Here is a 60,948-nt window from a genome sequence, read left to right as displayed (position 1 = left end):
CAGAAAATAACAAAAGAAAAGGATGCAGAGCAGGATGCAAACCACAATAGACACTTTAGGATTTTCACCTAAATTTCAGTGGGAAGGATTTTATCTCATAAAATAATACCTAGAGAAGAAGGAATAAGAAAGGAGCAGAAAAGATGGGGGCATTTTTGTTCCTAAACATAAAGAACATAGCACTATCTGCCATGCTTTTCACATCAAAAATATTAGGTTCAATATAATGTAATAAGATTAATAGCACTTTTGCAAAATAAATCAATAATTTCAAGACACATAGAAATCTACTTTAAGGAATTGTAAGGATTGTTTTCAGGAATCATATGGATTTCCTTGGAATAAGTTTTCCAAATCACTGATTTAGATGAAATGTTTATTATGTTTGTAAATAAACTATTTTTCATAGCATAAACATCATCCTTGACATATTCAATGCTTCTTGATATTAACCAAGAGAATAATTAATTTAAGGATAGATAGCCCTTAGATAACTGTGACAGTTATATATGGTTAGCTGCACTCCACTTTTACACAAATCATGTGTAGGAGGAAACATGTTTGCTTTACCTGTTTTTTTTTAAATTGTTGACATTACCAGATTACCAAAATTTAAGACATTTTCAAAAATTGATTGATGCTGGGGTGCCTGGGTTGCTTAGTTGGTCAGTTAAGCTTCTGGCTTCACCTCAGGTCATGATCTCAGGGTCGGAGGATGAAGCCCGCATCAGGCTCCCTGTTCAGCAGGGAGTCTGCTTCTCCCTCTGCCTCTCCTCCATGCTTGTGCCCTTTCTCTCTCCAGATAAATAAATAAAATCTTTTTAAAAATTGATTAAGGAGTACCCAAGTGGCTCAGTTGGTTAAGTGTCTGTCTTTGGCTCCAGTCATGCTCCTGGAATCCTGGGGTGGAAACCCACATTATCTGGCTCCATGCTCAGTGGGGAGCATGCTTCTCCCTCTGCCTGCTGCCCCCACCCCCACCTCCCTGCTTGTTTTCTCTCTCTCTGTCAAATAAATAAATATTTTTATGAAATAATTAAGTAATTAATTAATTAAAAACTGATGCTCCATGAATATAAACTCTTTAAAGAAATGTACATGCATTTTAAGTGCAGGTAATACTGTATTCTAATATAAAGACAATAATACCATGAGTTTTAAAGAAATAAAAGGAACAAAATAAAAAATGAAAACTATGTTCTCATATTCATGCTCTTTAGGAAAGACAAAATCTGCAATGTTACTGCATGAGTATGAATCTGCTGAAACTATTAATAGAAAACTGGGGGGATGATTTCACAGTAAAATCTCCCCAGGAAAAGAGAGGGATCCATATCTCAATCTGGACCATTTTTGCAACAACATTAGAAAATATTACTCTTTAATAAAGATAGAAGTAAATGCAATTTTGTAACTGGTGAGAAGGAGATTGAAGAGAATCTTTTTTTTGATGAAAGTCTCAAAATGCAGTCCATTTCTACCCAGATCAAAAAGGAAAGAGAACAAAGAAAAGCAAAATCACCTTTATAATAGGTTATAAATGGTGAAAGGGAGTGATCTTTTTCCATCTCTCATCTTTGAAGGTGATGTGATGTTTTGAAGAGTAATTACCAAGTCTTTGTAAAATATGATATTATCTTTATGAAGTATGGAGACAGAATACAAGTTGGGTTGTATCATTGATTTTATACAGAATTGCATTTATGACATTCATAAATAACTGGACACTGTATAGTTAGAGGATCTTTTAAAACTCTAACATAAATTGCCAGTGAAGAGTATGGCAACTTGTTCCCTTGGAAAATATAAACATTATGGCTGTTGGCTATTATATTTACACATGGTTTAAACACAATCCTTCCTGAGGACAAAAAAAAAAAAAAAAATTATAGTCCCTGATATCATTTCTAACTCTTTAGTACAATAAGCATGAGATCAGTGACTTGTACCAATGTGTACCCTTATAGTTCCAAAGAGACATTATAAAATTTAATTTAGTATAAACATAATTTGAAATTAACTAAAATATATTCTTAGGAAGCAGCCTTATGTAGTGGAAAGAACACTGTATTTGAAGAGAAAAATGTGAATTTGAGTTACAAATGTTCATGCATTAGCTAAATTGTGTCTTCATTTATAAAACATGATGTCTATTCTGGAAACATCACAGGATTATTATGGTTATTAAATGGAATGATATGTTTACATTTTAGTAAACTAGAAAGCACTGTAGGAATATAATACATGATTACTATTAGCTGCTAAATTAATAGAAGTAGAGTAAAAGGAATTAACATTTGTTGATTATAATATGGTGTTAAGCAGTTAACATATATTATCTCATGAATTTCTGTTAATCTTTATTTTAGAAATGAGGTGAGGTTAAGAGAGGTCATGTAACTCACTCACCATAACTCATCTAGTAACTGCAAGAAATAAGTCTTACTGAAAAATCATTGTCATTCTACCTACCTCACACTGTTATCATGAGAAATTGGCATTATTATGACAGCTCTCTATTTTAACCTATCATGTTTTTAAGTGTGATTGGTTGTATAATATAATGTATTAGGTTTCTTTTTTATAGCACTTTAGATTCATTTGAACTTCATCAGTCCATACATTGTCAATCAGCTTCATGCAGACTTCAAATATCTTAACACATCACAACCTAAAGTATCTCACTTTGCAAACCTACTGGAATTCATGCATGTGAAGTCTAGTTGTAAGAAGAACCAAGGCCCAGTGGGCTACCCATGACTCTAATGGGACACAATTAAAGGAATAAATATTTATCTTTCATCTCCCAGAGAAATAGTCTGAAATACATGTAGAGTATTTTCTAAATGTATAGTAGAAACACGTACATGTAATTTGGTTTCTCCAACACTAAATCTAGGATATAAGGCAATGGTAACAAAACAAAAAACAGATGATGAAAAAAAAAAAAACACACAAAAACAGGAAACTCACCATGTGTTGTTCTCCAGGTCCTTATATCTCTACCTGGCCTGCCTCTTCTCTCTACATATGAAAGTCTCCTTATGTATATTTTATATAATATGTTCAAAGTTTTTAGATTTAATTATCAAGAGTAATAGGGAAAAGTGTCTTTTTACTCCATCTTTCTGGAAGTGGAAGTCCCTGGAGAGCTTTAAATAGTTCTTATGCCCATGACTCACTTTAGACCACTTAATCAGACTCTCTAAAGATGATCATATGTATTTTGTTTAAATTTGATATACATGCTCAATTAACTAAAGGGTTACTTTGCATAATTCTTACTTTCACCTTCAAGTCTTGAATGTCTTATTCTGAAGATCCAATTCACACCTTGTAAATTCCAACAGCAGGATCTGAATCTTATGAACTCTAAAGGTTCCATGGGATCAAAGATCATCATTCATGGAAATCTTCTGTCATGAGTCCCTCAATTTGCTACCTATGATCAGAAAGATCTTATATTTTCGATATCCTTCCTCTTACCTATACTTTGCAAAATTAGTTGTTTTGTAATTTTGTTGCATGTGAGCTATTTTAAATTCTGTGTGTGTGTGTGTGTGTGTGTGTAAGAGAAAAAGAGAGACAGATATTATACATAATATATATACAGATATTATGCATTAGAGAAACCTACCAAAAGACAGGAACCCATATGCACACAGAAAAAAAAATGACTTGTTCATATAAAAAAAAATTACAACCTTTATGAGATTCACTTTCCACTTATAAGATATTATTACATGTACAATGCTACTATCTACATCATTGATATATCTCAGATTATTTTTTCTTAAATTTTATTTAACTGCAACAATAAATTTCAATTATATATTCTCTAATACTCATACACTATAGTCATCTGCTTTGTTTTAAAAATAAATCAGGAGAATTTTTTGCATTATTGCATTATCATAATATATCTTGCCTTTTTAAAACATATTATTCTGGAATGAAAGATATACACGAAATAAATTTAAAACATTAATGGCTATATGCAAACATGTGTTTGTATGTGTGTGTGTATTTACCTAAATCCCTGTGATAAAAATAAATCTTAGCAATTGCTAGTAGAAAGATATTTTCCTTGATACAACAGAATATCAAATTTTGAAAGAGAAACACCTATTTCTCTTTGTAGATATTCAAAAAGGAAAAATAAAGAATAATAAATCATAAAAATAAAAACCTATCAGGTTGAGAAAAAATAATGATGGCTCAAGATTTGCTAGGCAAATGATAACCAAAAAATACAATAGAAATGAAATTATAAATGCTCAAATTTATCAGCTAGAGGAAATACATTAAACAAAATGTATTTGAAAATTAAGAATTATGAATAAATTAACATTGTGTGGTAAGCTAAAATAAGGTACCCTCAAAAGATAATTTTGTACATGAAAGAAATGGAATATTATTAAATCACTGAAGAAAAAAAACATAAGAAACGTAAGGTCTAACTCATGCTATTATGAAGGGATAGCTGGCCAACATTTGGAAGAAAAAGGGGTTTTTAATGGCATAATATACAAAATAATATCCAAACAAAATATCAAGGCAAAAATAAAGCCTTACAAGCTTTAAATGTAAATAGAGTAAAAAAAATTTAGAGTCCTGGAAAGACTTTTGTAAGAATGAATTAAACATAAAAATCTCTAAGTCCTTACATCTGGGATTGTATTTCTTATGTTGGGTTTATAAAAATAAATGAGCCCTAAACACTTAGGTATTATAATAAATCAAAAGAATTCAAGTAGGAAAAAATCACTAAGTTTTTGAGTAAAAAACAAAAATGAAAGAAAAGATAACCCCAAATCCCCCCAAAACCCAAAAGTACTGAATATTATATTATTCAGTCAAATATTATATATTTGACTCAGCTTTGCCTCCAAATATATTTGTTGACTTACAAAAGTGGAAGGAGATCAGTTATAAAAACCAAAAAATGTGTGAACCAAAAGTATGTAAGACTTCAGACCAATATACACTGATATTTTAAAGGAAGAAAATATAGCAAGTTTTAAGATGGTAACAATTCTGAAGTACTTTCATGTATCTCAATTTATTTTCCTATTTGTTTCTACAGAAGATAGTTTGTTTTGGATTCAGTTGCTTATTACAGAATCTTCACTGTGCAGTGTTGAACATCACAATCCCCCTAAGTCTAAATAAGTTCCCTAGCTACTAGTACAGTGATACGGATTTATTTTATTGCCATACCTAAAGCACACATATTTTGCTAAATAAGTTGACCTTGATTTTTTTACTTAGAGAATTATTATGTTTTCCATTTGTCTTCACCTAATTGATGACTTTGAAAGTTTTATTAACCTACCCAATGGTTCCTTTGTGAGAGAACAAAATACAGTCTAGCAGTAATCACTCAGAACCTCAAGTCTTTTTTGTTTGTTTGTTTTTAAATTTTATTTATCTATTCATGACAGACAGAGAGAGAGAGAGGCAGAGGGAGAAGCAGGTTCCATGCAGGGACCCAATGCGGAACTCGATCCCAGGACCTGCCTTTGGCCCAGGCAGCCACCGAGGGATCCTCAAACCCCAACTTTTAAAAGGGCCCTTTGAAAGTTCAACTTCCACCAAACATTTCCCTCAGCAGAAGTGATGATTAGACAAACAGCTATTAAAATGTCAGTTGTTAATACTGTGATAATATGCTACATTCAAATTACAACTGCTACATATTTCATGCTTAACTATTCTTCAGCATTTGACATATCAAAGGTATGGACCACACACACACACACACACACAACCTTGCTTAACTTTCTCAATTTATTTTATTATTCTCCATATGTCTTCAGTTATCTGGCCTTGGTAGGCTGGCCACGCTTGGCTGCTTGATGCAGAATATGCATACCACATATAATGCACATAATCATATCAAACATCAAAAGTAGAGTTTTTAAATTAACTCTCAGTTACTTGCATGTTATTTTCATTTCAGTATTCTCTCTTCTTTGTCATCTCCCCAGTTATTTGCCTTTCAAAAATCATTTTACTGCTCTCATCAAAATTAAAGGAGTATTCACCAGTAGTAATTTGTGATGAAAGCTGATGCATAGCACCTAGGGAACTTTACACTTCGGAGTTGAAATTTAACTAGATTACTTAAAGTACTTTAAAGAGTATTTCATTCTAGTTTTTTATATGTCTCTGACTCAGATCACTTATTTAATATTTTGGGATTTTCCTTTAAACTATATCCATCACACTCTAATTGTAAGTGATAAAATGATAAAATCAACAAAAAATTTATTTCTTCTTTGTAAAAGGAGTTATTAGAAATGAGAGACAGGGAGAGAGGGAGGAGGAAATGAGATCTTTCTGGCTTGAAGAAAAAGCTTCTAAGGGCAAAATTAAAAGAGAAACTAAATACAGTCTTTTAGACGTACAGTTACTGCCCAAAATTCAGGCTGAAAATTGGTAATGGAATCTATTGAGCTATTGCATGTAATACAGGCATTGACAAACTCTGGCTCAGGAGTCATGCAGGCCTGGCTTGAATCGGACTTCTTCTATTTCCTTTGGTAAGTTTTGGCCTCTTCTATACAGTGTGGAAGGTTATGGCCACTACTAGCATGAAATAACAGTGCAACAGATTTTAGATAACGTGAATATTTCTTACACACAATCTCAGGAATAAAAAATGAAAGATATATCAGATAGTAATTATATCAAGTCTGGAATTTCATTGCATTTTTAGATATCATAAATGTTAGAAAAATACTTGGTATTCAGTAAACATATTATTAGAGTAAAAGTGTAGGAAAATATGAACACCTAAATAATTAAATTTATAAAAGTTTATAGTCATTATGAACATTCACCTATAGTGAATATCTTTCTTTTTTTTAAAAGATTTTTATTTATTTATTCATGAGAGACACAGACAGAGAGAGAGAGAGAGGAATGAGAGAGAGAGGCAGAGACACAGGCAGAGGGAGATGCAGGCTCCATGCAGGGAGCCTGAGTGAGACTCGATCCTGGGTCCCCAGGACCATACCCTGGGCTGAAGGCGGCGCTAAACCACTGAGCCACGGGGGCTGCCCTATAGTAAATATTTTTAATTTAAAATTTGGTTGTTATTTTGCAGAAGTAGAAGCATGTAATGAAGGAACTTAAATCAGATTTAACAATAAAATTATATTGGAAGTTCAGGATTCAATCTCTGAGCGGCATTAGTTCTTAGGGGCATGTTGGCCTGGAAATGGGAAAATTGTGTAATAAAAGCAAAGAAATTCTGAGACAAGAAGATAAAAGGAAGTGATAGTATGTTAGGCGATCTGCCCTATGTCCAACAAAATCAGACTACAGTCAGGTCATGGCTCTGTCTATTCACATCAAATTCCACTGCATTTAACAAGTGAGAAATGTCATCTTATGTTGATAAAAGAATGGTTAGTAACAAATCTGCTACTTCACATGATTCTTAGAACCAACTCAGTATTCATATGATATACTTCTAAGAGAATGTTACTTAATATGGATTTTAAAATAATTGGCAAAACTCTGTTCAAATCTTTTGGTGATAGACTATACTAACAAAACATTATATTCAGATAGGTATAGAAAGAGAATAGGATTTAGATTCATCTAGACTGAGTTTCATCCTCATATCTGCCATTTATTGTTTTTGATATTGAGTATACATGATCTTTTCTCAAAGACTGCTTTCTTAATTGAATCTAGATTTCAGAGAAATCATTCATAATGCTTCTGTACTTCCTGTCTGATATATTCATGAAAATTAGTGGTGAATCTTTTCGGATTGTAGTTGTTATTTCATTATTTTATTCTTCATTGTTGGTAGTAATTGCTTTATTAAAATGGATGCTTTCATAGGATTCTGTGCATACTCTAAGAAAAAATGCCCCATCGATTTCTTTTCTTTATTTTAGAAGAATGCTGGAAAATATAGTTATGAGTTTGCCATTTCTATTGATCAACTTGTCCAATTATGATGTAGAATGATAGAACATATTACAATTACTTCCTAATCATTCTAGGTGGAAATTGCCTAAATTCTTGCCATTAAAATTAGATTGATGTGCACAATGCTCACTTCAAAAATGTATTTTAAGTGAATATTATTACTACACACTAAAAAAGTAACTTACGTGAAAATAGTTAAAATTATACTATTGATAATGCTACTTAATTGCCTGAAATTATTTTAAATCAGAATCTCATTATCTACCCAATAATAACATTTGTCTTCTTACTCTTTTGCCCCCATTTTGTAGTCATTTAACATATTGGTATACTCTAATAATAATAGAGTATAAAACTCCAGCCTAATTTTTAAAAATAATATCCAAGGAACAGTTAAGTTTTAGTTAACAGTTATAAGTCATCTTTGTTTAGAAAAGTGTTGATTGTCTTCTGAATACTATCATGACAACATTGCAGAATAGCCACGGCTATATACATTGAAAACTTTTGCTAATATCCCAAAACAGCATAGAATTCATCCAATACTTAATAATACTTTTTATTTTAATCTTGTAATCACTTAGATGATTTTTAAAGATTTTATTTATTTATTCATGAGAGACAAGAAAGAGAGAGAGACAGAGACATAGGTAGAGGGAGAAGCAGACTCCTTGTAGGAAGCCTGCTGTGGAACTCAATCCCAGGACCCTAGGATCACAACCTGAGCCAAAGGCAGTTGCTAAACCACCAAGCCACCCAGGTGCCTTGTAACATGATGTTCAAGAGACTGTATTTATAAGTCTAAATGCTTTGGATGCAAATCTTGGCTTTGCCACTTAACAAAATATAAGAACTTAGACAAGTTATTTTCAGTAATTTTTCAGTGTTCATTTTCCTCATGCATGAGAGCACATTTTCATCTTGCTCAAAGGAGACCCATGAGTTGACACATATGAAGTAAATAAAACTGTGCATTATTAGGTATTATTAGGTATTTACCCCAAAGATATAAATGTGACCTGAAGGGTCACCTGCACCCCAGTGTTCAGAGCAGCTATGTCCATAATAGCCAAACTGTGGAAAGAGCTGAGATGTCCATCAACAGATAAATGGATAAATAAGATGGGATATTACTGGGATGGGATATTACTCAGCTATCAGAAAGTCGGAATACTTACATTTACATTGATGTGGGTGAACTAGAGGGTATTATGTCGAGTGAAATAAGTCAATCAGAGAAAGATAATTGTCATATGGTTTCATCCATATGTAAAATATAGGAAACAACACAGAGGATCATAGGGGAAGGGAGGGAAAACTAAATGGGAAGTCATCAGAAAGGGAGAAAAATCATGAGAGACTATAGGAAACAAACTGAGGGTTTCTGGAGGGGAGGTAGGTGAGGGGATGGTGTAATTGGGTGATAGGTGTAAGGAGGGCACATGATATGATGAGCACAGGGTGTTATACTCAACTGATAAATCATTGAACTCTACATCTGAAATTAAGTATGTAGTTTATGTTGGCTAATTGAATTTAAATTTTAAAAAATAGTGCCTGGTAATAAGTAATAATAAGTACTCAAGAATTAGCTGTAAATACTCTTTAAGAATTGTGAATTCTTCATACCTGGGTACTACTTCTAGTTGTGTGTGTGCTTGTGTGTGTGATCTTCAAAGAATAAATAAAGGGCACAAAAGTTCTTTACCTTTGTTAGTGTAAGAAATCCATTAAATCAATTATCCATTTAATTAACTACATGGCCTCTTAAAGAATGAGATGTGTAATGACCAATACATTTTGCAAATATCCAATAATATTAAAACTATAGAGATAATTACTGTCTAATTAAGAAGAGTTTAATCTACAAAAACAATAAATAAAAATTATATAATTTATTAGTATAATTATTTGATAAAAACATTTCATTTATTTGAAGAGTATAATTAATATTTGAAATAAAATATTTTACACACACACAAAGATTGCATTGATTCACAGAACTCAGCTAATTTTTGGCTATATCACATAAATTTATAAATCCACGATTACCCAGGTAAAAAAAATTATCTTGCTAAGTGAAACCATTAGTGAACGTTTCAAATTTTCCTTTACTAAAGAGAGGGAACATTTTTTAATGAATATGGGTCACCTTTAAAATGAAGACTTTTTTCTGTCATTTTTATTATTTATGAATAGTTTAACATTCAAAGTTCTAAACTATTGGAAACTATTCAAATAGAGAAACAGTTATAAAATGTTCCATTTAAATTTGCCATTGATCTGACCTGAGCTAGCAATGTAATTCAGATGGGAAAACGATACTATTTTATTCTACTTTGAGTAAAAGGATGAAAATTATAATCTTTCAGTGACTTTAGATAATATTTCAGAGGTTAGAGCTACATTCTCACTGTTTTACTTACTCTTTTACACACACTATATATATATATATATATATATATATGTACATATATATATAATTTTTTTGAGATTTTAAAGACTTTGACCCATATGAGCGAGGTGTGAAAAATCATATTAGGAAAGTGTACTTATATGCTTTCCAAATTAGTAAGTAACAACGGAGATAACAGAAAACTTTCTGGGGGTGCCTGTGTGGATCAGTTGGTTGAGCCTCCAACTCTTGGCTTCCACTAGGGTCATGATCTCAGGGTCATGAGGTGGAGCCCTGTGTGGGGCTCCACTCTCAGCATGAAGTCTGCTTGAGATTCTCTCCCTTTCCCTCTGCCCCTTCTCTCTCTAAAAATAGAGAAATAAATCTTTAAAAAAATCTTTCTAGAATGAGAATAATATTTTAAAGCAATCAGGGAGACAGAACATAAAGACTCCTAACTCTGAGAAATGAACTAGGGGTGGTGGAAGGGGAGGAGGGCTGGAGGCGGGGGTGAATGGGTGACGGGCACTGAGGGGGCACTTGACGGGATGAGCACTGGGTGTTATTCTGTATGTTGGTAGATTGAACACCAATAAAAAATAAATTTATTAAAAAAAAAGCAATCAGTACATACTTAATAGCCTGATAATATAAGTAATTACCATTGAAATAATCCATAACTTAACATCTACTGAACTGAAAGCAATTTCACCATTCAACTGTTATGAACATTGATTACTGTGCTCTAATAACCCTCAGACCTTCAAGAAGTACTGGGTTTTAGAGGTAGACAAGAAATAAATTACATATATTAGGGTTCACCTAAAATTGGCTTATCTAAATGTCTTTTTCAGTTGAGGGAATACCTTGGAAAAAAAGTGTCTTGAAAATCTAGAAGCAGTTTAAGATGATTAGGTTCCAAGATTTATTTAATTGAGCTATATAATTTTATTACTAAAGCTGCACACATTTTAAATGACATATACAGTATAATGCTTTTTTTTGCACAAGTCAACCAAGAGTTATAGAAGATACTTGAGTTAGAAAATCATGTGCACTTGGCAATATTTATAAAATGTTTTTTAAAAGATTAAAAGTTTGGACCTTAAAATTGATCCCTCCCCAAAAATCCAGATATACTTTAAAATGACTGCATATAGTTTGTCATTGCAACATTATTGTAATTTTTAAAAATCGGAAACAGCCAAACTGTCTAAAAATTAGAAATTGATTTAGTATATTGTGATTTATCCATAAGCGCAACATTATACAAATATCTTACAATGGTATTTTCTTTCTTTTTAAAAAGATTTTATTTATTTGTTAGAGAGAGAGCACAAGCAAAAGGAAGGGCAGAGGGAGAAGCAGAATTTCTGCTGAGTGGGGAGCCTGGGCAAGGGTCTCAGACCCAGGAGTCTGGGATCATGAACCGAGTGGAAGGCAGACATTTAACCCGCTGAGCTACCCAGGCACCCCATTACAAAGATATTTTTAAATAATATTTTACAATATAAGAACCTAAAACATTCTATCATGTTAAAAAGAATTTTATAAAATAGTATCTATAAATATTATTATCCCAATTTTGTAAAATAAATGAAGTGAGCTCCATGAGAGCAGCTGTGTTATTCATGATTGTACATTTCCTTATAATCACATTGTCTCAAACAGAGTAGGTGTCAGTCAGCATTTCCAAATGAATGAATAAATAAGACCAAAAATAATCCATTAAGCACTATTAAGAATCTATTAAGCACTTTATAAAAAGGTAAATATAATGAGGATTCTAAAACTAAGCAAAAAAAAATGTATTATTTTACTTTTCAAGACTTTATGAAGAAAAGATGATGTTTTTAGTAATTATAATTATTAGTGGTAAAAACTATCTCGTATGAAGACATTAAAATAAGGAAAGACCCTACATTTTGCTACTATACAATTCTGTTCTCCTGTGAGATAATCTATACCAACAAATTGGTTGTTCATACAGAGATCTTCAGCATATGCTTCTTTGCAATGAAGAAATTACTGGCTGTCGGTGAGCTGATTCAACCTAAGCTGAGTGTATCACCACAGAAACATAGAGGGTGTGTGCTAAGCCATTTATTCCAGGAAGGTAGTTTCCATATTTTAACATTAATTCCATAATATCTGGGATAGATGCATCTGGTAAAGAGTTAGAATACCCATTTATTTGATAAGGATAAAAGATCAACATTTCTTAGCCATTAATGACTTAGGATAATTTTGGCACCCAATTTTCTTTTTTTAGTCTGAACCATATTTCTTGACATAAACGTTTTACATTTTCCATGACATGAGAGTTCCAGAGAACTCTATAAACAGCATCTCTATCTCTGCTCCTGACTTCTGAACCAGTTAGGAAAGAGAAGTCAGAAAGGGAGAGTCAAATATGTCAGCTTTCTACAGCATAACATATAGACTTTGTGGACTCACTATGTTGTACACCTGAAATTAATGTAACAGTGTGTGTCAACTATACTCCAGTTTTCAAAAAGTCACTTCTATTACCAACTCTAAAATAAGAACAACCTAATAATACCACAGGGACATAATATGGGGGATCGAACCTGCTAACCAGAAGTAGACTGCCCTACCATAACAGATGCTGCTAGAAAAACTACAGACCTGGGCTCACAGGAACAGACCTTGCTCGTTGAACTTGAGGCAAGGGCAAGGACAGAGCCCAGAGGCTCCAGCAGCACAGAGTAAGAGGAAAGGCAAAACTACAAAATCCCCATTAGATATTTTACTACTCTTCCTTTCAGTAAGAATAATAAGGGTGTAGGAAGAAGTCAAGTAAGTTACAGTCTCCTTCATGGAAATGAGTAAATACAATTATCTCCAGGGAGAATAAAGTGAGTTTCTTAACATGTATCTCAGTAACAGTTTCCCATGTGAAGCCAATGGTAGTTATTAGTGACTGATCAAATTTTACCCCTTCCATGCTTATACTAAATAAATTTTAGTTCGCCTTTTTTTGGATAAAGTTTTAGAAAGAAAAAAAAAAGCTAAAATAACTGTGAGAGGTTGGTTTTAGACATGTCCTTAGACTTAAAAGTAGTGGTTTCTATTTTTAAGAAGGCACTTGCAGTAAATATTCTTATTATAAAATAGATGGAAAGATAATATGGATTTGTACTTACACTGAAAGACATTAAATTGCCAAAAGGTGATATTAATTCACAAAGTAAATTTTCTGCCCCAGTAAATTTAATTACAACACTGTTCTGGGTCACAGCATATGATTTTATTTTTATTCTTATTATTTTAAATGCTATTCTACTAATAGTTTTTCTAGCTTCACTTGCTACCTTGTTTATCCTCTGGCTACAGATCCAGGGGGAAAAAAAAAGTGCATGAAAATTCTTCCAAAGGTCTTAGTATCGCTTTTCTAAGTTAAATGAACACATGTTTGCAACATACCTACAAACACTTGACTAGTTTGACTGCTAATTGCAATCCTTGTTGGGATGTTCTTAGAGAAACCAACCGTGAAATAAATAAAATTCAGCTTTTCTTTTTCTACAAGTACTATCTTCTTTTATCTTACTTACTACATAGTCTACCAGAGAAAGACATTTTCAGATAATATACCAATCTCTAATTTGTCATTTAACAAGTATTTATTGAGTTCTTTTTATGTCTTAGGCTTTGCATTACAATAAAACAGTTAAGTGTAAGCTCATAGAGTTTATGGTCCATTCTACTTTATCAACAGTTATTTGTTTCTGTAGTATAAAAATATTGGTATAATACTGCTATTAGAGGCAACTGTAGTCTTTTCCTTCATACAAACATGATCTTTTATTCCTTCCCACACGCACACACATACATACACTCACATATGCATGTGCCTGAGGATGTGCTTTTGACACACTGTTGATTTTCCATGCAATCTCTAAATGTGTAGGATACAGTTTTTAAAACAAATCACGAGACATTCTATTAGTCATAATAGAAAGTGACTCACTTGTTTATTATTTAAATATATGTGTTCTTTTTAAAAGAATAAACAATTTGTTGGTTTTAAAAAAATTATTTGAGGGGATCCTTAGGTGGCTCAGTGGTTTAGCGCCTGCCTTCAGCCCAGGGCGTGATCCTGGAGTCTCAGGATGGAGTCCCACATCAGGCTCCCTGCATGGAGCCTGCTTCTCCCTCTGCCTGTGTCTCTGCCTCTCTCTCTCTCTCTCTCTCTCTCTCTCTCTCTCTGTGTCTCTCATGAATAAATAAAATCTTTTTTTAAAAAAGTATTTGACTAGCGTCATATAATGCAGTCTCTTTCAACTCTCCAATAGAATACAAAAAAAATTGCAATAAAAATGGAAACATGATATCACTACTAAAGAGTAAGATTTAAAGCAATTGATGGAAATCTGAAATTTTCAGTACATACAAAATTGATGCTGCTAGGTTTAGAAAAGCAGATCTAGGATTTGCTTCTTGAAATATTATTTATTTATTTATTTATTTATTTATTTATTTATTTATTTATTTTTACTATACTACTTGTCCTCACAAAACATGGGAAGTCTTGTTACATCTCCTTTTTCAAGAACTGTAGAAAATATGACAACCCTATCTTTACTGAAAAAAAATATTCTTCTTGGAATTTTCAGATTACTGCTCTCTCTCTCTCTCTCTCTCTCTCTCTCTCTTCTATACACAATCTTTTTATATTCAGAAATATAATGAAATAAGACAGTTGGGAAAAGGAACAATAACCTTTAGAGCCCCTTTCATCCCCTATCCGATACAAACTCATCTTCAAATTTCCATGGAATTACTTCATACAATTCTCCTCCTTACTACTGGTAATGGCGTGTGTGTGTTTTGTGGAGCACAGTTATTAGTGTGACTGGTTCTGTTCTCAGTATCTATGTTTTGGTAACTTAGCCCTCTTACAATTCCTGGAGATAGATTTTACCACTAAGCAATATACTGTACTTAAAAAGCTGAGGCAAGGCTGGCTGCTTTCTCTTTTCCAGCCCAGAATGAAACATAGAAAGTTATTATCTTCACTCCCTTTTATTTTCTTCCTACAACCATCTCCTTTGCTTTTGGCCCCAGAGAGTAAACTCACCTGGTCACCTCAAGTCGATATAGTTTCCAAGATCTAGATGTAAGATAATAGGGGTAATCCTTCTTCCACATAACCTTCCATATTTACAGGCTTTTTTATAAGAGAATTCTCTTTGCTCCTTCTACAGATAAATGAAACTAGTAAATTTTATATTTGGATTGTGACCTGATGGCTCTTGTGTGTAGTCTTCCCTTATAAGAACCATCGATGGCAGTTTCATAGCACCCTTATGCCTTTAAAAAATAACAGGAAAAGGGAGACTGGCAAATAATATTGCCCAGAGAAAGTGGCTTCCATTGCTATTTGTGACAGCAGAGTTGAAAGGAGGCTGGGAGCAGGAAATCATGGGGATTGTAGATGCCAATGAGTTTCATTATTTAGAGTATGAGAATTAGAAATAGAGGCAACAGCAGGAGCAGTTGTGGGCTAGAAAATAGAACTGGTGTGAAAACTATAAATGGTAATCTATTCTCTAGCTGCTAATCTGAGGAAAAGACTTCAATCAATGCCTGTATGAACAAAGAAAGGAACCTAAGACAAACACAAATGTGGATACCTGGACATTTCATTTGAAAATAACTAAGGGAATAATAACAAAATTATAAGGATTATGAAAAATAATTCAAACCAAAGAAAAAGGGACCTCCAAGCTAAAAGCTCAAAGGTAAAAACATTCCCCCAAATGAATCATTATAAAAAAAAAAACAGATTGAACTCTAGAAAAGTTGCACTTTGTCAGTGAAAAACCTATGAGGAGTGTGTTGGCTAACATTAAAAGACAACAGAATTAAATTGAGACGTAACAGGGTATGTAAGAAACATTTGTAAGTAAACTAAAATGCATTAAAAGGAATAAGGGGACAAAATAAGCCATGAAGAAAATAAAATTAGAAACATGGTGGATAAATGTGAAAATTCAACAGACTAGAAAAGAATCCATAAGACACAACACAACAAAGCAACAACAAATGAAAGAGAATAATACTATAAAGCCAGTGCACAAAGGTTAAAATGACTCATTGTGTCTGTGGATCTTCTGTTATGTTACAGTTCAGATTCCTGCCTTGTTTTTAAATCCCAAGGCTCAGATTGGGATTCATCCTTCCTCTGAGTAAAACCCTGGATCTTGCTTATCAAGAACATATCTAATTCTAGAGTAGATATCAGACACACACACTCGCATACGCAGTTACTCACAATTTATACTAATGCTGTCTTATATAAAGTTGTAATATTTGTTGGCTGTTTTTTTTAAATATATAAATTACAAGTAGTTACGATGTTTCTATGCACCACTGACATCTGCCTGTTTCTGGGTAAGGTAAAGCTTCTAATGCACATCCTACCAAACCACTTACATGTTGTGGACTCTGGATCCAGCCCCTAAAAGATATTTTCTGAGACATCAAAGAAACTTAAGCCTTAGGTCATTAGTCTTATCCAACAGTGAAGAAACAAGCTATGGTCTGGGATACCAAAAATTTTGCATTAGATGCTGGAGAAACAAACTAAGAAGTTAAGAAACTAGAGATTGAATGAGGCTAAAATAAGAGGAAGATAAGAAAAATTTAAAAACCCAAGAGATTAATTATGATTAGATTATGTCTTGTGTCCTTCTTTAAGAGACTGTACATAATCAAGTAATTTGCAACCATCTTCAAAACACCCTATTAGCATGATTTAGCTACTACCTATCAGAATATTATCAATTCAAGATATTACAGCTTTTAATTTTTTATTTTAAAAAATTTAAGGACATTACAGATTTCTAAAACTAGAATCTTTCCTGCTTTCTAGTTGTTTCCTCTTCTTCCTCCCTCCAGAGGATCCTTTCCAAACTCTCCTTCTGCTCATCACACTGAGGATTCATGTGCTAATCTTTTTGTCTTGTCATTTTACAGGCTCCCCACATAAGTATGTCCAAATTCATGATTGGATATTGTCGGAGATCAATACAGCTGGACCTTAGTTAAAACAGTTAAAATGGCTTTTATTCAGTAGCTACTGACAGTAGGGGGAAAAAAATGAGCTCCATTCTTATTTGTGGACAGACAGTTATTTTAAGGAAGAATGAGGGAGTACTTGAGCATAATGAGGGAAATGAAAGACCAGAGTCCGAAGGAATTGTTTGTGAAATCCGTGTGGGCTTGCTAACAGACAGTCATCAAAGTTAGGCTCCTATGCTCCCCAGGCACTGGACAGGGTCTCTACCTTCGCGTGTGGAACAAACAGCAAATCCTTTTGGCAGCCTTGATTTTTTCCAGCCAAGTACTTTAAGGGAATCTAGGGATGCACCCCAAGGATGCTACTAGGAACTGTCAGTATTTATTCAAGCCAAAGTTGAGTTCTAATCAAGAAGAGGGCTTAGATGAGCCTGGCTAGAGTTGGGTCAAGAGAATCTTTTTCCACATATAAAGATTATTGTCTCTTCTACATATATAGCAATTCCTATCCTAAAGTGTACACCTACCACTTGGTTTGTCTGATCAAACATTCAATAGACAATTGGAACATAGCGAGTCAAAAATTAAACTATTTCCTCAGTAGAATTAGCTTATCTCCTTATCTCCTCTCTTGTTAGAGTGATTGAGACTACACAATTCTGGAATTCTGGAATTAGACACTTTAGACTAAAAGGGATCCCCCTTCTCATAATACACATCTACCTTGACCTAAAATCACTTCATTATTACTCAGACATATCTATTGTATTTTCTTAATACTTAAGCATAAATTTTATCCTTTTGGTCCTGGATTCCAGCAGAATCCCTTTTTTGTTTTTCTTTCCTTAACCATTACCTTTTCTTCCAGTCTCTTTCTCTCTTCTGACCAGCCCACAAGCCAATTTTTACATAGCCTATAGCAAAATCTTGGCTTAAATGCACCATTTGATTTTTTCCACCACTGATAAAATAAAATAAATCCTTATTTATAAGACAATGACTTCATGAACTTGGTCCATATTTCTGTCATTATTTACTAATCACTCTGCAGTCCACATCAGGAAGTGTGTGTGCGTGTGTGTGTGTGTGTGTGTATTTCTGACTTTGTATTTGCACTTACTATTTTTACTCTCTGGAAATGCTAATCTGAGTTTTTCACCAAATCAATTCCTACACTTATTCAAGAATGAGGATTTTAAAGGATTTTAGAGAGTAAAAAGCTGTTTGATACTATTTATTGAAAAGTCTAATGGTTTGATATTTATCTAAATGGAATTTGAGGGATCCCTGGGTGGCTCCGCGGTTTAGCACCTGCCTTCAGCCCAGGGCATGATCCTAGAGTCCCTGGATGAGTCCCACATTGGGCTCCCTGCGTGGAGCCTACTTCTCCCTCTGCCTGTGTCTCACCTCTCCCTCTCTCTGTGTGTCTCTCATGAATAAATTTTAAAAATCTTTTAAAAAAAGAACAAACATGTTTCCTTTTAAAAAATGGAATTTGAGGGAAGGTCCTAGAAGGAAAAATGAAATTCTTTATACCTTTTATCATCCTGGGCAATATTCCCTGGTATATTGGAGCTCTATCTACTATAGAGAGTAAGCTATGTGGTTGTAAATGGCTTCCAGTCTCAATATAAATGCATACATGAGTCTGGGTGTTTATTGTTACTGTGATTATTATTGTTAAAATAATCCTATTTTTACCTCCAGACCAATGTGACCTGAGGAATGAAGGGTCACACCAGCGTCATGAGACTTGATAAAACAAATTCATGCACATCCAACTAGTCCTTTTACTGCCTGTTTTCTTTATAAATGTAGAACAAGTTAATGTAAATCGGTAAATTAAGTTGATATACATATGAAAGCATGTGCAATTTCAGAAAACGATGAAGATATTTTGTAAGGATACTTTCCACAAAATGCCCAATTAAGGAGGTAATCTGAAAAAAATATTGAATTTATAAAGCAGAGTTAGCAGATCTTCATTTGTTAGATTTCAGTACACAGAAATTGAATTAGAAAACAGAAAATTGGGCAGCCCTGGTGGCACAGCAGTTTAGCGCCACCTTCAGCCCAGGACCTGATCCTGGAGACCTGGGATCGAGTCCCGCGTCGGGCTCCCTGCATGGAGCCTGCTTCTCCCTCTGCCTGTGTCTCTGCCTCTCTCTCTCTCCTATGTCTCTATGAATAAATAAGTAAAATCTTAAAAACATTATAAAAAAAACAGAAAATTTATCCTTGTGCCAATTTCTTTCCATCACATCAACTTGCTATTCTTTATGTATTATCCCGATTTATTTTACTTTGTAGGATTCATTACCATCTTATACAGCTCCTTCTCAATCTATTTTATCTACTTTCCTACTCACCTCCTTTATTTTGTAAGCTCCATAAAATCAGTAACTTTGTCATCCCAGATTTTGAGATAGCACCTTGGACAAAGCTGATGCTCAATAAATATTTGTTGGATAAATTAATGAAATAATGACATTGTGAATTACTTGACAATAAGTGAAATATTTTAGTTATGTATTGTACTCCTTATAGTTGTAGTTCTTGACATGATTTAGGGACTCAAATAATAAATGTAGCATCCAACAGAGTGGATAGAGTTTACTAAGATAGAAAACTTTAAAACATCAAGGAGGCAATTGGAGAACTGAGTGTGAGACTCAGAGAAACTTTTGGATGAAGTAAGGTGGGAATAACTAGAAGATTAATGTCAGAGGGGAAACAGATATGCATAAACACAAATATAAGAACAAATATGGTGAGTTCCAGGATGTAAGCATGTAGAGGATTACATTACATCAGTGATTTCCTCCTTCATGAACAGAATTGGTTCCCATCAAAAAATTTCATGGTTTCTCTCTTCCTCTGCATAACCATTTTTAATTAAAAAAAAATCTTTGTATCCCCTACATTCATTTATCCCACCCCCTACCACCTGCCTCTGGCAACCAGCAATCTATCTTCTGCATCTGTGAGCTTAGTGGTGTTTCGTGTTGTTTTGATATGTTTTTTTGTTTGTTTTAGATTGAACATATAAGATAGATCATAAGGTATTTGTCTAGCATAATGTCCTTGAGGTCCATCTGTGTTGTCACAAATGGCAATATTTCTTTATTTTTTATGGATGAGTAATATCCCACTGTACATATACCATAATTTTTTAAATTTATTTATCCATCAATGGACACTTAGGTTGTTTCTGTATCCTATTATAAATAGTGCTGCTATGAATATGGGGATACATATATCTTTCATAGTTAATATTTTTGTTTTCTTCAAATAAATACCCAGGAGTGGAATTGCTGGGTCATATGATATTTCTAAATTTAATTTTTTTAGAAACCTCCATACTATTTTCCATAGCAGTTGTACCAAATTAAATTTCTACCAACAGTTCACAGTAGTTCCCTTCTTTTTACATCCTTGCCAACACTTGTTATTTCTTATCTTTTTTATAATATTCTTTCTAACAGGTGTGAAGTGATATGTTGTGGTTTTTATTTGCATTTCCCTAATAGCTAATTACATTTCATTTCATGTACCTATTGGCTATGTGTATGTTTTCTTTGAAAAAATGTCTATTTGTATCTTCTGACATTTCTTGATTGCTTTTTTTTTTTTTTTTTTTTTTTGCTGTTGAGTTGTATGAGTTCTTTGTATATTTTGGAATTTAAACCCTTATCATATATATGATTTGAAATATTTTCTTCCATGTAATAAGTGGTTTTTAAATTTTGTTGATAGTTTCTTTGATGTGCAAAAGCTCTTTAGTGTGCTGTAGTCCCACTTGTTTATTTGTGCTTTTGTTGCTTTTAATTTTAATGTCAGATTCAAAAAAATCATCACCAAGACTCATATCAAGTTGCTTACAACTAACCCTCCTTTTCTTGGCGGGGGTTGGGTGTGCAATTCCTGTAATGTATGGGGAGGCAGAAAGGGCTCTGGCCCCCTCGGTGTCATGTCTTTAGAGCCCACGGCTTCCAGCCCGCTGGTTCTATCCTCAAGCCCTGGGACACGGAAAAAAAAAAAAAAAAAGTTGTTTGTAACTATGTTTTCTTATAAAGATTTTATGGTTTTAGGTCCTATGTTCAACTCTATAATCCATTTTGAGTTAATTTTTGTGTATGATCCAGGAGGTGGTCCAGTTTTATTCTTTTGCAAGTAGTTGTCCAGTTTTTCCAACACCATTTATTGAAGAGGCTGTCCTTTTCCCAACATATATTCTTGACTCCTTTGTCATAAATTTGACCATATATGCCATGGTTTTTTTTTCTGGGCTCTGTGTTCTGTTCCATTGACCTATATAACTGCTTTTATACCAATACCATACTGTTTTAATTACTATAGCTTGTAGTTTAATTTGAAACTAAAACAAACCTCCAGCTTTGTTCTTTTTGTCAAGATTGCTTTGGCTATTCAGAGTCTTTGTGGTTCTATACAAATTTTAGGATTGCTAATACTATTTCTGTGAAAAGTGCTTTTGGAATTTTGATAGGGGTTGCAGTCAATCTGTAAATTGCTTTTGATAGTAAGGATGTCTTAACAATATTAATTCTTCTAATCAATGAGCACAGGATATCTTTTATTTATATCTTAAATCTCTTTACTAAATATCTTGTAGTTCTCTGCATATAGGTCTTTTTTCTCCTGATTAAATTTATTCCTAGATATTTCATTATTTTCACGCAATTTTAAAGAGGATTGTTTTCTTTATTTCTCTCTCTAGTAGTTCATTAACAGATTTTTGTGTATTGATTTCGTAATCTGCAACTTTACCTAATTTTTCTGTTCTACCAGTTTTCTGATGAACTCTTAGGATTGTCTATGTATAATATCATCACATCTACATATAATTACAGTTTTTATTTCTTTCTTTCCAATATGAATGCCTTTATTTCCTTTTCTTGCCTAATTACTCTGGCTAGGACTTGAGAAGAATGTGTAGTTCTGTTTACTTTTAGATGGAATGTTATATAGATATAGAAATAGGTATAGATATACACTAATTTTGTATCTATCTATCTATCTATCTATCTATCTATCTATCTATCTATATGTTAAGTCCATCTAGTCTAGCATGTCATTTAAGATTGATGTTTCCTTATTAATCATCCGTCTGGATGATCTATCCATTTATGCAAGTAGCATATTAAAGTCTCCACTATTTTATCGGTGGCCTGTCACTTTATGTCTATTAATATTTACTTTACATATTTAGGTATTCCTATGTTGAATGCATAAATATTTACAAATTTTATATCCTCTTATTGGATTGACCCCTTTATAATCATATAATTCCCTTTTTTTGTCTCTTATTACAATTTTTGTTTTAAAATCTTTTTTTTCTGATATAAGTATAGTTACTCCAGCTTTCTTTTATTTCACATTTGTGTGAAAGATCTTTTTAAATCTCTTCACTTTCAATCTGTGTATGTTCTTATATCTGAAGTGATTATCTTCCAGGCAGCATGTAGATAGATCTTGGTTTTTTAAATCCATTCAACTGCTCTTTGTCGTTTGATTAAAGAATTTTGTGGCTGTTTTTGTAGTTCCTCTCTCTTCCACTCTGTTCTACTCATTTCTGGTCTCTTCTTGGTGAGTTGATGACTTTCTTTAAGAAATGCATAAATGCTTATGTTCCTTTGTCTTTAACTTTTGTTTACTTGCTATAGATTTTCACTTTGTGGTTACCAGGAGGCTTATATATATCATTTTACATTTCTAACAATCTACTTAAACAACTGATAACAACCTAAGTTGATAAGAACTTAATCACATTCTGAAGTTCACCATTTTTACTCCATCCCTCTATATTTTATGCTTTTGATGTCATATTTTACATCTTTTTTATCTGGTGTATCCCTTAATTGATTATTTTAATCACGGTTATTTTTAAGTACTTTGTCTTTTAACCTTCATACTAGTTTTTTAAGTGATCAATCCACTACATTTACTATCTATGTACCTTTCCACCGAGAATTATTCTTTCATATGTTTTCTTGTCTTTAGCCCTTTTTAGGTGTACAGTTTTGTGGCATTCAGCACATTTACATTGTTCTATAACTATCACCATGATCCATCTCTAGAACGTTTCTATCTTCCCAAATTGAAATTCTCCACCCATTAAATACTTACTCCCCATTCCTTTCCTCCCAGCCCCTGGAAACCACCATTCTACTTTCTGTCCCTGTAAATAGCACTATGAGGTAGGTACCTCATCTAATTGGAGTCATACATTTGTCCTTTGGCAACTGGATTTGATCGCATAACATAATGTCTTCAAGGTCACCCATGTCAGAATTTCCTTCCTTGATAATATACTTTAAAAATATTTCAATTAAGGAAAATGTTTGAAGTCCATTTTTGATCTGGATAAATCAAGATGTATATCTCCCTTTCCTTATTCTTTTAGTATCTCAAATTGAATTGTTAGTAGTTGAACTAAAACTTGGAAGTTAGAGAGAGAGTGAAAATTAGCTTTTATTATCAGCAATCACTTAAAGTCCTATATGTGTTTTTCTGAAGAAAACAAGGCAGGATGAAAGGTTCACTAATTTTTTTAGTGTGAATGACTTCCTGATATCCCACATTACAATATTACCCTGTTGATCATTCTTTTTAAAAAATTATTTTTTAAATTACTTATTTATTCATTAGAGACATACAGAGAGAGGCACAGAAAGGCCTGCGTGGCTCTATCAGTTGAGACATAGGCAAAGGGAGAAGCAGGCTCTTCGAGGGGAGCTTGATGTAAGACTCAGTCTCCAGACTCAGGGACCACACCCTGAGCCAAAGGCAGATGCTCAACCACTGAGCCACGCAGGTATCCCACCTGTTGATCACTCTTGAATAATCTGTGCAATAAATATAAATGCTGGTCTTCACAATATAGCTAAAAAATATTCTGAGCAAACGGTTTGTAGAAAATTCTCTACTCTTGGTTATTTACAAATGAAGAGATATCCAGCCCAATATTTATAGCTACAGGAAAAGGTTCTGCAACTAATTCACCTTTTAATAAGCTAAAAAAAAAACTATTGAAGACATAAATATTCCTCCAATACATCATTTGAACTAAGATTTTAGGCAAGTAGAGAGGGAGTTCTAGTGGAACCAAACTACTTCTCCTCATTATTTTAGATAATGTATATGATCAGCCTCTCCAAGAAGTGTTGCATAACCTCTTACCCTGATTGTTGTTCAAAGTACTGAAGATATAGCAAGTGAAATAATTTGCCTTCATGTCTTCCATTACACTGGAAAGTCCTGGATATAGAGATCATATTGTATCCATCATTGTATTTCCATTGCATGCCAATGTGCCTAGCACAGAGTACTTGCTCAAAATTTTCTAAATAGGGATGCCTGGGTGGCTCAGCAACTGAGCATCTGCCTTCAGCTCTGGACATGATCCCAGAGTTCTGGGATCGAGTCCCACATCAGGCTCCTTCATGGAAGGAACCTGCTTCTCTTCCCTTTGCCTATGTCTCTGTCTCTCTCTTTCTCTGTCTCTCATGAATAAATAAATAAAATATTTTTTAAAAAACCAAAATTTTCTAAATAAATGGAATACTTTGATAATATTCTATAGTCTTTTGGGTTATCATGGCTATATATTACAGCCCACCTTCTATGTTTTGACCTCATGATTCCTAGACCCTGGTTTGATATGCTGTAAAAAAAAGACAGTAAGGAGTCATTCGTATGTCCAAAGTTACTTTTTATAAAATGGTGTAGGAGAAAAAATTGCTGAGAATGAACATAGAACTATCCCTTCAGCAACCTTTAGTTTGGTGCATTTAGTTTTTTTTTTTTTTTTCTCCTCTATGTTCTGTGATATCAGTTTAGCCACAAAGTTAACTCCAATAGAGGGACCTGGGTGGCTCTATCAGTTGAGAGCCCAATTCAGTTTAAGCTCAGGTCATGATCTCAGGGTTGTGAGATCGAGCCCTGCCTTGAGCTCCATGTTCAGCAGGGAGTTTACTTGTGATTCTCTCCCTTGCCCTCTCCCTCTGCCCTTTCCTCCTCTCTCTCTCTCTCTCTCTCTCCCTCTCTCAAATAAATAAATATTTTTTAAAGTTAACTTCAGGAGGAAAATAGATAATGAAATATTTATACAGAACAGAATGAGGGATTGGATATAAGTATTTCATTGATTTTGACATAGTGACCAGGGTGAGTATTAGTAGACAAATTTTAATGATAAATAATATATTTTTTGTTTTAGTTTTAACATATTTTCATATTTGCTTGTACCTTTGAAGTGTTTTTCTTAATATTTTGTTTATTTATTCATGAGAAACACACACACACAGAGAAACAAAGAGGCAGAGATACAGGCAGAGGGAGAAGCAGTCTCCATGCAGGGAGCTCAACGTGGGACTCCATCCTGGGTCTCTAGGATCACACCCTGGGCTGAAGGCAGGCTCTAAACCACTGAGCCACCCAGGCTGCCCACGGTGTTTTTTGAATCTTTACCATCAGATAGGTCATAGCAAGATGACCCATCAAAGCAAAAGAATGCAATCTAGCCAGTTATCTTAGCTTTACTTTTTGATGAATGGCCCTTCTGAATGGTTGAGAGTATTATAAACTGTTTTAATAGTATGTAATTTGTTTTATGTAAACCACAGATCTATGCTAATTTTGGAAATACTATTATATATGTTCATAAGAAACTCTCAATGTGTAACTAGCTGACAACTGAAATAGTTTTAAATGGGCTCTTTTTCTTTGTTATTGGAATTTCCACAAAAAATGACATCTCTCAAATATAATAAAAATTTCTACCAAAGGCAACTAATATCTTTGATTCCAGATCTCCATTTCACCATAGTATTTGCCAGAGTAAAACTACCTTATTCTATCAAAGTTTACAAGTGCCTTTTATTTAAGAGGCTGATATTTTTGTTAAAAGTACAAACATTAATAACAAAGAAACAAAGTGGTATCTTGTTTCAGTTACAACATTGTTAAATTATTTAGGATCTATTTATTCCTTAAACATTCAACTTTAATTAATCTGAAGATTTCTCAGTCTCCTTAACCAATATAATTTTATTTCCTATATCAGAGAGGGAGACAGAACTCCTAACTCTGGGCAATGAACAAGGGGTAGTGGAAGGGGAGGTGGGCAGGGGGATGGGGTGACTAGGTGACAGGCACTGAAGGGGGCACTTGACGGGATGAGCACTGGGTGTTATACTATATGTTGGCAAATCAAACTCCAATAAATAATATACAAAAAAAACTCTATTTCCTGATTTCTATTAGTCAAAGAATATCACTACTTTATAAACTCATTGAGACATTTCTGTCTGATAGCACTGTACTTCACATTCATTAAGTGTTTGAAACTATTTGTTGAGTAAATGAATTACTGGAAAAATAGCATTAAAATTACACTTGAGGTAAGGAGCTGAAAACACATCCCTACAACTGTTTTTTAATGAGTATTGGCAGTTAAATTGCGTTCCTCAGCTGACAGTTTTTTGGTTTTGTTTTTTAAGCAATGATCAACACAATTTTGGAAATTTGAAAATTCTTGATATTGCAAGTTAGCTTAATTTGTGAATTTCTGTTCAGAGAGACCTTGATATGGCAATGACTTCTCTTGCTAGAGAAAAGCTGTCATAAAGGCATAGATTTGTGTGTTTATTTTACCTGACAGCTTTTTTTTCTTATTAAAAGAATAATGAAGAGGGAATGGTCATCTTATCTGCTCTTCCATAGACTCTGAAACTAGAAAGATTCACTAATTCACTTTCCTCATATAGTAAATAGTAAAGACATATCAGCCCCCAATTTTTGTATTTATAATAAAACTTTCAAGTGTATCTTTGAAAGGTAAGAGGAAAATGACCTTTCCAATTGAAAAAAAAAATAGTGTTCTAGAAGTACTCATTTGTAAGTTCCTCTATAAGAGAATTCTGTGGCTTTTCACTAAATATAGAACTTTATCAGGTCATTGTACAAAAACAATAAGTAGCCTGTACCCTTTCGCTAGCACTAAACTTGGAGAGATTGCAGTGTAATACAGTCATTAAGGTGCAAGCTCCTATTTCTATCTAGAGTTTAATTCCTGTCTGTGGCACTTACTCGCTGTGTAACTTTGGGGAACTACATGACTTTTCTAACCCTTGGTTTCTGCAACTTTAAAGTATGTATAAGAATATAACTTCCTCACATGGTCATTGTGAAAATGCTATGTATGAGATAAAACTATGAAAGCTCTTAGTGTTTATATTATTATCACGATGTAAAACATTTACCATAAACTCAATGAAAGTGTTGGATAACCACCAATTTTTATCTTTATCCCAAGCAACTTTGAGCAATGCTTTTGAATATTCAAAGAACTAAAAAGACAAAAAGACTACTTCTCAAAAAATCAGTCTTGAGTTCAAAATTTTATATTTCTATTTGATATTACCAATATTATAATCCTCAAATTATGGCTGGGAGTTTGATCTCTGAAATAAAAGTGCTTACGTCCAAGTCCTGGCTTGTCCATTTGCTCTATGTACAACTTGAGTCAAATTATATAACTTCTATATCCACAGTTTTCTTGCTTGTAACATGGAATTAATGCTTTATCGGGTGTTTATAAAATGAGATGATTCATAGAAACCATGTAGCACAGTAGTTCGTATATAGTAAGTACTCAAAACATAGAGCTAAAAGAGGATAATTATTCAGTGAATCTCCACAGTCTTCCTTGTTTTATTCTGATTTTATCGATGACATTCTTATGGAGAACTATTAATAAGTATTGAGTATTTAGCATTGAATCAATGGTACGATTTTTTTATAAATTAATATTTTTCTTCCATTGAAAATTTGTAATTAGATGAATTGACGTTTAGTGAATATGCCTTGAGGAATTGATCAGATTTTCAGAGTTTCAGAGTATGAAATGTGAGTTCAAAATATGATTTTTAAAGATTTATTTACTTGGAACAGAGCAGCCATAACTTCTAAAAGTATGATTTAGAAGTACGATTTTGTCAAATAAGACAGAAAAACAATGAAATATAGTATCTATCAGGAAAATAGAGAAATAGATGAGTCAGCAAAACTGACTTATCCAGTAACTGAGAATTGCATTTATTACCAGTAAAATGATTTTTCCAAAGATGAGTTGCTCCTGGCAGTTATTATACTTGGTAGTGTCACGCCTTGACTTGCAACTTTTAGATTTTCAGCCTCCTACATGATTGCTGCTAGCCATTCTGTTGTTGAATAGGATGAATGTCTTATCTTCTCCCAACCTGGATATCCTTTCACTGAGTTATATTACCATCATTAAAAAACAACATTCTGATTTTCCTGGCACTGTTTGAAGAACAGACCAAAAAAGGGTGTGTGTGTGTGTGTGCGCGTGCGGGCGCGCTCTCACAGTTATATGGTTGGTTGGTCTAGGGGAAGAATAGGAAGATCAATGTCCCTTATGTACCATAGAATCCCTAGAGATAAAGTTAAAAATCTCTGTATACAGAGCCCAGGGAAAATATATCTTCTGAGAAATTATCAAGGCCAGTATGCAATTGAAGTTTTTGCAAAAATGGAAGGTTGTCCCTGGAGATATTATAATGTTGCAAGATAGCTGGATCCATTGAAAGTGGGAGGAAAGCAAGGTTAACCTAAACAACTACTGTGTTATTGCTACAACAAAATAATTCTCAGGAGGAGGAGGATGTTGATACATTCATTATTTTTACTCTTTTTTGTAATAACTTTTTGTGTTGCCTACTGATTTTGCAAATAACATTTCATGACAACAGAAATATTTTTTGGAAGTACCATTTTTTTCAAAATTCAGCCAACCCAGAGATAATCATTTTTGATAATTTGGTATCTATTGTCTAATTTCACATATATTTCCAATTAGAATTTAAAAATTGATAGTAATGCCTCCTTTGCCAATGAAAAGAAGTATGTACCAAATGTATAAAGGTGCCATATTATTATACTTAACAATTCTTTTCTACATATGAGATATTATTTCTGAATACAAGTAAAATTACTTTAAGGTAATAATTTAAAGAAATTTAACTTGGAACAGTTTTCAATTTATAGGAAAATTGCAAAGTTAGTCAAGAGAGGTTCCATAAATTCAGTACTGTTTCTTCTTATTACTAACATCTTTCATTATGGTACATTTATTTTAATTGATGAACCAGTATTGTTAATATTATTAACCAAAGTCTATACTAATTTCCTGTTTCTCTTCAAGCATCTTACTCAAGACACCATGTCATCATGTCTCCTTAGGCTGTTCTTGGATGGGACAGTTTCTCCGATTTTTGTTGGTTTTGGTGTCCTTTTGAGGAATACTGCTCAGATATTTTGTAGAATGCCCCTCAGTTGAGATTTGCCTAATGTTTTTTTTGTTTGTTTATTTTGTTTTTGTGTGCGTGTGTGTGTGTGTGTGTGTGTGATTAGTTGATGTTATGGGTTTTGGAGAGCAAATCCAGAGGTAAAATGATGTTTTTACCATGTGAAATTAAAAGTGCACACTATCAACATAGCATTATTGATAAAGATCTTGACTGAGATAGCATTTTTCAGCTTTCATCACTGTAGAGTTGCTCTTTCTCCCCTCCCCCTAGCACAAGTCCCACACTGTACAGTTTAGAAAAATGTCACTATCCAAAATCCACACTTAAACAGCAAAGAATTATGCCTCATCTCCTTATGATTTAATTTTTTAAATAGTTTTCAAAACAGAATTTTAATGGTATATGATATAGGTAAATGACAGTATGTATCCTACATTCCCATTAATGGACATTTAGTTTCTTTTCAGATGTGTGCTGTTGTTACTCAGAGCTCTGCCATAAGTCTTTGTGCACATCCATGATAATTTCCCTAGGATAAATTTCTAGAGGTGAAATGATTGTGTCAAAAAGAATACAGTTTTAGTAATTTTGATAAATGTATTGTTGAAGTGCTTCTACAATATTTTTTAATCTTTCTACTCTATTAATTAATCTTGTAAAAACCTGTTTTCCTGGCAGAAATGGGATGTTGTCTTATACTATTATTTGTATTGATTTACTAAGTGAAAAATTCTATAGCTTTGATTTTATTTTTATTACCTTGATTGGTGATGTTGAATACTTAGTTTTAATTCTTGACAATTATTTTTCTTTCTGTATTTCCTTTTTATGTCATATATCGCCTATACCCATTTTACTCTCCTGTATTTGTCCTATGAATAAAATAAATTGTGTGCATGTGTATAAGGAAGGAAAGAGAGAGACAGTGAGAGAGTAAGAGACAGAGACAGAGATTAGAAACAGTTGACAATGCTGAAATTGCTCAGGAAAACCTAAGTCCTCTATACTTTATGGTTCTATCTAGCCCCAGGTATGTAAGACTGGTCTACTAACCGCCAAAAATGCCCTAAGAACCTTTATCCAGCTGAAATCTTAGCCTAAATCTCAGCCTGAAATCCGAAACCCTGTATTCAGTGAAATGCTAGAGATAGGATGCTTTCCCTGGTAACCTACTGAAGAAGTCAAACACCCCAGTGTACCTCTCTTAGTTCCAACTTTAGGAATCCTATTTCTTGGTCAGTTTTGAAGATTCCAAGCAGAATTTCTCCACTGTGTAAAATGCAGTGGCTTGGTTTTATAGTTCCTAGTATAATCTAGGGCAAGTATGACCCAGTTCTTGCTACAGTTACCTCAGCAAGTAAAACTCTTACATCTTCACTAGATATCAACATAGAGCCTCAGATGCAGAGAACAGTATATAAACTCAAAGACACATCTCAGAAACTATAGCTTGAACACAACATTTTTAACAAAAGGAAATAAAATAATTTCACTCGACTCTTCAAGCCTTGCCTGTGACAGATTTTCTGGCAACTCTTAACAAATAACAGGTCAAGGCAGTTGATAGGATTAAATGTCCAAGATTAACATATTTCCTTTAAAGCCAGATTTTAGGAAATTATTTTCAAGACATAGGCCTAGCACACTGGTCCTTAGCATAGAACTTCTCAAGAAAAAGGAAAAAGGGTATTCTAAACTTCCTTTACCTACCTTACTCTAAACCCCTAACATGACAGGAAAATTGAGATAAAGTTTATCCCTGAGTAAAACTGGAATTCCCCAATGGTTCTCCTGCACTGGGTTAGATTAAACCATAGGTAAGACTTACCTAGAAGGACATAAGCTCAAAAGTCCCTTCCTACTAAACATCTCAAGCAGAATGTCTCTATGGCATAAGAAACATGAAAATAAACAAATGTTAGACTGAGTTAATAGTCATGGTCTAGTCAAATATACTAATGGAATGAAGGCCAATCATGAGGAATAAAACCAGATTTAACTCAAGTGCCACATTATGAAAATCCAAAGAAATGTTCTCTAGGTATTTGGCGTGCCCATGAAATTATATCCTCCTGTCATTATTTAAATCCTCTCTATAGAAGTCATAATACTGGCAGAAAAAAGGACACTCAAAGACTATTTGAGAGGATGTTAATAAATAAATAGATGAACAAGATGCAAACAGGATTGAGGGAAAGGATAATGTTGTACTTTAAGACTAGTCCAGGGAGGAATGATTACCACCCTGAGACCTGAAGTTCAAGGGAGGAGAGTAATTCCTGGAACTCAAAAACAGCTGTCTGGAGAAGGCGACTTGAGAAGAACTGTGGACCTTGGTAGAGAGGTGACGCCAAGCTCCACAGAGCCAGTGATGAGGGACAGTGAGGAAGCTGGGAGAGTGAACACTTCATCCTCACTTGCCTCTTTTCCTTTGATGTTCTCTTAGTGTTTCCTCTTGATTGCATCCCATTGAAGGGGGATCAGTTAAGTCAATGCAAAGAACTTAGCTTCTCTTGGCATAAAGCAGAGTGAGAAAAGGTGGAGAGGGTAAAAACTGATTGATCACACTTCAGAAGAGAACCCGGAGTCTAGTCTACCAGGCCCAGACTGTAATCCAACATGATAAGTCTAGGAATTCATCAGGATATTTTTGCAGAGAGTTAGCATGTAGAACTGAAAATTATCTAAAAGTGCATAGCAAAGTCCCAAATACAAAACCAGACAGACAGTGCAGTAAACAGAAAGTGTTGGCATAAAGGCAGATTCTAATGACAAGACACCAGAGGAGATTTGAGTCAGCTCACAGAAGAGGGAGATCTGATGGTGATGGTTCAACACACATAAATGTTTTCGAGTCGTGAGGGAAACACAGTTGACATAAGGAAATGTTTAAAAATTAATTTACATTGCCTGTCTGGGTGCAGTAAAATGAGTTCGCTTGTATACTACTGGAAGCAATGAAAATTGCTAGTACCTTCTGGGAAACACTATGTAGCAAGGGCCCTAAAATGTCCAGACTCTTTGATTGAAAATAGCGAATTTTATGGGATGTTTCATTACACTTATTTTTAATAAAAATGTACTTAGTAAGTAACAGGGCTGGAAACATCTAAATATGGACTTTGGGAAGGAGGTGCTTAATATTTCCCCTGCAGCAGAGTTAGATTGAGACGATACCGGCTGTGCTGGTCTAGCAGAACTGTGGGAGAAAACCAGTGCATCTGACACACAGACCAGATCCAGCCCGTGAGAAGAAATAGTGTCAGGGGTGAAAGCTAGCTGGATAATAACAGACAAAAGATGTTTATCAAAGAAGGGAGTCTTAAGAACTGTGTGGGAGGTGGGGAGCTGACATCCTGAGCCAAGGGGATGGAATAGCCAGGAGAGACATAAATAAAGAGGAGCATATGAAATGGACAAAGGGGAAGCTTTTTGGTAAACTAGCACAAGCAACATTTGTTCCCCAGAGCTGACACATGATGTGGGGACAGGGGGCGCTGTGAGAAGGAGATTCGCTTCATTGACAAGGAGCCAGGAGCCAGGAGCCAGAGAGGGCTGCTGCTGTGTGTAGAGGCCTAGGGGGATTGGTAGCACTAAATCAACTTCCTAACAGGTCTCAACAGTGAATGTGCGCCTGTCTAGGGGCTTGGGGGCCTTAGAGAAAGGTCCTCGTGACAAAGAATCAAGGTGGAATGAATAGTTGAAACCTGATGTAGTCAAGTTCATAGATAGAAGGGCATCAGGGAAGAGACTCTGAGTTGGTTAATTTTGTAACAGCCCACCATAGAGAAACTATGTGACACCTTTCATGAAAGCTAAAGCTCCTAAACACTGACACCTTGAGACCCTGGTCGGGGGAGGGGGGGAACATTATAAAACTGAAATTTTTATTTTTGTCCCAAAAAGGGAGTGGGAGATCAAGGCGGGACTCAAGCATTCTCTTAGTTAGGCAGGTGGCAGGGCATAACAGGAAGTGCACGGACTTTGGGGACACAGCTCTGGTGTCAAATCTTAACTATACGATCTTGGAAAAGTCAATTTCTCTGAGCCTTCTCTGCAATAACAATAGTAACAATAAAAATACCTATGAGTGTTGTTGTGAGAAGCCAATAACATCGTGTATGTGAAAGTACTTCAGGGATTTCTCCATCCATGCCAGCTAGCTAGTTGCACTATGCGAGCTTTGATACAAGCACCAGTTCTGAATCACTGATAGGAGTCTTTATCTAGGTTATAGTCTAGTCTTTACCTTTTGGTTATATTCAAAGTAAGTTCTCCTTTCAGGAGAAAATCCCCTCACTGATTCAGAGCCAGAGAGGAACTTTCATATCATTTACACTTATTCAGAGATAAGGATACTGATGATTTTACTCATCTCCTGGCAGCTATCAAGCTGAGGATGATGGACACAAGGGTATCCCAGTTAGGGGACTTAAGAGAAAAGAAAAATATGTGCCTTCAGAATGTTTGCTCAGAACTTTGTTACAATACATACAAAAAGAAAAAAGGCTGTATGTGGAGTCTAGGATGTGCCAAAGAAAAGCTGAAGGCTCGGAGTCAAAGTGCAAGGATGAAACTTCCAAACATTTCATGTATAATCTTGTAGAAAGTCCTATTATAGATTTAACAGATTTTATCTTCCACCTTTACAGAATTGGGATTATAAGAAAAAAAATTTTTTTCTTCACATAGTGGTAAAACTTGTGAAATCCGAATAGAGTCTGAAGCTTAGTGAATAGAAATGCAGGATTGCTGGTTTCTTTGTTGTGATAAATATATTATGGCCATGAAATGTATTAATATAAGGGGAACTAGGTAAAGGGCATACAGTAACTCTCTGTACTATCTCTGCAACTTTTCTGTACACATAAAACTATTCTAAAATGAAAAGCTTATTTAAAAAATAGTAGTTTTTGCTTCCCACTAGGCATTTCTATGAAAACTCAGAATCCAAATTTTGTAACAATACTAAGAGCTTTAGACTAGCACCAAACTATTATTGGGATTTTAGACAAAAATCTTCTATGTATAAAATTTTAACTCAAAAACATTAGGAAGAGAGAAGTGGCAAGAATGTTGTCACAAGATAAGAGCAATTGTGACCTCAGGTCTGTACTCTGAACAAACCAGAAGGTGGAGGGGTCTCTTCTCAAATTTCCAGAGAATTTCTGATGTGGTAAACAGCTATGTCCTCTCCTCTATTAATGTCTCTCCTTTTGCATCCATTCTGCTTCTACAATACATAGTCACAAAACAGAATCAAATTTGGAATTTGAATCGAGAAACATGGGGGAAAGAATACAAACAGGCAGTATATCAATATTATTATAGGAGAATATTATATTTGGTTCTCTTCTGGGTTAATGTTTCAGAACTCACAAAAGAAAAATTTAAAGGAAAATATAACCTTCCAAAATTGTACACAAGAAGCGAGAGGAAAAAAAAAAAACATTATTGAAAAACTAAGATAAAGATACTACTGTCAAACAAACAAAAAAGATGGAAAACATTAATTTTCTAGGAAAATTCCCTGTATAAAGTGTCTTATTTTTCAGTCCTGAAGAGATGCTTTCCAGAATTTTGCCAAATTATATAAATGTTTTCTAAATTTCTAAATTTAAATTATTGAGGAGGAAAGAGATTCCCTAAATTAAGGTTTGCCACAACACAATTCCCCCTAAATGAAGGACTTCATTTTAATGAACATGGTTCTTACTCACTAGTGATTTTCTCTTTTCACAAAAATTTCAAAGGTGAATACTTAAATAACTAAGCCAATAATTTGCTATCTTGCTCATATGACACTTTAAAATCTTCGGGAGAAGGATTATAAATCTTGCCCTTTTTGTAATAATACTGAGAGTTTTAAAACTGGAAGGATCATCAGCTCTCCTGTATTACTAATGGGCATGTTTCAGAAAGAAAAAAAAAGTTGACAGTTATTAAGTACACACTGTATGCCTTTTACTTTATAAAATTTCTCATTTAATTCTTTTAGTGAACCATAAAATTGATAACAGGACAAAGTATCTGAGAAACTAAGTAACTAGAAAGATGAAAGGTTACTAATTGATTGGCATGGAATTCAAACAACCTTGTCTGATCCCAAAGACAGCCCTCATAAACACCGGAGTCCCATCATCTCAGATATCTCTAATTATATGTATTCCATCAAGCAGTATTTTCCATGGAAATGTTTATTAGAAATGTGCAAACACATGGGATGGCATTCCAAGATAAGCAGTGTAAATGAAGGCAGACAGAAAAATAGTCATTAAGAGAAATGAAGGAGATTACATTTAACACCCATCTGGCATTAAGGGAGAAACTAGAAAGCTATAAATAAATCTTTGCAATGGCAAGTAACATGATAAATGAATTAGTAGAGTATATTAATATTATAAATGGGGAAAATTTCTTGACTTACTCTTAGAGAAAATAACTCAAGTACACGTACACTTTCAAGTTGTCTATTTTAAAATTGCATTTCTGTTGTGGCTTCATTATCAGAATAGTATTTGGAAAAATATTAAAATAAAATATTTGGAAATAAAATAAAATATTTAAAATAAATAAATAAATATTTATTATAAATAAAATAAAATATTTTAAAATTCCAAAATAAAATATTTGGAAAATATTTTAAAATCATCAAAAATAAAATTTTAAAATACTAGTATTTCACCACTCAGTGATAACTACCACTAGTGTTATTGTTATTGTGATATATATTATTCAACTTGGCTATTCACACCGATACACATTCTCTCTCTCTCTCTCTGTGTGTGTGTGTGTGTGTGTGTGTGTGTCTTTCCATAGACCTATAGGCATGTATACACATGTACATTTATATGTGTGTATGAGAGTTAACTTGCAGATAATGTGTCACTTCACCTCTAAATTCTTGAGAAGAACATCCTCTTACATAAACATACACTGAAATGATTCAACAATATAATATTAATAGCTCAATTACAGTTCACATTAAAATTCTTCTACTTGTTCCAAAAATATCCTTTATTGCTTTTCGTTTGTTTGTCTTGATCCAGGATCCAATTAAGGATTATGCATTGCACATAGTTGTCATGGCTCTTCAGGCTTCTTTAATGAATTAAAAGAAAAAAGTTCCTCAATCCTCTGCATTTTGTGCTACTGAGATACTTTCTGCATACAAGCCAGTTGTCGTGCAGAATTTCTATGGACTTAGGTTTGTGTCATTGTTTCCTCATGATTAGATTTGGCTCAACTTTCTTTTCTTGTTTTTTTTTTTCTTTTAGAATACACAATAGTGGTGTCTTTCCTATGCAACATAGCAGAGAATACAGGAAAGTCAAAATGGTAGGTCAAACTCCCTTTCATTAGTTGTAAGTTTGATTTCTGTGTCAAGGTGGTATCCACCAGATTTCTGCATGGTAAAGAATCTTTCTTTATGATCAATAACCATCCTGTGGGAGAATTCTATGAGACTGAATATCCTATTATTTAACTATCCTTCTCACAAACATTTGTCATCCACTGATGATTCTTGTCTGAATCAAGTATTATGATTATTTTACAATGTTGATTTTTAAAAATTATCATATCTCCTTCATGGCTTAGTTGTCCTTTCTGTTTAAAGAGATTTATGCCCCTTCCCATTTAATGGTTCGTTATTCATTTAGTCAGTGTATTATAATCCAGTTCTGACATTACTCATTTTTATGTTCAGATTTTCCCAAATTTGGCAGAGGGAGCTCCTCAAACTGCTCATGTATCCTTTTGACATGTTTCCATCTATTTTTCTTGTCATTTGGTTAATTATTTTGCTCATGGAAACAGCAACTTTGTATCTGACACAGATATTCCAGGCAACTCAGACTTACCCTGAATCAGTCATTTCTCATTTCCACAAAGAGCCCTATTTCCTTGGAGTAAGATATGTTATTTAGTGTTGGTGATCTGGTGTTCGGTGTGCTGCTTGTTACTTGAGTGCATTCCTTCTAGACCATGGTCAGGAGGCAGAAATAGTAGTGAGTTCATACGGATCCTTCTCATTTCAATCTGACACCACAGCTCTTTTCATTTCTATATTCACAATTTATGAGCCCTTCTCCCACAATAAGAAACTTTGTTTCTAACATCAGTATATTCATTCATTTGCTCAATACTAAAATACAAAAAAAAAAAAAATCTGGAATGGCTATACCAATACCACTGCTAACAAAACACCTTCTAACATCTCAAGTCCTCTTTACACTTTTGATCTTATAATATAGCTAATTGTGTTAAAGTAGATTAACATAGTTCAAAATTAAAAGCTGCTCAAAAAGATTCAAAAATTTCCTTCCCCCCTTCTCTATCCCTTTTGCCCAATCCTCACCCATTAATTCTTTTCAGTGTATTTTTAAAAATTTATGTGTGTATTTTTTAAAAAATTAATATGAACATATTATTATCTCTTTTTTCCCAAGAGTTGAAATGCTGCATATGCTTATCTTGCACTTCTTTTTCCCTCTCATTTAACAATATACTACCAGTTCATAGAGACTTAGCTCTTATGTTTTTACACCTGCATAATATTTGCATTGTAGATGTACTGAAGTTTATCCAACCAATTTCCCTGGTATGGGCATTTAAACTGTTTCCAATATTTTGAAATTACAAATTAACCAATCTGATTTTTAACAGTCCATTGGGAGACAATGGCTATTTGTGGTAGAGATACAATACTGATATATAGATATTTTAAAAACATGATTAAATAACATAAAACCATTTATAATGATTGATTCAGTTTCAACACATTGTTTTTCTAAGTACATCTGTTTAAAACTGAGATAGGTATTCCATTACCACTTACCACTATGCTTTTCAATACTTATTTTATTGATGAGTTTTTTCTATATGTTTTCATTCAATATTATCAAATATATGGTTTTGTGATTATTCTACTCTAATTTTTAATTTCAATTATCTAAAGTTAGTTATGGTTTTTATAATTTAATGCTTTCTACCTAGAATTTTACCTTAATACTGTTTTTATAATATAACCTTCTGCTATATTCGCGTTTTTCTGACACATTTTGTCTCATCTTTCCATTTAAATTCACATTGCTTTTTTGTTTGTTTGGGGGAAACATTAGGGATATCATCTATTTGGATTTTTTTCTTTTTATCTAATTTTATAACCTGTATCTTTTAATAGGGGAATTTAACCCAACTGAACTTATTCATATAACATGTATGTTTACTTATTTCTATATAATGTTTACTGTTTTCTGCTTTATTAATCTAGTAATCTGTTCTATCTTTGCACTAATTTCGAACATTATATATTCTATTTATAATCATATTTTTTATTAGTAGTTACTCCCCTTCTGGGATAACAACATGAAGTTATCTTTTTATTCCCTAATCTTTTCTTCTCACTCAATAATCCAGGAATACCTGCATCCTCCATTCCTCTCCTAACTGCCATACACACACACATACACATAATTAATTATGATTTTATGGTTCTGAAAGAAATAAGACAATCACCTATTAAATTACAGGAAGACCATTCATGGAAAGCTACTATATGTTCAAAGTGGGTGATCAAAAAAATGCGTTTCCTTGGAATATTTTGACCCTAATCTATAGCATATATGGCCTAAAACTTATAATTTTCTAAGAGACATGGGTAATCTATTTTTATTTCCTCTGACACATACATTTATTTATATATGCTATTGGATTTTTCTCTGTTTTGAATTGAAGGATTTTCTTTATGTTTTCAAAATATCCTTAACTTAACTTTTTTCTAATTCTTAGAACAATGAAGTATTTGAGATTCTCTTTCTGGAGAGTAACTTTTAGTAACCACATCCCATTAAATTTGAAGTAATTAGCATATTTTCTCCCTTAATCATACACATATTAGTGTGAGATTTTAGGATTGGAAAACTAGGGTCAATTTTTACATGCATGCACATATTCAGTATGCATATTTTCACTTTATATTGACATTAGTTTATTAATATGTTTCTATTTTTATAAGCACATTTACAACAATCACTTAAATATATCATTTGTTTTTCTGCTTAGTCCCAAATGCATATACAACATGAATTATCTATTTTGTGGTTTTCATTTTTCTATTTCTTATAATAGGTTAATACATATCTTTAAATATTTTTATTTGTCCTGGCACATAAGATATTTTCAGAATCCTTGCATTATGAGAATGTATTTTTTGTTCATTAGCATACATCATAGACATTTATGTTGGTTGTAAAATGTGTGATTTATATAATTTTTCCTAAAAATGCTGCCAACAAATTCTTCATGGTCTTCTTATGTTGGTTATTGCAGAGAAAAATAAGAAATTAGCAACATTTTTGTTCTTTGGTCAGAAAACCGTTTTCTTAAATTTATTTTTCTGCTTGAGGTTTGGGGAAAAATTTGTCTGTTTTTGAGATAGGAAAAACAAATTCATAGCGTATTTCATCATACAGATCTTAATTCTGATTTTTTGAAGGTTGTCACCCATTTTAATTTCTTTTTCATTTCCATAGCACAGATAATTGTCCTTCTATTTAAATTTATATTTTAATTTCCATTATATTTTTTTCCTCATAGTGCCTATCAGACTGTGTATTGAATTGAGTTTCTGTTCTTTATGATTCTATTCTTTGGACTAATAACTTTGTTTTATCTTTTTTCCTGCATTTTTAAAGTGCTTGTTTTCCACCAACTTTATTCTAAATAGCTTTAACACATTTGCATATTGCACTTGATTGTTTATAATGTGGGTTTTAATTATGTTATTTTACTTTTTTTCTTATACTTCATATCATTGATTTTTCTTTTGATTAAACATCCTATTGTATTTTAATGCCCTGTGTCTTTCTTGTATATTCTGAACCTTCTGCTTAAAAACATTATGTTCTCACAGAGTAATGAAAATTCCAAACAATTTATAATTCTGTGGAAGTATCTTATCCAAGAATATGGGATTTCTTTTATTTTCCCAGCTGTTCCATGTTTCACACATGCCCCATGTTGTCATGTTTTATGTATCCCTTAGTGGAGCAGTCTGTATGAAATTGTTCTCTGTTATAAAGTGTTTCAAAGTGTTGTCTGAGAATCTACTGTCTTCTATCTGAACAATTACACAATCCTCTTACAAAATGCACAGATAGAAGATAGGTTGAGGCACGTTTAGTTGTCTTATTACCAGTTTCAAAGATACCTTTAAATTGTGATTGTTGGGGATCCCTGGGTGGCTCAGCAGTTTAGCACCTGCCTTTGGCCCAAGGCATGATCTTGGAGTCCAGGATCAAGTCCCACATCAGGCTCCCTGCATGGAGCCTGCTTCTCCTTCTGCCTATGTCTCTGCCTCCCTCTCTGTGTCTCTCATGAATAAATAAATAAAATCTTTAAAAAATATAAAAAAATAAAAAAATAAATTGTGATTGTTCATTTTCCTTCTCCATTTCTTGTATGTTCTGAACAGAGTACCTTATTCTTTATTTTATTTTATTTATTTATAAGACTCAGAGAGAAGGCAGAGACATAGACAGGAGAAGCAGTCTCCCTGGAAGGAGCCCAATGTGGAACTCGATCCCTGAACTCCAGGATCACGCCCTAAGCCAAAGGCAGACGCTCAACCACTGAGCCACACAGGCATCCCTTAACAGAGTACTTTAAAACCTGTAATTCCTACTTGAATTCTTAGGAGATTCCTTGGTGTATTTGTATCCCTGCATATCTTAAATTGTTGTTCAGATTACATCTTATAAAACACACAAAACTGCTGAGATTCTATGCTCCGTTGTGCTCTTTAATTCTTAGAGTTATTGCAAGATGTTAACATTCAGATTATTGTAAACTGTTAGCACCTGATCTTTTAGCTATTTGACAGATGACGTAGGAATTTTTTTTCTTTTTTTGCTCATTTTTTCCATTGTTTTAAAAACAATTTAGTTATTAATTAGAAGAGACTGGTTTGAAATTAGCTGTACAGATTCCATTTCCATTGAGAAGTATAGAGATCCATTTTAAATTGGCCTTTGAAATATGGCACTGAAGCCTTGTGTACCAAATCACAGGACTAAAGTGTTCATGGAGAGGTCAGCTAAGTTATCCCTCAGCCTGAGTTATTCAAAGTACTATTAAAATAGACTCTTCTTATTCAGAGAAGCAGATTCTACTCTTACCTTTGAAATAATTCTTTTCAAGATCTTATAACTATTATAGGATAGACTGTCTCTCTGATTTATAATCTAATTAGAGCCCTTTTACTCTTGTGTCTAGGAAAAGGAGACCTGCTCCTCATCTATTGTGCAGGGCCATTTCATATACTCAAGTCTCTTAGTTAATCCAAAATCATCCTTTCTTCCCGTAGGTCAAAGGAGCGCAGTTTCATTTGCTTTATCTCATAGGGGCTATTGCCCAAACTTTTCATCAAATCTGGTTGTTTTCATCTAGAATAACTCCATTTCATACCTCACTGTGATAACCCAGATGTTGCCCAGAATTTTTCTAATATACTTAGAATTCCAAGTGTATTTCCTGAAAGAAGTGCCTCTCTGTCTCTTATCACCTTTGTAAGTTGCACAAAGGATGAATCAAATAACTAGGATGATTCTTATTTCTCAAAAATATAAGGTGGCTGCATGTTGCTGTTGAATGTTTGAATATGTTTGTTGTGTTTTAATTTCCTGAACATAAATTTGGGATCACTGGTGTATTTTCAACACATCTTTGATTTCAAACTGGAAAGGAAATGTCATTTGTATTTTTCAATTTGCATCAGTTAAAATGTATTAGACATGGTATTTAAGGCTTTGCTTAGTATATATTAAGCTCAAGACAAATAATATGTCTGTAAAAATGTTGTATATGGTGATATATGCTAAGGAGATAGATATGTTTACAAGCCAGTAGAATAGAAATTGTTAGATTATTTCAATTTCATGTTTTAATGTATTGTTTGAAACAGATAATTTTGAAGATTATTTTTCAATTTTATGGAGGTATAATTAACATATTAAATTGTAAAATATTTAGTGTGTACATTGTGATTATTTTATATCCATAAACATTATGAGGCTTCTTTTCGTCCAGTTAATTAAAACATCTATCACTTCATATATATATCTTATGTATGAGAACATTTAAGTTCAACTCTTAGCAAAATTCAATTATAAAGTGTTATTCAACTCTAGTCACCGAATTATACAATAGATCCCCAGACCTTATTCATCTCATAGCTGAAAGTTTGTACATTATTACCAATCTCTTCCTTGTTCTCTCACCTCTCAGCCCTCCCAACCACTTTCAACTCTGTTTCTATGATTTTGACTTCTTTTTTCTTATTTTTGTAAAGATTTATTTATTTGAGAGAGAAGGAAAGAGCATGCACAAGGGTCGGGGGGGAGCAGAGAGAGTCTTAAGCAGATTCCACACTGAGCAAAGAGCAGCACAGAGCTCAATCTCACAACCCTGAGATCATGACCTGAGCAATCAAGAATCGGATGCTTAAGTGGCTGTGCCACCCAGGCACCCCTTGACTTTCTTCTAGATTCCACATATAAGTGATACATGCAGTACTTGTCTTTATCTGTCTGGCTTACTTAACATAATGCTCTCGAGGTCTATTCATGTTGTCACAGATGGCATGGTTGCCTTCTTTTTCTTGTCTGTGTAATATATTATATATAACATATACATATATGTGTATAATATGTACATATACATATATGTACATGTGTATGTAATGGACTATACATATGTATATTTACATATACATATAATGTAGGGTATATATATGATATATATACCCAGAAGTAGGATTAATGGATCATAAAGTAGTTCTATTTTTAATTTTTTCAGGAATTTGATATTTCAGGAAAACATGTCATTTTCCATAGTAGACACACTAATGTACATTCCCACCAACAATGCACAAGGGTTTCCTTTTCTCTACATTCTCATCAACACTTGTTATCTCCTCTTTTTTGATGATATCCATTCTACCAGGTATAAGGAGATAGCTCATTGTAATTTTGATTTACATTTCTCTGATGATTAGTTCATGAACAATGAACCTATGAGCTATATTCATTCATTTGTGCCAGTTGACATCCCCAGCAGCAAAACCAACCCTTACCTAAAACACAACTTACTGTGAGTCATAGGGATGCTGAGACCAGAAGAAGCACTTAGCTGAGCACAGTCTCAACTGCATACACCAAATTAAAAGCTAATAAATAGGGATCCCTGGGTGGTGTCAGCGGTTTAGCGCCTGCCTTTGGCCATGGGCGCGATCCTGGAGACCCGGGATCGAATACCATGTCGGGCTGCCGGTGCATGGAGCCTGCTTCTCCCTCTGCCTGTGTCTCTGCCTCTCTCTCTCTCTCTATGTGTGACTATCATAAATAAATAAAATTTTTTTAAAAAAGCTAATAAATATTATTGTTTTAAGCTACTAAGTTATGAGGTGGATTGTAGTTCAATATTAGCCAAATAATACATTATAACTCCAGGTACTAGCTAAGGGGACAACCCTTTTAGGCAAGCTCATACTTAATTTAACTAGTCATTACACTTGTAAAGGTCACATAGCCCATAGGCCTAGATTGAGGGAGACATTGTCCTTATAAGAACAAACCTTTTGCAAAAATGAGATAATTGACATATGATTATCAGCTCAAATTCAATTCAGGTTATTAACCCTTCTTTCATGTGTAAGGATCCACATGTATATTAACGATATAGCACACTAATTTATCATGAAAGGTACAAATCTGGTAATGACTGTGGAGTCTTTTTTTAGAAAGAGAGTGCAGGCCTGCAAGCTAGGGGGAGGGAGGGAAGCGGGAGGTGGAGAGAATCTTAAGCAGGCTCCATGCCTAGTGCAGAGCCCATCTTGGGCTCAACGCAGGGCAAAGCTCAATCTCAGGACCCTGAGATCATGATCTGAACTGAAATCAAGAATCAGAGGCTTAATGGACTGAGCCAGCCAGGCACCCCTAACAGTGCCAAATTTAAAACTGTGCAAATTTGGTCCACCACACATTTTTAAAGTTAAGTATCCTTAATTGTAAATTAGTTATTTACACTTACCTGAGAGGTAAGAAAACCATGAAATATATTTAAAAGTTCCTAATGTGAGGCATATAAGTTGCCAATAAATATTATTTCCCTTCTCCCTATAATGAACATGTAACTTAAAAGTTGGCATATTGCTGTACCAATTTTGTTTTTATCCCAGTGGAATCTGAAAATTTGGGGCAATGAATGAATAAAATGCATCATAAGAAAGTATCTAAAATTAAATGCATATATTCTTGTTCATATCATTGTTTGTATATATTCTTACATTTATTTTAGCTATTGAATCTCCTTCACAAATACATCTTAATACTGTGCATAAATATTAAGCAATGGCACTGTAGTGAATGCTTCTTATTTCTTGTACACCACTATGATACACATCTTGTTGGAAGATCATAAAACAAAGTAAATCTTTTATTACTTTCATTTCTGAAATGTGGCTCTTTTATGCAATTGAAAATAGATAAAATTGGTAATAAAAATAGTTTTTAACAAGGGACATTTCATGCAATATTACATAGCCATAAAAAAAAAGGATGAGATGTGCCATTTATATCAAAATGGATGGACCTAATGGGTATTATGCTAAGTGAAATAAGTCAGACTGAGAAAGACATTTTACTTATATGTGGAATCTAAGAAACAAACAAAAAGCAGAATTATATCTGTAAATAGAGAACAAACTGATGATTGCCAGAGGGTGGGGGGTAGGGCAAAATGGGTGAAGGGGAGAAGGAGGTACAGACTTCCAGCTATGGAATGAATAAGTCTTGGCAATAAAAGGGACAGCATAGGGAAGATAGTCAATAATATTATAATACTATTGTATGATAGATGGTACCTACACTTGCAAACATAGCAACACCTATAGAGATGCTGAATCACTATGTCGTACACCTGAAACGTATGTACCATTGTGTGTCAGCTATAGCCAAACAAAAACATTTTTTAAAAGGAGACATTTTATAGGAAGTCATCATAGATGAAAAGATTAAACCTTAACCTAGAGTTGCATAATATAAATTGAGCCTATGCTACAAAAGCTCTTTGGAATGTAATTTGATAGCAATTATGCAAAAGAAGTGACAGTAGAAAGTGAAGGTTCAGGAAAACCATTAATAAAAGAGATGTTTGCTTGTATATTTGTATTTGCAAGATTATAGAGTAGATGAATTGAATTGGCTTACTTGTTCACAGTCATAAAGAACAGTATTTCAAAGTGTTCTTAAACTTATTTTGAGGATACTACTATAGCATCTTAAGTTTCAAATACTGCACAATCAGCAGCCCCCAGTGCAATCTTTCCCATTTTTAAATTAAAATATCTGTGAATCAAATAAAAATATGAAAACTTACAAGTAATAAAACTCAGAGGGAAAGACAATCTAATGTCAGAATCCAGCCAGAGCAGGATTAAAAGAAAGATAATTGGGTTCCAATTCATGACACATCCAGACTTTATTTCATTAACAAGAGCATCCCTGAAATATAAGCTTCCTGGTGTCTAAGCCATAATCTATCCTGTGACTGGGAGGCACAGAAGCTTTACCAATCAAGCATCTATTTCTATCTTAAAAGACGGAAGTGTAAAAAGAGTAGATTACAGTTCCCTCTAACAATATCCTCTCTATCCAAGTGTTACACCATATAAGCACAGAATCCAATAGAGTACTAATCAAAAGCTAACATAAATTTACTGGTTATGATAAGTCAGATGATAAGTGCTTCAAATATATTACTCCATTTAATTCTTGCTACAGATCTATTTACTCTTTACTTACAGCTGTGGAAAGAGGCCTAGAACATTTACACCTATTTATGTTGGGCAGTATGAAATTACCAATTACCACCACTTTTTACCCCCACACAAAAAAAATCAACTTCCTGTGATTCAACCCAATAGTAAGTGGCATATCTAGACCTGATCCCTAAGTTTTTATGAATCCAAACCCATCAAATCTCAGAAAACAGCTGAGGAGAAGGTGGGAGAGGGGCTAAATCTGTTGTAGTGGAGAATTTTCAGAGGAGCTTGACTTCCTATAAAGTACCATTCGTTAGAATATCAGCACAAAATAACATTATAGCACTGAATGCTGGAAATGGTAATTTTGCTTCACTTGAGAATACCAGAGAACCAGACACAATAAAATAAATTATGTCTCAAGACTATCATCTATTATGCTTTTAAGCACTGCTATAAAACTCCCTTGAAAAAGGAAGTCCATGCATGGTATGGTTGTCTACTTGAAATGAGGGAGGGAAAAATGAGGAAAATGAACACACATTAAATTCAATGTATCTTTCTGCCCCCACTTTATGGTTGTGATTAATAGTATATCTTTGTGATTAACAGTATATCTTCCATATCGGGTTGGAGAAAAGGGAAGTCATGGGAGATCTATATGGGAAAATGTTTAATGAAAGCAATTTAGAAAATGTTTGAAATGGGTTGAAAGGAGATGATTCAAGAAAACACTTCAGTAATAAGTGAAACACTGCATTGAATCTGCATTTGTCAGATTCCTGCAAAGTCTGTTACTTTTATATGCCATTGTTTCACATGAAAATGACACTACATGGGAAAGAGGTCCCCATAATGGGAAGTCATGAGTAATGGAGCAAGAGCTCTTATGCCAGCACACTAAACTTGCTCAGATTTCAGCAACATCCTTGCCTATTCAGTTTTGTGATCTCAAAATTATAGTATCTTTAGATAAGCTTCATGTCATCACATTGGAGTTATCTTCAGATATCTTAATAAACAAGATTTGTGTTCTTAATAATTTAGTAGATTGTATTTTACTGGCACAATCCACAAAATCTTCCCAAACATATGTAAATATATGATTATATGTTTACAGAATGTTAAGATATTTTAAATTTTACTATATTAATACAGTTCCCTGTTGCAGTACATGGGTTTTCCTTCTGAGAACATCAAACACATACTAAGAATGCACGAGGTGCATTCTATTGAATGCTATATCTAACTTAATAGGTTCCATTATCCCCATTTACAGATGAAAATTCTGAGGACTTGTGGAGGTGAAGAAACTTACTTGAGGTCACAGACTTAACAAAAATCAGACAGGATTTAAACTGTTTAATCCCAAAGCATTATAACAATTATTTTTTTCCCAAATTTTACTCAAATGATAATTGATATTGTGGGACATTAAGCTTTCACTTAATGCAAATCATTTTGATATACCACATATATTCAAGGGTTGAGTCCATTCACATACTATATCTAGCAAGAGTAAGTATTTTAAAATTTTTATTTTAATGACGTCTTACTCTAACTCATGGAGCTGACTTAATAAAATTGGGATTTGTTAGGAAGACTAATCAATGCAATCATTATTGAAGATAATTAAATTTTTCACTGCTATTGATAATCACTATAAATTGTTATTTGTATTTATGATGACATAAGCACCAAACACTAGAAATGTGAATGGTAACCACATTTGTTACCCAAATATTGCAGTTTTAACAATGAAAATTAAATAGGAGAAACTGTAGATACAGAGATTATTGATGCCATATTGACTTCTAGATGATAAAGAAGATACTGTGAGGCTAAAACTTTTTATATATATACCAGATAATTTAATTTAAATTAAACCAGGTATAAGGCAATAAAACATATTGAATTAATCAAAATCAAGGCCATGAATCTTTTATATGAAACCATTTTTCAGATAAAGTTAAAGCTTTAAAGTTATCTTTCTCTGCAGTTCTTAATACCAATAGATTCCTTATTTCTCATAAATGCTGTGAAGTCATTTCTTTGCACTCTGACTTTATTACTCACTTTACCATAGAACTCTGGAAATGTGTGATTAAAATTTTCATTGATTTTGTATGATTTTCAGATTTGCATATTATAAATTGCATGGGCAATAAATATATTTAAATCCAATCCACTGTAATTGTAGTCACTTACTCCCTATCAGTGTACATCTCAGTCATGTTATATTAACTTAACACTTAAAATTTCTGTTCACGAGATTACTTTTTCTTTTGTAATAGTTATCAAATCTTTAGTTAGAAATCAGGTTTATTCTGGTTTTCTTTTTTCAAATGACACTGCTTTTAAGATAAAATTATACAATCCTAGGAATGGAAATATATATCCTTTTTTTCCAAGATGACTTAGAGTATGAAAATACCGATAATATTAGACTTGCAAATACCTATGAGTACTTTTTATAGGCACCACTCTGTAGAACTACTTCTCCTTACCTTGGCCTATAAAGAAAGTCTGTTTTTATCTTGTTTTGTTCTATTTTTTGTATGTTTACTTTGTTTTTAATCTAACAAAAAAGATTACCATCATTTTTTCCAAAAACTTATGGAGTTACTTATTTTCATTTATCTAGTCAGTAAATTGAAGCACTGAGCTAAATGAAATCCTTAATACTCTATAATCCTTTATATTGTGTAAAAAAATGATTAACTCTGGGGTTTATGCTGAAGTTAACCTGAAGCTAATATGTTACATAGAGTGTATAGGAGGACTCATAGTTAATTCCCATGAATAGATGTATTCAGAAATTTTTCACATACATGTTGATTTCTGTATTTGGCATTCAACATGACAACAGATTCTTTGTTTTTCTCCACAAATATTACCCAACAACCTGCCTCCCATTCACAATCCACATTCTCCCCAAATACAGACATAACTGCCCTCTCTCATTAAAGTGTTTGCTCTATTTCCTTAAAACTTTCCCTTTCACTTCTATCTAGGTAAATGTAGTCCAACAAATGAATACTTTCCCATACAAAAAGTGTCTGAGAAGGAGTAAATGCTTTAGATTCTTTATTGATCATTATTCTATTCTGTTTTAATATTTGTCTAACTGTGAGAAGTGCTCTTTACCCTTTGATCTCTCTGACTCATTTATAAATATTTACTTTTATGGCATAGTCTATTACCTTTTTATTTGTTGTTTATTTATTTATGTAGATTTATTTATTTGTTTGTTTGTTTATTTAGTTACTTATTTATTTATTTTTGAGAGAAAGATTGCTGTGCAGGAGTGGGGAGTGGGAGGGAGGGAAGAAGAGAGGGAGAGGGTGAGAGAGAATCCTAAGCAGACTCCAAACTCAGCACAGAGCTCAAGATGGGGCTGGATCTCATGATTCTGAGATCATGACCTAAGCCCAAATCAAGAGTTGGACATTTAACCAATGGGGCTTCCAAGCTGCCCCTATTATCCTTTTAAATACAATATAAAAGTATTAGACTACCAGATAATAGCTATATAAGAAGCCAAAATATTTCCTTTTTTGCCTCAACTATTTTGAATTTGCTTTCTGTCATTACAATAGAAAAAAAAACAGAAAAAATAAAAGTATTCTGTGTATTTAACAGACTTTAAATTGTCAAAAAAATAATAAAGAATACCAAACAGTAAAGATTTCTCCAACTTCAAGTTTAAGGATGTTATCGATAGCAGAGCTCCCAGACAAATTGTTGTGTGTTGTATTTTTAGCCACTACCTATTTGTCTACTGACATGGAAGCTTGGGGTACTTGGTAGAAAAAAAAGTCAGTATATTGGTGTTATTATTGCTTATTGCCTTCCTTAATAATATCCTACTAGAAAAAGCTAAGCTGCTATTCAAGCTACTCATGTAAAAGAAGAAAAATACACCTTTGTTGTTAAGTACTGACTGCTTAGAGTCTGCAATCCAAATGGTTGAGAGTCAAATAATTATGTATTTTGTGTAGTTGGAAATGTCTCCAAATTATCTGTCTTCAAATTAACATTAGCACATGGAAGGATAGGAAATTGGAGACAGCAGTGGAAATAAAATATTAGGACCTAGGTAAAGTCAGAGAACAGAGTAAAACGAGATGCCTTGGGCTATGTCTAAATGCTTTTCTTCATGTACTATAAAAGATGATATTTATATCCTTGGAATGCAGTATCGGGTTATAATCAGATTAGTTGAGTCTCATGAAAATAGTCTACCATTTCTGAGGTAAATGCCAAATGGAAGTGGTTTAACTGGTGGCTGATGGATAAGCAAAACTATCAGAAGTACTGCTAAAGCAAACAGCCTTAAGGCAGGGCCTGGATTTAAAGACTATAACTAAACTAGATCTTTAGTTTATTTACTATATATTAGAATCAAGAAAATTCAAGTTATTCCATACCCACGTTTAAAGGTTTATTTCCAGAGAGATTTCTAGCATAGACCTGAGTTGGTTAAAATAACAATAGTAATAAATGTAAATACGATTACCAGGACCTTGCAGCTATGCCAGATAAAAATGATAGGCTGTAGTACAGCTCAAAAATCTCTTCTCTGTGGCCAATGAAGAGCAAGAGGTAAGGAAGATACTCTTCAAAAACAAAACTTGAGTCAGGGAAAGTGCCTAATAACCTAATAACCTGACTATCTTAGGGAAAAGAATATTTATGTTATATATATAACATATGTTATAACATATAACATATAATTATATATATATAAATAACGTTTAGTTTAGGCAGGTTTTTTGGTTTATTTATTGATTTTTATTCTTCTTAAATTACCTCCCAATATTTCCTCCTTCTTCTTATAAAATAACACTTTCCTCTTCTCAAAGATTGTCCTTTTCCATCTAATGGTGTGGTCAATCATTTGAGCCCAATTCTTCACTACAAGGGAAGGCTGATAAAATTAGGAACAGTTAAGAATCTGAGATCCACTAAGCATCATATAACAGGTTGCTACTGAGGACCATCTTTGCCACTGGATGGAGAGAGAGGCAGAACTCTGATGATAGCTTTGGATTATTTCTATCTTTTTACTGATATTCTCTATTTAATAAGGAATTGTTCTCATTTCCTTTATTTACGTGTCCATGGTTTTCTTTAGCTCCTTAGCATACCAAGAATGGGACTCACACTGAGTATGGAATTTTTTCTGGGATTAGAAGTCATAGATCAGAATTTAGGGCTGTCAAAGCATCTATAAATTGGGGTGAGGTCCTTAAAATTTGACTACAAATTCTCCCTCAAGAAACTAAGAAGCACCTGGCAATCTTAAGAACTGAGCAAAGATTGATGCTTAGATAATAAGAGGAGGATTGTGAGGTCCTAATTCCACTAAGTTAGGGGTACAAAGTAAAAATCTTGGGCTTTTATTTACTTAAAATACCAGCAAGGTCAATCACAGTTTAGGAATGAGAACCATATACTTAAACTAAAGGATACAATCTAAAGCTTAGAGAAAAACTGAAATAGATCCACCCAAACAAAGCTTGATCATGATAACAATACTTGGAAAGAGTCTAAATGATTCTCTAGTAAGTTACCACCTGTTGGCACAAAGATCAACAATCTTTAGAGAAACACAGTGGAATCCATACTCTCCCATATTCAATAGGAAACTACAAGGTGTATGAAGAGGGAAAAAATGTCTTTTAATCAAGCAAAAAAAATCAGTAGACACAGTCACACAGGTGACCTAGACTTTAAGTTTAGCAGAACATAACTTTAAAATAATCTATGAATGTGAAAAATAATATAAAGAAAAATATAAATATCGTGCACATGGAGGATTTCAAGAGAGGAATTTTAGTTTTAAAACTGAAAAATATACATGAAATCTTTGGACTGGCTTAGCACTGGTATAAACATTGCAAAAGAAAAGAGAAGAAAATCTGAAAACAAGTCAATAGCAACTTGAAGTGAAGCATAAAGAAAATAATGTTGAGAAAAAACAGTATTGGTCACCTGAAACAATATCAAGATATCTAAAATATATGTAACTAGGGAGAAAAAAGAGAGGAAGGGGCAAAAAATATGTACCATTATTTAATATTTGAAATTTCTCCAATTCTGACAAAAAACAAAACTTCATGTTTGTGGTGCTTCATGACCCCTGAACAGGATAAAGATAAACCACATTGTTTTCTTAAGGAAACAATATCAGTCACCAAATCCTAGAGAAACCTCTTTGACCTCGGCCATAGCAATTTCTTACTAAACACATGACCAGAGGCAAGGGAAACAAAAGCAAAAATGAACTGTTGGCACTTCATCAAGATAAAAAGCTTCTGCACAGCAAAGGAAACAATCAACAAAACTGAAAGGTAGCCTATGGAACGGGAGAAGATATTTGTAAATGACATATCTAATAAAAACTTAGTATCCAAAAGCTAGAAAGAACTTATCAAATTCAACACTCAAAAACAAATAATCCAGTTAATAAATGGACAGAAGACATGAATAGACACTTTCCAAAAAAGACATCCAGATGACTAACAGACCCATAAAAAGATGCTCAACATCATTCATCATCAGAGAAATACAAATCAAAACCACAATGAGACACCACCTTACACTGGTCAGATTGGCTGAAATTAACAAGTCAGGAAACAACAGATGTTGGTGAAAATGCAGAGAAAGGGGAACCCTCTTGTACTGTTTGTGGGAATACAAGTTGGTGCAACCATTCTGGAGAACAGTATGGAGGTTCCTCAAAATTTTAAAAATAGAACTATCCTATAATCTAAAAATTACACTGCTAGGTATTTACCCTAAGAATATAAAAATACTGATTCAAAGGAATACATGCACCTCAATGTTTGTAGCAGCATTATCAACAATAGCCAAATTATGGAAAGATCCCAAATGTCCATTGACTGATGAATGGACAAAGAAGAAGTGATCTATGTCCATATCTATAATCTATATTTATATCTGTATCTATGAGACAAATATTACTCAGCCATTAAAAAGAATGAAATTTGGCCATTTGCAACGATGTGGATGGAGCTAGAGTATATTATGCTAAGCAAACTCAGTCAGAGAAAGTCAAACACCATATGATTTTATTCATATGCTGAATTAAGAAAGAAAGCAGATGAACATAGGGAAAGGGGGAAAAGAAAAAAAAGGAGAGAGGGAAACAGGTCATAAGAGACTCATAAAGATAAAAAAGTTGATGGAGGGTTAGTGGAGGGATGTGAGTGGGAGATGGGCTAGATGGGTGATACGCTGTGAGGGAGGCACTTGTGATGAGCACTGGGAGTTGTATGTAAGTGATGAATCACTGAATTTTACTCCAGAAACCAGTACTGCACTGTATGTTAACTACCTAAAATTTAAATTAATTAATTAATTAATTAAAAATGAAAACAATATCACCTAAGAAATGAATGGAATGGATTTTTCAAGATATTGAGAAAGAAAAAACCGTGAACCTGGAATTCTATATCCAGCAAAACTAAAATCCTCACACTATAATGATGATATGAAGGCATTTTCATATTTTTGTCACCAGCCGATATATCTGTCAAGACATGCTAATGAAGGCAGCCCTGGTAGCCCAGCAGTTCAGTGCCACGTTCAGCCTGGGGTGTGACCCTGGAGACCCAGGATTGAGTCCCATGTCGGGCTCCCTGCATGGAGCCTGATTCTCCCTCTGCCTGTGTCTCTGCCTCTCTCTCTCTCTCTCTCTGTCCCTCATGAATAAATAAATAAATAAATAAATAAATAAATAAATAAATAAATAAATAAATAAAATCTTAAAAAAAAAAAAGAAATGCTAATGGAAGCTCTTCAACGAGGGAAGTTATGTCAGATGGAAATGTGAACCTGCAGGAAAGAGTGAAGAGCTCTGGAAACATGAATAAGTATAAACTATCTTTAGCCTCAAATTCTTTAAATGTTCATTGAAAGTTTTAAATGTAGGTATACTACTGTTAGAATCTTGCATTGTAAGAAACACTATAGCGTTAGGTCAAGATATACTGTGATAAACGTAGGTACATATTTGATCCTTTGAGCGAATACTAAATAAATGAGATGATTATAGTTAAAAAATACCAATACAGAAGATACAATGTAATGTTAATAAATAGTTAATCCAAAAGAAAGTAAGAAAAAGAAACTCAAGCGGGGAGACTTCAACCCAGTGACATGAACAGTTTTAATAAATGTAAAAGACCTAAACAATCCAGTTAAAAAGATAGAGCTGTCAGGCTGCAATACAAAGCAAGAATCAAATACATGCTCTCTATAAGGCATGCACTTTAATTATATAAAGACATGCAAACACGAAACAAAAAAAGTAGAATGGTTATACTAATATCAGATAAAAAGACTTCAAATAAAGGATTATATTCATAGTTAAAGAGGGAATATTTTGTAATTGTAAAATGTATTTCATCAAAACAGCAAAAGGAATCTTTCTTTAAAAAAGATTATTTATTTATTCATGAGAGACACAGAGAGAGAGGCTGAGACCCAGGCAGAGAGAGAAGAAGGCTCCTCACAGGGAGTCGGATGTGGGACTCGATCCTGGGGATCATGCCCTGAGCTGAAGGCAGACGCTCAACCGCCGAGCCACCCAGGCATCCCCAATATAAGCAATCTTAAATGTGTTGCACCTAACTAAAATTACATGATACAAGAAAATACAGATCCAAAGGAATTAACAGACAATTCTATAGCTGGAGATTTTAGCACTCATCTGTTAGTAATTGGCAAAAGCGGACAAAACACCATCAAAAAGAAAGAAAAATGGGAAAACGCTGCTAATCAACTAGAACTCTACACCAACAACAGCATAATACACGTTCTTTTCAAGTGAATATAGACCATATGCTGGACCATGAAAAAATTTTAAATAAATTATAAAGCATTGGATCATAGATACTATTATCACTAACTACAATGAAATAAAATTTTTAAAAAACACAAGACTAGGAAAAAATCTACATATTTTGAATTAAGCAACATACTAAATATAACTCATCATTGCAATCTACCACATTAACTGTAAACAATAGAAAATTACCTGATCATCCCAATAGATGCAGGAAAATCATTTGACAAAATGCAATACCTTTCGAATACAATTCAAAATAACTTCAGTTATTGAGTTATATGAGTTCCTTTTATATGTTAGTTATTAACACTTTGTCAGAAATGGATTGCCAATATTTTCTTCTATTCTATTGGTTGCCTTTTATTTTCTCGATTGGTTCTTTTGCTGTGTAGAAGTTTTTTATTTTGTTTATTTTTTTAAGATTTTATTTATTTATGAAAGATATACAGAGAGAGAGAAGAAAGAGACATAAGCTCCTTGCAGGGAGCCCGATGCGGGACTCGATCCCCAGACCCGGGGATCATGCCCTGAGCCCAGGGCAGTTGCTCAACCACTGAGTCACCCAGGCGTGCCAGCAGCTTTTTATTTTGTTGTAGTGTAGTCACACTGGATTATTTCTCTAGCTGTTTGTCCTTGTGGTGCCATATCCAAAAAATCATTGCCAAAGATGAATGTCAAGGAGATCTTTCCTTATGTCTTTTTCTTGGACTTTTCTGGTTAGGCCTTTAATTAATTTGGGGTTAATTTTTGTGAGTGGAATGGAAAGAGGCCGAATGTCATCCTTTTGGATGTGATTATCCAGTTTTCCCAGCAACATTTATTGAGGAGACTATCCTTTTCTCATTGAGTAATTTTGGCTTCCTTGTCAAACATTAGTTGACTGTATATGAGAGGATGGGTTCAACTTCTGGGCTCTCAATTCTATGCATTGAGAGCTTTTATTTTTATTCTTTTTATACTTTTATTCTAATACCATACTGTTTTGCTACTTTAGCTTTGTAGTATAGTTTGAAATCAGAAATTGTCATACCTCCAGCTTTGTTCTTCTTTTTCAGAATTGCTTTGGCTATTCAGGATGTTTTGTGGTTCCATATGAATTTTAGGGCTATTTTTTTATTCCTGTAAAAAAATGACATTGGAATCTTGATAGATATTATATTTAATCTATAGATGGCTTTGGGTAATATGGACATTTTGACAATATTAATTCTTATAATCTATGAACACAAGATATCATTCCATTTATTTGTGACTTCTCCAATTTCTTTCATCAAAGCTATATAGTTTTCAGTGTACAGATCCTTTGTTTAAATTTATTACATTTTTTGTGTTATTTTTGATGCTATTGCAAATGGGATTGTTTTCTTAATTTTGTTTTCAGATATTTCATTTTTAGTGTATAGAAGTGCATTTAATTTCTGAATGTTGGTTTTATATTCTACAAATTTACTGAATCCTTTTGTTAGTTCTAATAGTTTTTTGGTGGTCCTCAGGATTTTCTATACATAAAATTGTATCTTTCTGTTCATCTTTTTGTAAACCTAAAGCTGATCTAAAACTAAGGTCTATTTATTGTGTCATTTATAAATAACAGAATAATTAAAATATTTAAGAATAAATATAATTGATAAGTAGAATCTAAAATTTATGTAGAAATTCAAAGGATATGAAATAATCACTACCATCTTTAAAAAGAGGAACAATGTTGGAGGACTTAAAAGCACTATAAAACTTACTATAAGGCAATCAAGAGAGTATGGTGTCAGCATAGTATAAACAAATAGATTGTGGAGTACAGTAAAAAATTAGATATAGCTGTTTCCCATATGGTCAATATGTTTTCTTCAGAACACCAACGCAGTTCAATAGAAATAGTAAAGTACTCTGAAATAGTTCTCTGCACAGTAAAGTCCAAATGGAAGAATAAACTCTACTTTCCTCTCCTATCATGCACAAAAATTAACTTGATTGGAAGCATAAACCTCAATGTGAAAGTTAAATCTTTTAGAAGAAAATATAGAACATCTTCATGATTTGGAAACAGGCAAATATTTCTTAGACAAATTGAAGTAACCATAACATTTTTAGATTATTAAGTTTTATATCATGAAAATCCAAAATGTATGCTATTTAATAGACGTCATTAAAAAAGTAAAAATACAATTTATGGGCTGGAAGAAAATATTTATAATACATATAACTGACAAGGAATTTTTGCCAGCAAATACATGGAACTAGAAATATGTAGCCTTGACCCACCAATTTCACTCTTAGCTATTTATCCAAGAGAAATGAAAGCATGTATTCAGAAAAGACTTAACAATAATATTAATAGGCGCTTTACTTATAATCATCAAAAGCTAGGAACAATGACGGAAATGTCCTGAATGAAATGAGTGGCATATCCTTATAATACAATAATTTTTTTTAAAAGTATTGATACACATAATAACATGGATGAATCTTAAAATATAAGTATTTGCTGAGGGAGAGAATTCAGACACAAAACTCATGGATTATGTGGGAGACCATTTTTTAAAAGTGAAAGATCAAGCAAAATGAATCTGTGGTGATAAAAATCAGTACAGTAATTGCCTCTGCTACAGGGGGATTGGTTTTAATGTGACATGAGGAAACTTTTTTTAGGTGATGGAAATATTCTATATCTGGTTTTACTTACATGGATGCATTAATTTTTCATGGATATTCTTAAATGGATATCCTATACATGGTTTTACTTACATGGATGTATTAATTTTTCAAACCTCATAGAATGCTGCATTTTACCGTAGATAAATTATACCTCTATTAAAATATTATGAGAAAGAATTCCAGAACAGTCTTTAACATTAATTACATTCATTGTATATATTAATTTCTTGGTCCATGATTCTTAATATCTATTTGGAATTTTATTTTATTCATTTTGTATTATTGGTTGTGTTTTTGGTTTGTCATTTTTGTTTGTTTAATTCTAGTGTACATGACAGCATTATATTAGTTTCAGGTGTATCTATAGTAAGTCAACAGTTGCTTTTATTACTCAGTGCTCATCAAGATAAGTGTATTCTTAATTGTCTTCACTTATTTCACTCTTCTCTGCACCCCTGCCCTCACCTCCTCTTTGGTAACCATCTGTTTGTTCTCTATAGTTAAGAGTGTGTTTTTTTTTGGTCTGTCTTTCTCTTTTTCTTCTCTTTGTTTGTTTCTTAAATTCCACATATGAGTGAAATCATTTAGTATTTGTATTTCTCTGACTAGCTTATTTCGCTTAGTATAATACCCTCTCAGATCCATCCATGTTGTTGCAAATGACAGAATTTCACTCTTTTATGGCTGAATGATATTCTAATGAAATAATATTCCATTGTGCATATATATAACAACATCTTCTTTATCCATTCATCTATCAATGAACACGTGGGCTGTTTCAATAGTTTGGCTATTACAAATAATGCTGCAATAAGCATAGGGATGTGTATATCCCTTTTAATTAGTGTTTTCATATTCTTTGGTTAAATGCCCAGTAGTATGATAACTGAATCATAGGACAGTCTATTTTTAATTTTTTGAGGAACCTCCATACTGTCTTCTCAGTGACTGTGCCAGTTTTCATTCCACCCTATGAGACATGAGAGTTTCTTTTTCTTTACATCCTTGCCAACATTTATTGTTTCTTGTCATTTTAATTTTAGCCATTCTGACTGATATGATGTATCATTGTGGTTTTGATTTGTATTTCCCTGATGATGAGTCACATTGAGCATCTTTCCTTGTGTGTGTTGTCCATCTGTATGTCTTCTTTGGACAAATGTCTATTCATGTCTCCTGCTCAGTTTGAATTGAATTATTTGGGGTTTTGTGTATTGAGCTGTACAGGTTCTTTGTATATTTTGGATACTAACCCTTTATCAGATATATCATTTGCAAATATCTTCTCCCATTCAGTACATTCTCTTTTAGTTTTATTTATGGTTTCCTTTGCTGTGCAAAAGCATTTTGTTTTGATGTAGGCCCAATAGCTTATTTTTGCTTTTGTTTCCATTGTCTCAGGAGACCTATTTAGAAAAAATATTGCTATGGCTAAAGTCAGACAAATTACTGCATATGCTGTCTTCTAGGGGGTTTATGGTGTCAGCTCTCATATTTAGGTCCTTAATCCATTTTGAATTTATTTTTGTGTATGGTATAAGAAAGTGGCTCAGTTTCATTCTTTTGCATGTAGCTGTCTAGTTTTCAACGCCATTGGTTGAACATACTTTTTCTTAATGCATATCCTTTTCTCCTTTGTCAAAGATTAATTGACCATTTAATTATAAATTTATTTCTGGGCTTTCCTTCTGGTTTTGTTTAAATGCATTGCATATTTAGAGCCAGCAGCAAATATAAATTCTTCTGTGCAAAAAAGAATTTAAGTGTAGAATTGCAATATATCAGGCTGAAGCTATATATATCCTACATAACTTATTTGTTCATTAGTAAATATTTTTAGAACTGAATAATATAACCTATAATATTGTAATATTTATCAAGCATAATATTTACCCTGCAGCTATGTTTACCTTGTATAATTTATTTGTTCATTAATAAATACTTCTCAGTTCGGTGTAATGTAATTATGGATGCAGTAGATAAAAAGCCAGAATCTATGCTATCACAGGAATTACAATCTATCTGGGTTCAGACTGTCATATGACATTGCAGTTAACACATAAAATTAACCACCACAATCATCATAGGATCTGAGAAGTGTCCATCAAATCTAGCAATGTGGATGGATGTTGTTGGAGTTCCTATAAGAACATTGCCAGTGGAATAATTAGAAACCAAAATCAGTTTAAGATTAAGTGAGATGTGAAGTGAATATGTCAAGTACTGACTCATTTCATGACTCGAGAGGTGGGAATAGTGATAAGAAGGCAATTGGTAAGAGATCTAGAATCAAGTAAAGTCAATTTGTTTTTAAATTAAGATGAGAGTTAAACATATTCTAAGATTAAGAGGAAGGAACTGTTGGGGCGCCTGGGCGGCTCTGTGGGTTAAGCATCCAGCTCTTGATTTCAGCTCAGGTCATGATCTCAGGGTCATGAGATTAAGGCCCACTTTAGGCTCTGTGCTCAGCACAGAGTCTGCTTGTCCCTCTCCATCTGCTCCTCCCACCCTCTTTGCTTTCTGTCTCTCTCTCTCTCCCTCTCTCTCTTTCTCTCTCTCTCTCAAATAAGTAAAAAGGTAAATAAAAAAATTTTTTTAAGGGAAGGAACTGTTGTTCAAGTAGAAATAAAAATTCAGACACTAAGGGAATATTTAAAAAGAACAAGAAATCTAAGAGAGTAGAAAGGTATGGGATCATAACCACAACTAGAAAGACTGTCTTTATAAAAAGATGGATGTCTCATCTATTATCATTTGAAGGAAGAAAGAAAGAATGTTGAATTTATTTTTATGGGAGAGAGTAAAGTGCCCTTCTCATGCTGGTATATTCTGAATGGAATTGGAACAGATA

At 33.4% G+C, this 60,948-nt stretch overlaps 1 pseudogene; it reads left to right on the top strand.

Moving 5' to 3' along the window:
- Positions 1-21,281: 21,281 nt before the first annotated feature.
- On the top strand, positions 21,282-21,422 carry LOC119874084 (annotated as a pseudogene).
- Positions 21,423-60,948: the final 39,526 nt, after the last annotated feature.

The sequence above is a fragment of the Canis lupus genome, chromosome 11 (assembly GCF_011100685.1).
Source record: "Canis lupus familiaris isolate Mischka breed German Shepherd chromosome 11, alternate assembly UU_Cfam_GSD_1.0, whole genome shotgun sequence".
Taxonomy (NCBI): Eukaryota; Metazoa; Chordata; class Mammalia; order Carnivora; family Canidae; genus Canis; species Canis lupus.
The sequence above is the reverse complement of the archived record's forward strand: the minus strand, read 5'-3'. Positions and strand labels throughout refer to the sequence as shown.